Genomic DNA, 70381 nt, shown 5'->3' on the forward strand with positions numbered 1-70381 from the left:
GAATTTTTTGTGTCCTATTCTCTGCTAACAAATTAGTGATTGTGACATTACATCTAGTAAAGTTCAATAATGATAGAATGGAAATTGAACATTATCATGCTCCTCTTGTGTTTGTGAGATATTCTTTTGCTACATCCCCTTCCTTAACTGAAGTCGAAGGAAGCCCCGTGCTCTTGCGTATTTTGAAGCTTTCGTTGTGAATCACAAGATGCAAGTTCTCCCGTCCCCTTTTTATTTTATTTAATTGGTGCTGCGCTTGAGGAAAAAAAATCTTGCCCAGTCATAATGTCCGCTCATAATTCATTTAAACAGGTTAGCATCATATTTAACGGTGTTAATTATACCTCAACTAGTTTAACATCGTTAGGGATAGATGAGATTAACATTTTAAATGGTAGAAACTTATAACTTTATATATGGATCAAGAATAATAAAATAACTACAGAGATTAAAAGTAAAATACAATAAAATTAGGGGCCAACATGTTTTTCCATTGTATTATTGCACGGCTCATCTCTCGTAGTCTATAAAAAAACCTGAAAAACAAACGTTTTGGAAGTTAGAAGGAGATGAGATGGTCAAATTTATTATACTCCGAAAAGAACCTTGATAAATTATCTTTTTAAAGGAAAAAATAGAGCTTGAGTCGGGACGGGGTAGCCGAACTCGGGCTGCGGCATAAGAGAGAGAGGTCACAATTGGTCGATCAAAACATCCAGTCGCTCTCGCACTTGCACTCAAGGATTCAGCCTTGGCGTATCCGTCCCGTGTTGCGTTTCCGATCCTAACTGTTCTCTACCCATCAGAACTCGGTCAGTATCCCTTTCTCCACCTGACTACTTTCATAATCTCGATTGAACTCCCCTCCCCTTTTTCTCGATCTTACCCTTGCATCCAAGCTCTCAATGATATTTTCTCAAATCCAATTCACATGCTATGTTTCTGTTCTGATTCTAGTTTCTGAGAAACCTGGCACTTGTGCAGGTACAAATTCCGCCTCTCTCCCGACTCTCGTCCCGTGATCTATGTTCATTTGATTGCACACAATTCTCGTTATTTTAATTTTAATGTTTAAGATGATATCTGATGCATTGACCAGAAGTCATGCAGAGTATCCAACACTAGTTGGCCATGTTAAAGCGAACCACCGCTTGCCCCTCTATGGTTCTGATATCATTTGAGTCGTTCCCATCGCGCAAATCTTACTTTAAATTGTGCGGTAACTTTAAGGATTTCCTCCTCTTCTCTTTCTAAAGAATTGCATATATCTTCTGGCAGTTTTCGCGATGGAACGAAGGCTATAAGTAATAGCTAAGCGCAATAAGCAAGGCAAGTAATTGTTCTGTAATCCATGGGGACTGAAAATCCGGGACGTTCAAGTTTTCCAGCTAGGCCTGCCACAACGCCTTTTGCTCCTCCTCAGACCATGACACCGTTTTCATCAACTGGTCCTGTGGTTGGATCTGAGCCTCCTTTTCCCCGGCCTACTCCTTCTGCTATTCCCCAACCTTCAGTGCCATTGTCATCAGCCGGACCTACAGTCACACCAGGGGCATCCAATTTTAGACCTATCCCTCCTGGCAGGTTTAATGATCCATCTGTGCCTCCGCCTCCAACGTACAGCGTTCCACCTGCTGGTGGTCCTTTCCAGCGTTTTCCTACTCCACAGTTTACCTCAACAGCTCAAGCTCCTGCACCTGTTCAATCCATAGGACGACCGTCGATGCCGCCTTCTGTAAATCAAGCACCATCTTTTCCAGCGGCCCTTCAACCACAGACACCAATTGTCCCGATGGGTTCTCCCCCACAAAGTGCTACTCCTTCACCTTTAAAGCCTAATGTTCCTCCTTTGTCAGATTCATCATTTCCAGGGTCTAGGCCTAATGTTCAGCCATCTTTTCCTGGATACATCCGCAAGCAGACCAGCACTGAAATGCAAGGTCCGCCTATGCATCCATCTTTTCCCGCTAATCAAGGTAATTATGCACCGGCTCCACCTGCTCTATCTCATCAAGGGAGCTATGTTCCACCACCTCCTGTGGCTGCTCCGTTAGGCATGCAGCAGATGCAACAGCAAGGATATGGACCTTCTGTTGGTGCCATTCAGGGCCTGACAGAAGACTTCAGTTCACTTTCTATTCAAACTCGTCCTGGTTCAATGGATCAAGTTGTTGATGCTAAAGAACTGCCAAGACCACTGGATGGTGATGTGGAGCCAACATCTCTGGCTGACCTTTTCCCCATGAACTGCAACCCCAGATATCTACGGCTAACAACCAGTGCGATTCCCAGCTCCCAGTCCTTAGCTTCAAGATGGCATCTGCCTCTTGGAGCAGTTGTTTGTCCACTTGCAGAAGCTCCTGATGGGGTACGTGTTTCTTTACACAATTTAACTAGCAATTTGTGTCTGTCTTCTCACTGCACCTTTTCTCATTTTTCATACTTGTTCTCAGGAAGAGGTGCCTATAATCAATTTTGCCCCAACTAGTGTCATACGGTGTAGAAGATGTCGCACTTATGTGAATCCATATGTGACATTCACAGATGCTGGAAGAAAATTTCGGTGCAATGTTTGCACTTTGCTGAATGATGGTAATTACAACTTTAGCAGCCTCTGCTGTTACATTAAACAAAGTCAGTTGAAATGGCAAAAAAATTTCTAAGAAAAAAGTTTTGAAATATTTTAAGCTGAAGATGTCCAGTGTTTTTTCTTCTAGGTGCTGGTTTATGTAGTTTTTTTATTGACACACTTAAATGGCATAATGTTTGTTGTTGTATTGTTTAATTTATTGTATGCCCCCAAAAGGACATTTTGTCAGGGACACATATATGCTTGGCTTGCTGCCCCTAACAGGTATATCATGGTGCCATAGTTTTATGAAGGCAAAAGTTGCTATCAGGCTTTGCCAACTCTGTAAAGTCATGTCAATCATGCTTTATGCCTTTTTTTCTTAATAACAAGTGCTTTATGCTTATTTTAAGCATATATAATGTGCGTTAATTGTTAACATTTTATTTGCCTAGTGTATTATAGTTGTTTGAAACTTTGAATTAATATCTCACAGTGCTTATGTAGTGATTCATATGTCCAGTGCCTAGTGAATATTTTGCTCAATTAGATGCCACTGGTAGAAGAGTTGATTTGGATCAAAGACCTGAGCTTACAAAGGGTACTGTGGAATTTGTTGCCCCTGCTGAATATATGGTGCGACCTCCTATGCCCCCAGTGTATTTCTTCCTCATTGATGTTTCCATATCTGCAGTTAGAAGTGGAATGATTGAGGTAAGCATTTAAAGATTTTTGTTTAATTTTAAAAATCAATTCTGGGTCTTCATAGATTTTGTTGCTGTTCATTCTTTTGCATGGAAATTGTTTGCATCGTAGTAAATTTTATAGCTTCTATGTGACTGTTAAAGGATAGAGCACAATGGCGTCATATAATTCACGTAGCTGACCCATTTAGTGAGATAAGGCTTGTTGTTGTTGTATGTGACTGCTAAAGCTTGGAGACAATTTTTTGTTTGTACCATATTCTTAGTATGGCCTTAGCCACACTTCTATGTTTTTATCAAGATTGTGTGAATTGGTTAGTTTCAGAGCTTGCTAGATGCATGCGTTGATAAATTCTGTTGCCAGCCCCTCTAAAGAAGTCAGAGTACAGGTGTAGTGTATTCTGTTTCTGATTCGTTGTGTAGAAAAATTTAAGCCCACTGCCAAAAAGGCAAACAAAAAAAAAAAGGAAAAGAAAGAAAAATTGTTGAAACTTTTTATTTTTACCAACTTCAAACAGAACATGTTTTAGATGGTTCTATTGTTTCGTGCCTATGCATGCATGTCCTTGAATATAATGCTTTCTCTTTATATTTATTATCCTAATGCAGGTTGTGGCCCAAACAATCAAGTCGTGTCTAGATGAGTTGCCTGGCTCTCCACGAACTCAAATAGGTTTTGCAACATTTGACAGCACAATTCATTTTTATAATATGAAGGTTTGCATTAGTATTTATGCTGTTAGTATGTATACAATTTTTATCTTGTGTAAATACGTGCTAACTATAGTTTGTTATGCTTGTCCAGTCGTCCTTGACTCAACCACAGATGTTGGTAGTCTCAGATCTGGATGACATATTTGTTCCACTTCCAGACGATCTCCTTGTTAATTTATCAGAATCCAGAAGTGTGGTGGAGACCTTCCTTGACAGTTTGCCATGCATGTTCCAGAACAATATAAATATTGAATCAGCCTTTGGTCCGGCTCTTAAGGCTGCATTCATGGTTATGGTATGGTGGTCCCCTTTTCTCCTACTTTAGAGCTGTTTGATATACTTTTATCTTTCATTACTTTATATTTTGCATGCTAAAGTATAAAATACAGTGGTATTTAAGATTAGCATGTTTGGTAGAACAGCATAAAGTTTGTGAAGACTTTACACGAATGGTATTTTATAAAATAGTTAATTGCCAAGGGAAGTTCGTCTAGTTGGTGTGGTAAGCAGGGATGACATTTCTTTCAACTTGGTTACAATTTCCTCAAGGATCACTGTAGGATTAAAATTGTAAATGTACAAGGGAGACATGAGGAAATGCAGTTTTAAGATTCTACGAGGGGATTCAGTTTGGGGCTAGCCCAAATGACTCCCTTGAACATAGTCCTGAAAAATTAATGGTCTTAGTAACATAAAAAATTTAGGGACATGACATCCCATGGTTTTTCAGCTTGTATGGAATATGACCAAAATGTTGCACATCCTATGCTGCAAGGCATTTTGGATGCTGCTAAGTTCTTCATTTTATTGACAACAAGTTATACATGATTTAAAAGATAAGTTTCCAAGACTAGGGATGGAAGGACTCATTGAGTGTTGGAAAGGGAAGTATTCAACAAGAATTCAAAGTATTATTAAGCCATAGTTTGGAATTTTGAAGGTAATATTCAAAGAGGTTCATTGGTCAAAAATAATTTCAAATCCATGTGAAAAAGCTGGGCAAGTTGACCCTGATATTACATGTGCATCCAACTAATGATGCAGGGAGATGGGTATCATTTGTATGCAGGCATGATTGGCATCTTGATTATAAGGATGCCCTGCATCAATTGTTTATATAGAGTTTTGATTTGTTCTATTTAATTCCTTGTGTCTTGTTAAGTAGATTAACTTGGGAGCAGTTGGGGTGGAGATATCCTTGTGTCTGTCTCTTTACTGGCCATTCTGTATTACTGTTTTCATGCCATTCACTTGCTTCTCTTTCTTCAGAGTCAACTTGGAGGGAAATTGTTAATTTTCCAAAATGCACTGCCATCTCTTGGTGTTGGACGCTTAAAATTACGTGGAGATGATGCTCGTGCTTATGGGACTGATAAAGAACACATGTTAAGGCTGCCAGAAGATCCATTTTACAAGCAAATGGCTGCTGAGTTTTCTAAATACCAGATCTGTGCTAACGTGTACGCATTTAGTGACAAGTACACTGACATTGCATCCTTAGGTAACTCTTTATCATTTTCACTTTACTTCACTACACCCACTGTATTGTTAAATTACAAAGCGATGTTTTATACTGTTTTTGGGGATCAGGAGACTTTCTGGTGATATGTGATTATTCTATGGTGGTGCAGCATTCTTTTATGGTTATTTCTTTCATTTTATGGAAGTTCAATCCAATACAATAATCAAGTTTTATTCTCATTCTCATTCATTTTAAAGGTGTTTGATGTAAACTGCAAATAACATCATCGTTATCTGCAGGCAGCACCCCAGAATGGATGACTGATTATTTTCTTATTTGATCACCATCTCATCACGATTATTTAGTGAACTTTTTTTTCTCAATGACTTCCATTTCTACCTATTATGAGTATATGTGAAGTGGTTAATCTGTAATGTGCATTATAAGATTATGTCAAGATGCATAGTGGCTCTTAAAAGTGCACGCATTGTTACAACTTGATTTCCACTGCAGAAGTGATCTTTATAGGGACATATGCTAGATTTCTATCTTGAGAGTGGAGTTACCGGTCACTAATTGAGATATCTATCTGTCTTTTTCTGTCTAGGAACTTTGGCAAAGTACACTGCAGGTCAAGTATATTACTATCCGGCTTTCCAATCAACTATTCATGGGGAGAAATTGAGGCATGAGTTAAGGAGAGACCTAACCAGAGAAACTGCCTGGGAAGCTGTACTGCGCATTAGATGTGGAAAAGGTCTGTCCATTTGTTGTTTCATTGCTTGTCTTATGGTTATCTACATATATAACATGCAGAAGTTGACAATTGTGTTTATGCTTTAAGGTGTTCGCTTCACAACTTTTCACGGGAACTTCATGCTAAGATCTACTGATTTGTTAGCACTTCCGGCTGTAGATTGTGATAAAGCTTTTGCCATGCAATTATCTCTTGAAGAGACGTTGCTGACAACTCAGACTATGTATTTCCAAGTTGCATTGCTGTATCCTTTTGTCCACAATGCTGGAGATGAGTTCTGATATTATGAATAAGTTTTGTCTTGGATTAATATTGACTTCTCCGTATAATAACAGTGCTTAAAAAGTTTGGGGTCGTCTTGTCAAAATATAGCTGTCTATATGTCTGGGCCCTCTTCCGCCCTTCATGTTTTGCAACCAGGGATTTGCAATATTGAAATAGTGGTAACTTTTTTTTTTTTTTGAAAAAGAAATAGTGACATTCAGTTGAGTTTCTATTGAATTGTGAGTGATTCATTGCTTAAATCTAACGTTATTCCTGAAACTGAGGCATTTCTAATTTAAAAGATCTGGGCTTTTGTCTTGTTTCTTCTTTTGGTGTTGCACATGGAATGTCAAATGCTGTATTTAATACTCCTTCCAGTTCTAAATGTGGGAGCTAGATAACTAATTTACAGAGATTAAGAAAATTAATTAATTATTTGTTAAAAAATGGTGTTGATTTTCTTAAAATATACCCTTTTATCATTTGCATTGGGACCTTTCCCTTTTGATGAAAACCCCTTTTTAATATGCGCAATCAATGGGGATAGTTTGCGGAAAAATTTATAAATTTGGGAGACAAAGTCGATTAAGGTCTTACATTTAGAACAAAAGCAAACTCCTCAACTAGCTTCTACATTTAGGACCTAAAGGAGTATATTTCTTTCATTTTTTCTTCTTCATTTTTTTAGGACATTCATCACTTAGTATTGCTTTTTTTGACTGTTTGTCTTTCATTGTCTATTGTTTGTCATATGTGTACATTGTGCTTGCATTTCATTTGTTGAGGTCAGGTTGTATATCTGAAATGTGATTGAAAAAATGGTCGCATCCTTAACAGAAATATAGATATACTGCATCTTGTGGGGAAAGACGGATCAGAATACACACTGCTGCAGCTCCAGTAGTCACTGACTTGGGAGAGATGTATCGCCTGGCTGATACTGGTGCCATAGTTTCTCTACTTAGTAGACTAGGTAGGGTAACAAGTACTGCCATTTTAGGAATATCATATGTCATCATGGATGGATCTTAGTTGCTGTTATCTTTAAAAATTCTTTTATATTTGCAGTAATTGAGAAAACATTGTCTAATAAACTGGAAGATGCAAGGAGTGCTGTACAGCTAAGAATTGTCAAGGCCCTCAGAGAATATCGAAATCTATATGCTGTGCAACATCGCTTGGCTAACAGGATGATATATCCTGAGTCTCTAAAATTCCTACCATTGTATGGCTTAGCACTTTGTAAATCAACACCCCTCCGTGGAGGGCATGCTGATGCTCCCCTGGATGAACGGTGTGCAGCAGGATACACAATGATGGCTCTACCAATAAAAAGGCTGTTGAAATTTCTATATCCAAGCTTGATTCGACTTGATGAATACTTGTTGAAGGTACACATGGTGCTGTCAAAAACTTTCCCATACAACTTTTAATGTGACAAATTATTGAATTATCTTTGCTATTGTTTTCAGGCATCTGTGCAGTCTGATGAGTTAAAAAACATTGAGAAAAGGCTACCATTGACTGGTGAGAGCATGGATTCTAGAGGCCTTTATGTATACGATGATGGCTTCCGGTTCATTATATGGTTTGGTAGAGTGCTTTTACCTGATATGGCTAAGAAGTTGCTTGGGGCAGACTTTGCTGCAGAATTATCAAAGGTATGTTATATTCTTGCCGGGAAAATTTGTAGTAGGTATATAGGATTATTCATGATAGAGAGACCAAGGAATTATTATTTATGAGAAAATCTACGGGAAGCGTTCATCTGCTGTTTTATGCTTCTTCTTCTTCTTCTTTACTTTTATCTCCTTGTTCAAATGTTACCGGTGCTTTTTGAATAGTCATAATAACCGCTTGTTGTATATTCATATTTCTCTTTCTATACACGCACCTTTACAGTGTTAGAATTGTTGATGGGTCGGTCCTTAGTTCAAAATGAATTATACTATTTTATATTCATTTGTAATGTTTTTCTCATATTGATTTCTTGTCGAACAAAATTTATTGTTTATTGGTGATGTTTACTTCTTTTGTTTCTTAAACAGGTTACCCTTAAGGAGCATGATAATGAGATGTCAAGGAAGCTAATCAGGATACTTGAGAAACTGAGAAATACTGATCATTCTTATTATCAGTTGTGCTATCTTGTGAGGCAAGGCGAGCAGCCCAGAGAGGGATTCCTTATCCTTGCAAATCTTGTTGAGGACCAAATGGGTGGTAACAGTGGTTATGCTGATTGGATGCTTCAGCTATCCCGACAGGTGCAGCAATAATAATTTAAAGGTACTGACTTTTGTCCCTTATCAAGCATGTTTGGCTAATCTTGGTAGGTAGTACCTTGGTAGTTTACGGCCGCTCTCTCTTATGCCACGAAACATTTTGTTAGGTTTATTGAATCTGATTTGTAGAGGAAATAGGAGAAAACCTCTACTAGAACATGAACCAGAATCTGCAACTTATGTTCTAATGAAGCCTAAGGAGAATCTCCATGTTCTTAATAGTGCTTCTCACATCTTATGTGTTAGAAAGCTGAACATATCTACTAATTAAAAGACAACACATCCTATCTGGGAGACTGACAACCCATCGTATAAAAGAGGCTAACATTCTAAAAAATTGGCGGCCAATCATTGAAGGAGTTACTCCCTCTTTTAACACTTCTTCGCTGTTCTCTCCTGTTTTACATCTCTTGCTATATGTAAGAGTAGGCGGGAGTGAGAAGGAATTCTATCATATGTTAACGGGTAGACTAGGTATTGTGCATATGGTCGTTTTGGAAGTTGAGTGTTGCTTCTTTTCTGCTTTTGCAGGCGAGAGAGGCAGGGAAGGGATGGTTGTGTGGCAATTGTTACTATCATTATGCATCTCTTTGGATTCCCTTCTCCCTGGAGAGAAAAGGCATCATAGGTGGTTGGCGGGTTGTTGTCATAGAACTTAGTTGTTTTTCTCTTTAGTGAATATGGAACCTTTTTTCTAAGGAAAAATATATTACATAGTAAGTACGAACTTGATGTTATTAATTGTGGATTTCGGGATTTCATCACCTAAAAAGAAAAAGGGGTAATGATTCATCGAACTGCCGAGAGATTTTTGCACACTTCTAGTCCATGTCAGAGCAGTACTTTCTTAAGTCGATGATGTTAGTCTGTTCTAGTTAATTTAAAGAATTTCATTTCAAAATTACTACTTATTTCAACTGCGATTGTGATCCCACTTACATCATGCGCTTTTTGAGAGCATTCTTTTGATCGCTCCTGAATACCTACAATTAGAGGAGGGCAGAGTTTTATTTGGGTCGAGTTGGCTCGTAGATACACATTTCTTTTTAACGTGTCACTCGACGTAAATGTGAAAATTGTGCACATGTATCCTGTGGGTGATTGCACCAACTGTAACCCCGAGCTTAAAATGTTTGAACCTTAGCAGGGTTTTTTTTTTTTAAATATTGAACTTGCATTTGAAGATAAAACAAATATCTGCAGAGAGTTATTTGGATTTTTCAACGAAAAAGAAAAAAGGTTCAATAGTTAAATGATTTAGTCCCCAATGGTCTCGTGAAAGCTGGTTGGTTTGTATTCTAGATGTCAGTGTCTTTTGGAGTTTATGAAATCACCGAATAGTTTGTTAATGCCCTTGGTGATTTGAGCTAATATGCATTTACACAATACATGTAACATGCAAACTAAAACCTTTTTGCATCTTCCCTGACTTTCAGAGAAGGGTTTTTGGCAGCCTGCTGTCTATGTTATCAGTCAAGTCACAGCCATTATTTCAATCGAAAGGGAGAAGGTTGAATCTTGCCTTGAGGTCACATCGATTAATGTGGATGCTCGACTTGGCTAAACTGGTCGCGAGGAGCGTTTCAGAGGATTATATTTGTTTGGTGACAATTATTATTTATTCAGATATATAGAATTTAGACTTCTTTCTTGCCCAGTTTTGGCTTCTATTCACATTTGTTGCCCCGCCCTTTTTTTCTCTTGGTGTTTTAATTATAATTTTAGATTTTTTTTTTGGAACAACATGCACATGCTGTTAGATGCAGTCTGTAATTCCCGAGCTTTTGTATAATTTCAATTACAATCTGCCTTGCGAGGCAGAAGATTTGGAAGGCCTAATTTGTTGTGGATCAAGTTGATTAAATACTATTGAATCATTGCGGGTTGCCTTCTTCCGCGGCAAAAGATTATTGCATATCGCGTTACTTTTGGGTTGACTTTTGACAATAGACGCTTGAACTCTAAATTTGAAATAATGTTGTGATTTCATACAATTTTTTCATATAATTTTGTGTAGGATCTAAGTGAATTTCTGTATTTTTTTAAAATTCAATAAATAGGCCCTAGATATTTGTCATTTGATGCCGTGTCTCAATCCCAACGGTTTAAAAGGTAGTAAATTCGGCTCTATAACTTGGGGTGTTGAAAGACATGGTCCTCATCATAGCAATTTTAAGAATATTTCCGCAAGTGTCATGACATAAGGTTTTTTTTTTTTAAAAAAAAAATGATTTGGTGCCATGGGGGTCGTTTGTATTATATTTTCTTATTATCCAATGCTCTTTTTTTTTTCTTCCCCTTTTTAACTAAGTTGATTTGTTGCTTGTGCTAGTAGATTATTACATGATATGTATACACGCACGCATGTGCATGAAATAACATGTTAATTAGGAAATAAAGTAATTGGACATATTTTTCTGTATATTTCAGAGTTTGAAAAAAATACATAATATGATTTTTCTTATAAATTTGATATTTGTATTGATATATCGATAGCTAAATATTTCATTGAAACTTGCATTCGATGTTTTGTTTCATTCGGTGATTGGCAACGTCTTTTCTCTTAATTATAAATTGAGGGGCTCTGTGAAATGAGAGAATTAAAAAAATTATTTATAATGTGTAAACAATTGGTATTAATTAACATAAAGCACTCAGACAAAAAAAATGTATACATATTCAATTTTTTTAACGATACAAAATCCGAAAATGGAATCAATTTGTAAAATAAGCAAATTATCATAAATGATGAAATAATATACTGTCATACGCATAATATAATTTTATCTAGTGGTACAAATTTATATTCTACATTAAAATGGTATTCAAGTTACTAGTATAAACAAGATTATGAACAATGCATTCCTAGCAGTTTGACCTAGGTTGGATCGTGGATGGCCCATCTGTGTAATGCATCTATTGGCGTACAAGAATGGCGCACCCTTTATGCGTGTCAGGCGTGGTAGGGAAATAAAATTTCAATGTGAACGATTGAAAGTTTCTTATGGTTAAATCAATTAAAGTATGGAAAGTGGCATTTGATAACCAAGCAATATTACATAACACAAAAACACAATATCACATCCCATGAAATTTCAAAATGTATGATTAACAATACTTTATTTCTTCCATATATTTTCAATTGAATCTATAGGTTGATAATTTAATAGTATTAAATTCATGTAATTAGACTAATTTAAACTCACCAATTATGAAAAGTCACCCTGCCAAATATGCTTTACTCAATTCCAAACCATGGTCTCCCAACACCCAAATCCATTGGGATGCTATGTATCCCACCGTATACCCAATCGAAGATAACATTAAGAACGGGATTTATGCAACCAACGCACACCTATTCCTAAGTGAGATTCAAGAAGGTCTAACTCAAAAAAGCAAACATCAAGGCCACCAATGGTAATGGTTATAAATTTCATGTGGAAGTAAACACTATTCCTCTCAGGGCATCTTCCCACCCATCAAATTATCATGAACCATTTATGACGCATTACCATGCATACTAATATCACATAACATAATTACCTTACTCAAGCATGCACATATCATCTCAATATTTTATGTTCCATCCAAACATTGCCTCATATGTTCTCAACATTATGGAAACTTTTGTCAAGACTAATTAGTTCCATTTAATATTGAGAAGCCATACTTACATATGATTTTCTATAATTATAAAATATCAAATTAAAGCTTGAAAAAAAATAATTTACAAATTTAAAAATTAATCATAATTAATCTAACAAGCAATAACACAAGTTAGAGATTCCCTTATTACCTCAAACATTTGAGAAATCAAATATTACCCCCAATACTTGCTTCCTGAGCTTGTAAATGAGCTCAAAAGATATGTGACAAAACTAATTACAATAAATAGCAATTCATGAATGCTAAATATTCACTTAAAAGCCACTTACAACTCCCAATCTTACACTTTCCTCACTCCAACTTCCCAATTACAAGTTCAATTTTCACATAAAAAATGTTTACTAACTCTCATTAACTTCATTTAATTCTCATTAGCTTGAATAGCAATAATTATAACATCCAATAACTTAAATTTCTCTTTAAAGTGGCTAGGGTTCATCTAAAACCCTAGCCCTAAGCTCATAACCTAAAAAAAAAAAAATTCTCCAAACTAAATTTAGAAGTGTTAAATAGCTCTCATTGAATTGAATGGGTTAGGACTCAAAACTCTCAAGATTTGAAAATTCATCTCCCAATCATAAAAACTACTACTAAAACGTGTAGAAGGAAGAGGAAGGATGAAGAAACCTTACCTAGTGGAATCTAAGCTCAAACCTCTTAAAGATGCCTAAAATCTTGTACTCTCATAGAGATAAGTTCTCCTCGGTCACCCTCTCTCTCTCTCTCCATATATATATATATATCTTGTGAATGTCTAACTCTTAATCTTTAGGTTTAAATTTTTAAATTTTCAAACTATCCACTGTAGCGTATAATGTGTTCACTGCCGTGGATAGCTCAGCATCATGGGCCTCAACTTAGCTTTCACCATTTAGGCCCAGTACATTTTTGAGCCCAATTCAAACAATGTATCCAATACAAATAGATTTGTTAGCTATCATTAATCTTTAATAAACCATTTAAATACTCAATTTTATCAAATTAACCTTGATTAATGAACTTAGTCCTGGAATTAAAATTAAGGCTGCTAGATGAGCAATGGGAAGACGTTGACAGGAAGTTCCATGATGGACTTGCAGACGGCAATTGACACGGACAACGATGTAATAAAAAATGATAAAAAAAGTTGTTTAAAAAAAAGTAATAAAAAATGGAAACGAATCGTTTTGCTTCAATTCACTCATGAAGTTTCGATAGAATAAGAGTACCACCGCGAAAAGTATGGCACAGCCGACGGGAGAGAGGGAGAAGAATGCCACTGGGGAAATATTACTGCGACTATTGCGACAAGCACATACAGGACACGCCTCCAGCTCGTAAACGACATCTTCAAGGCATCCAGCACCTCCGGGCTAAAGCTCTCTGGTACGATTCCCTCAAATTTCAAGGTTCGTTTTCTCTTTCTTTGCCCTTCTCCCCCTCCGGCCTAATGTCCCTTTTTTCGCTGATTTTAAATTAACCGCTTAACAGATCCTAGGCAGGTGTATTCAGATGGATTTGTCAAAGGGGTTTGCACTCGCTTCGTCAAAACGGTATCTTTCTAATTTCCGCTGGGAAAATAGATTTTATTTAGATGGTTGATTGCTTGGTGAAAGTTAACGTTTTGAGTTTTTTTTTTTTATGCTTCCTCTGCGTGTGTCCTTTAGGGTTACTGCCAGTACGGTGATTCTTGCAAGTATGTTCATCCAAGAATCTTGACCAATGCCAATCCTCAAGGGGGAGTACTTGGTAAATTTCACCCCCGACCTTTTTCTGTCTAGTTTCGATTTCCCATCCTAATCGGACTCATTCCCAAGATGCGAGAGCTTTCTGGAAGAAGATGGGATTAGAAGAGGGAAAATAATGTCTGGAAGAAATGTTTTGAAAACATCTTCTTGGTCCTTGTTTGAGGCTAACTGTAACATCTTGTGCATCATTTTGTAATGTTTTACAGATAATATGCAGCCAGCAGCATTAACAACGGCGACTAATCTGGTTGGCGGAGGCTGTCCACCAGGTGAACTAAATGGGGTTGAATTCATGCAGCATACTTGTCAGAGATATGCCCTAATTCTAGCTTAGTGGCTTAGTACTGGGTTTAATGATTGACTTCCATTTCAGTTCTGTTGGGTATTAGTTATTGCTCTATAGCAAGGATGCATAAAGAAAAACAAGACAAACGGGAAAGTAATATATATTTTGTAATGTTATTATCCTTGATTCGTAACTTCGCTTGTAATTATGATATACAGGAAATGCGGTGCAAGGCAGTATGGGAATGGCATGGGACAATTTACCTCCGTCTTTGAAGCCTCCTCCTGAGGGTGGATATCCAGTCCTTCCCTTTTTGGACTGGGGATAGATAGATAGATATACAGATACATTTGTACATAGCTTTTGACAACAGATAAGCCTCTTAATTCCTTACTGCTATATCTGCTTCTGGTTACACTTATTTTCCTTCCATAAGCATTGTAAATTAATTCAATGATGAAACGTATTGTGCCTCGGTAATAATTAAAATCAGAGGATGTAATCTAACATTTCTATTCTTCCGAGCAAATTAGATTTCTTTTTTCTCAAGAGGAGCCAAGAAACTTCAACTGTAAAGACAAGAAGGAGAGGCAATTAATAGTGGCTATGATATCTTACACATTTCTCTTCTTTCTTTCTTCTTCTTCTACATTTCTCTTCTTTCTTTCTTTCTTCTTCTTCTTCTTCTTCTAAAAAAGCTGTTCCTAGTCTTCGTGGTTCAGAGTGAGTGGCAATTAGCTTGAGATTTTGTAAATAATGGTCTGTACTCTGCACATCTGGTACTCTCATCATGTTCTTTTAGTCGCTGGCTCGATATGGTTGGCCACATTCCTCTTTCAAGCCTGACCATAAACTGGCCAATCTAACTATCTTTATTGGTAACAATTAAGCGTCATACCTTATTTCTCTGGCAAAAGAAATGCCTTAAACTTTGTGCTAGTTAGCTTATGTGTGAACATGCAATCCCCTATCTTCTACGTGAGCAATGTTGCTCGTGTGTTCGTTCATCATTTCGCTTCAGGTGCGGGGGAATGAACAAATGGTTACAGCCAAATCTGCTTCGTGGAGTAATGTATAATGGTTAGTACCGAATATCTGGCATTAAAGAAAAATCTTCCCAGAGAGAAATATTGTAAGAAAACTCTGCTGTCTGTGAAGCGCTGTAGATCTTAATCTCTCGTTTTCGCGTTTCAGCTAGATACGGTGTATGAAACGAAAGCACTGTAAAATTATGCTAAACTGAAACCTTAATTGGCACGGTTGTTTTGTTGACTCTAAACACAGCACAGGCAATAAAGTTTCTTCCTCTGGGAATTCTAATAATCCATTTTTAACTGTGAAATCTTTTTGTTTGGCCGAGAATTGTGAAATCAATATGAGATTAAAAATTAACATAGGGAGTTGTATGATTCAGAAGTCATGAACAATATAGTTCAAAAGAGGTTAATGTCTCAGTCCCCATTATAAGGTCAAAGCTATTATATTTTCCGCACAATCAGATTGCTTTTCTTTTAATGAAGGTTCTGGACCTGTGAAGCCACCTCCACTTGGAGCAGCAATTCCCACATAAAAAATGCCAACACTATCCACTGATCTGTGTACACTCCACTACACCGCCATCCTTCGTGGTTGAGTGGCAAAGCCAGAGATGGCTAATTAAAAAATAATTATTATTAGTGATGCCTAAAGCCCAATGTAGAAGTAGAATAATAAAACCTTTGTTTTTAGATCGTGTCGATAAGATAAATTAAGTACATTGTAGAGTGGTCACCCAGTGGCAGTGGTGCTTGCAAATGCAGCCGAAAAGGAGGGGCCCTTTTGAAACTGACCATTGGCCCCAGATTCAGTTTCTTCTTCGTTAATAATTAGTTTGCGTTGACCTCAATATATAACGTCAACCAATCACTTAATTGGGTTCCAACAACAAAAGAAATGTGGCAATCGCTTGGTTTTTTTTCTTTTACTACGGGAACTTTGATTCGAGAAAATTTTTTTTTTTTTTTTTTGGGGGGGGGGGGGGGGGGACACTGACAGATAACACTCACACTTTTAAGACATCAGGTTCTCTATTGGTAGTTAAAATGAAATTTAGCGACCATCTCATATTTAATAGAGATGCCAGTTAGCAAGTTTAGGTCGAGGTACTACAATAAATGCAATTGCCGAGAAAGTCAGAATATGTAATCAAGTCTCAAAAGTTAAGAACAAGTATCTATTAGTCTCGTGCTGTACTACAAGCATATGCTTCATGAGTTTGGCCAGAAACATTAAAGCTGCACTCTCTTTTCCATTGCCTCTGCGAAGAAACTCTACTCCACCATGTAGTAGTGACTTGAGAACTCGCTTTCATGGAAATGGTGCCAAATTAGGTCTCAAGTAACATAGGTCGTCCACAATATTCTTCAATGGCACGTTTAGCATTCTTCTGAAACCTGCGACAGGCTCTCCACTTTTCCTTCAACTAAATGCAAATGGGGTCTTAAAATCAACGTGTAATCATCCCGGAACGAATTATTAGCTCAATATTACTTCAAATGACTTGAACTAAATGCGTTGGCATAAAAAGTTCGACTGTCAGTATTACAAGAGAAATATTAAAAGCAACCATGCCTATAACTAGGGAATCATTTAAACATAAATTGATCGCTTGTGGACTCAGCAAACTGCATCAAAATGCCACTCTCACTTCCTTGAATGGAATTGGTCGGTTTTGCGCCATTATTGTAATGTCAGGCGCAGACCTATCCTCAAAAAGTAACTTCCACTATGACCTGTGAAGCCAAGTATAAAATGTGTCACCCGATGCCATTCTGCAATATCTTCTGCTTCTTGGTTCTGGTATGATCCCTTGCAATTTGTAATATTTAGTGCTCAAAGTGGTCACGTAATCTGCAGCTTAACTCTGTTTCTCCTTCCAGAAACGAGGGTGCCTTGCTTCCTTGTACCCCTGCTATGCCTAACCCACGATAGTGACCTAGTCTAAAAAAATCTCTGTTCAATTCCTTGAATGTCACAACAAAGTCTCAGCTCATTTTGCATGCCTAGCGAGATAGGACTTGCTTTGTGCTATAAATAGCCACCCCCTCTGTTACACACCTTAGCTAGAACGCCCTTAACCAAACATGAAATACTTCCATTTTCTCCCTGGGTTTTTCTTCATTTTCACATGCTTGTGCTTTCTCCCAACTCAAGGTAGACTTCAGAGTAACAGTATATCATTAACGCCTTCTGCTGCACCTGAGGCTCTTAGCCCAAGTTACGATGGCCATGGGCCTCCCGTTTATGATGTAAGATTCTTTGGTGCTGTTGGAGATGGCATCTCTGATGACACACAAGCATTTAAGTTGGCTTGGGACACAGCATGCCAGGCTAAAGAATCAGGAACCCTCCTTGTTCCGGATGGTTATATCTTCATGATACAGTCTACTATATTCACAGGGCCTTGTAAAACTGCTATAACATTTCAGGTAATGTTCGGTTGGGTATAACTTGGAAGAAGAAAATTTGTATATGTTGAGCTCTGGTTAAAATTTGATGTTTCTTTATCTGGTATTAAATGTGAGAAGATTGAGGGAACTGTGGTGGCACCGGATGGGCCTGATTCATGGCCCAGTTATAGCAGCAAGAGACAATGGCTGGTTTTCTACAGAATCAATGGATTCTCAATGCAGGGCGCTGGCGTTATTGATGGCAGAGGAGAGCAATGGTGGGATCTCCCTTGTAAGCCTCACCATCACAAAGTATATTTTATTATTTTCTCTGACCTTATTAACACCACCCCTTCTGGTCTATTACAACTACTAAGTTTGCAGTTTGCCGTTTCAGGGAAAAAGTGGAACAAAAGATCACGGTCCATGTGATAGCCCAGTTGTGCGTTGTAGCAATAGTTGAAATTGCTGTTGAAAGTGTTCTGCATGGAAGTTTCAAAGCGAAATTATCTTACAAAGTCGTTACTGAATGTTTCTTTTGCAGGCCATCAGATTCTTCATGAGCACCAATTTAACAGTGCAGGGAGTTAAAGTCATGAACAGCCCTCAATTCCATTTTAGGTTTGATGGCTGCCAAGACGTCCATGTGGAAAAGCTTGTCATAAAATCCCCTGCTTCAAGTCCGAACACAGATGGAATTCACATTGAGAAGACAAATAATGTCCAAATTTATAATTCACTTATCTCCAATGGTAATTCCATAGATTCTGATTATCTCATTCAGACATCATAACTTGGCCAGGAAGCTCTCTTTACTCCCCGTTTATGATCCTCCCCTGTGCGCAGGTGATGACTGTGTGTCAATTGGAGCTGGTTGTTACAATGTGGACATAAAGAATATAACGTGCGGTCCAAGTCATGGGATTAGGTATGTATACCTTGTGAGACAAAACAGTATAAATAATAATACCAAAAGAAAGGTTGTGACTTTCTGCATGATTTTCTGAGACTATTGTGTAAATGGGATTATCTAATGTGCAGCATTGGTAGCCTTGGAAATCACAATTCCAGAGCTTGTGTGTCCAACGTAAAGGTGACAGAATCAGTGATAAAGCACTCAGATAATGGGGTTCGGATAAAGACATGGCAGGGTGGAGCAGGAACAGTGTCCAACGTAACGTTCAGTAACATTTACATGGACACTGTTCGAAATCCAATCATCATAGACCAATACTACTGTCTCTCCAAGGACTGTATCAACCAGACATCTGCTGTTTTGGTTTCCAATGTTTCCTACTTGAACATCAAAGGTACTTATGATGTGAGGAGCCCTCCGATGCGTTTCGCCTGCAGCGATTCTGTTCCATGCACAAACCTCACCCTATCAGAAGTAGAGCTTCTTCCTGCACAAGGCCATTTTCTGGCCAACCCATTTTGCTGGAATGCCTATGGAACTATGCAGACACTTACTGTCCCACCAGTTCTATGTCTTTTAGAGGGAAATCCACTCACTTTACCTCAAGTTGATGCTGTAGGGTGTTAGACAGGAATGGTTAATTAAATGTTGTTATAACGCTGTATTAAGGAAAAAATGAGCCCTAGGAGGGGAAAAATACATCTGTATGTAGCAATAGCAGAACAAGATGAGTATATCAAATGAAATCTACGAAACAGAATTAAGTAGTAAAAAGAAAAAGGCCTTCTTGTCCAGCTTACCAATTCATCTTAATTTCAGTGCTGCACTGTTACTAAAGTGCTATGCGTGACCTATATCGATAACATGTCAAAGGCAAAAAGAAAAAGTTGATGTCATGACGCTGTACTGAGGGAAAAAAAATGAACCATATGAAGGGGGAAGTGTATCTGTAGCAATACCATTACCAGATGTGCATGTGAAATGAAATCTACCAAAAAAAAAAACAAAAGAAAGAAAGGAAGAAAATTAAGTAGCAAAGAGACAAATACCTTCTTGTCCAAGTCACCAATTCATCTTGGTTTCAGTGCGGCACTGATTCTAGATTCTTGAGCGCTGTGCATGACCTATATGGATAACATGTCAAAGGCAAAAAGGCACTGACTTGATAATCAGAGAAGGGCATCACTTAATGAAGTTCAAATCCTAAATTTATGCATAATTTGATAGGTAATGATCCAAACAGTCAACCCCAACAAAATCTACCCATTTGCGTGGTTCTAATGTGTTGTTGAAGCATGTTCAGATTGCGGAATAGAAGAGAGGATGAAAAGTAAGCAAGAGGCGTAGAAGGTGGTGGGAGAGGAGAGGTATGATAGTGAAGGGCCCCCCCCCCCTCCCCCAAGAAAAAAAGAAAGAAAAAAGTGAAACATCTTTGCTTAAAACTTACTGTGGGCTATACTTGCATATTTGGTCGGCCATGACACATGAGCTGACAGCCATGAACAGCAAAACATCATGGGGAAATTAATTGAGTAATTAGTTATATAATTTGAATTACTTACTTTGAGATGTTATTGTTTTCTTTTCTTGGGGTGGGGGGAATAAGCGTGTTCGTTTGGGGAAATCACAATAGACAAAATGAATACTTTAAATATATAATATGATTTTGGGTACTAGTTTTGTGTGAATTTATTATTTTATTAACATTATATTTAAATCGATAGAGATTTAAATTTGAATCCATATTTGGACGAAATATTCTATTTGAACGTATAAAAATTTATGTATTTAGATTTGATTCAAAGCAAAACCAATTTGTTATTATAGTCATTTGAAATTTTAGCTTGTTGAGAATATTGAAGAGAATATTAACAACAAAGATGATGAAAATCTTACATTAATTTACCCGACTAAGGTGATCTACAAACTCCAACTTTAAGGTGAAGACCTTTGTCAGCCTTCCTCTAGGAGTGGGATACAACTCCCTTGCCTAAATGCTTAATCCTTATTTATCCCTTCATACAAGCTCAGGCTAATGACTAACCATGGTTAACTAACATCTTAACAACTAATATTCCAACATAGTTACTTCATGTTTTCAATCTTCTTGTTCTCTCGACATTGATTCCTGTAAAATCCTAATTTTTATTTAGGAGATAAATTAGGAAAAATGAGGATTTAAAATTTAGGATTTGAATTTCATTTTGAGGTGAAATTAAGGAATAAATGTGCATTTGAGATTGATTAGTGTTAGCTACATGTTTAGACAATTAATTATGATTTAAATTGGGCCAAGAGAATGTTGGTTAAGCATCAAATAAATATTAAAATACAAGATTGAGTGACCAAAATTAACATTAAGCTTAACTAATAGGTAAACATGACTCTAATCCATCAATAAGTTTAGAGTTCCTCTAAGTCTAAAGAGAATCAGCCACACATACTTCTAGAAACAACAAAAGGCAACAAATAATGCATCAAAATGGAGAAAAAAAGCTTAATCAAAGTAATTTTGGATGAAAATCATTAATCTTTCATAAAACTCAAGCTTCTCCACCTTAGCCATGGTGTTTTTCTCTCTTCCTTGGTCGATTTCTAGTTGCTAGTTTGAGCAAAATCAAAGAACGATGAGCCAAAACATTCATAATTTTAAAAACATCAATTTTTCACGGAGCTGTGCGTTTTATTAACTGATGCTTATGCTCCAACATAATCGGATTACATTGCAGCATAAATCACTCTGTAGCTGTTACTAGGCATCACGCTGCGGCCTAATTCAAAAGTGCCATAGCTTAAATCCTGCTTTTTCTTCATCTTAAATTTTTACTTATATATAGCATTTTGACTCTTAAGTTAGATTACCCTACACAAAGCATAACATTGTTAATGCAATTCTAGCTCAAGAAATCCATTTATTTTAACAAAATACTAACAACTATCTCTTCTCATATTCAAAAACACCTTTCTTTGCTTTTTCTTAAATAATAGTTTCATTTTCTGTCAAAAATACTTAGATGACTCTAAATTAAATTCAAAATTCTCCAATAACACGTGAAAATATTTAGAGTCATCAATCTCGCTACTTACTTGAGGTATTGATGTCTTTTGGAATCCTTTACTATCTAAATTTTGATATATTAATGAAAATTGTCATGTGGTTATGTTGTAAACAAGTGAATATCTTAGAGTTGTCCTTGGTTGGATCAAGTGTTAAATTGTTGAAAGTACTGTTTGGACCTGTCTTGGGAAATAACAAAGAAATTGGTGTTTGAAAAGAGTTATGATCCACTAAGGGTTCATTATATCTCCACATGGATATATTATTTGAGATTATGCCATCTAGGGAGCCATGCTTAACTTTTAAATACTCTTATTATCATAATATTGTTTATAAACTTGTGACATTCAATGAGATTTCATTAAGTACATTTTATTTTAGGCATTTTTTTTATATTACTATGATAAAGCTATTATATTATGTTTAATCCTTTTCTACTATGGTGGATCTTGTCCTACTATAGTAGTCTAATTGAGAAAGGTTAATGTAAAGGAAAATTTTTTTTATCACGATAAATTTATAAAAATGATTTTATTTTTTTATTACCATAGTAGTCTCTTTTCTATTATGATAGAATTTAAAATATTATCTAAAATCTTTTCTACTATGATAAAGTTTTATTTATTATGGTAATATGTTGAAAAGAAAGTCTCACACTTTATCATCATGATAGACCATTTTTTATCAAATAAGTCTTTCATGACTTTAGTTCGATTAAATAAATTTATAATTTTATGAAGAATCTGTGTGAAATTCAAAAATCACAGCTAGATCTATCAGGATATGAATGTAATTTAAAATTGGGATACAAAAAAAATAATATTCTTGTTAAAAGTACATCACATCAATTAAGTAATTTATAATTATTTCATTAATAATTTATAACTATCACTTTAAATTTTTACACTTATAACTTTACATATTTAATAGTTATATTGATAATGTATTACAACTTAGAAGTAAGAACAGCTGAGAAATAAATTTTTTTTTTTTTGCATCCTAATTGTAAATTATACTCAAGTCATTATGATTTTTTAATTTCATGATATTTATTTATAAATAAATTTATTTCACCGGATCTATACATAATTTTTCCTAAAAAAAAAATACTGAATGGGCTTCCCGAGATTGAACTTGATGGCGATGGGCATGAATTAACTTGAATGGCTTGGTGTCACACCTGGCTTCCCATAATGTAATTTGTATAAAGACGATAGATACTGAGATAGTGGGGATGAACTGGGGCAAAATAGGGGGGGCGGCTGAGAAAATGAATCAAAAGCACGCTTGATATCCAAGTTGAAAATCTAATCACTTTGTAAGAGTCTTAGGCGATGCTGGAAAGGTGGCGAGTGCGAGGAACTTCTAGAATTTTAGCCTGACCAGCCCCAGGGGCAAATCGCGTCTTTTTTCGCAGGGATCAATGTCAATATCTGCATTTATGCCAAAAATGCACAGTAACATCCCCATGAAAAGCTGCTCACTGATATATTATTTGATTAGTTTAATTAGGCCCGTAATGGACTCACGGATCGACATTGATGAGCCTACAAGAACTGCCCACATCAAGAATGGACATGGACCTTGATTAGATGAAAATCATACATCCGTAAGTGAAGAAATTAGATTAAAAAAAAACATCAATTAAAAAAATAACTCCATATAATAATGTATTGAAGCCTCATCGTATGACCCAGAATTGTTAATTTCAAGATTAAGTTGTTAATCTGAAGTCATGTGTTACTTGATGAAAACAAGCTCCTTACGGTAATGTTTATATTCTCCATTTTGCACATCTGCAAAAGTGTTACCAGTCATCAAGTTCATGTTCTCGACCTATTTTAGAAAAAAGTTTTCAAGGAATCATTTCGAAACAGGAGAGTAAGCAGCAGATAGTAAAATGACGGATAAAACTGAGCTAGGAATGCATCGATGAGGCCTTTAAAATAGCTTCAGCATCTAATCAATTCTCTTAATTTTCTGTTTCACTCTTCACTTCACGCGGAATCAATTCATTCAGAAGTATCAAGCATGTCACATTCAGAAATCTGAATCGGAGCAGGTTTATAGAAAATGAGCATCAACACATTGTCACACAGGAAGATGTCAACTTTGTCTTGGACAGTTTGCTGACGCCAAGGCAAATGCCTGAGTGCCACATATGCACATTTCATTAACATTTCCATTCAAATACAACAATTCCTTTTTTACATTATTGTGGCATTTCAGTCAAGTTACATTCCTGAACATTCATAAGCCTTCCAGCGACGAGACTAACTTACAGAAGCAAGTGCCTCTAACAAGGAAGCAACGAACTGCATTTGGGTGTCCTCATCTATTGTCAAGAACAGAGGCACATGCACAAACAGGGATTTTATCCCGCTTTGCTCTGCAAAACGAAGAGAGTGATAGTACACGTAATTGCATACGAACCTGCCAGCATCATCAGATGTCATCACATCATAACCCTTCTTTGTCAATTCCTTCGTGATTTCCTCTACAGGAAGAGATGTCTGCACAATAATGTGAACATAGTAAATCATAGACCACTTAATGAATGTACCATGCGGCAGAACAGCTGAAACAACGTCCTTTATGTGACCATGGATTAAAGTTGCCGGTCCGCCGGCCATCAAAAACCAAATGAACAACTCAGACTATTTGCTATCAACCAATATGAGCTGAACTAATGAACGTTATGCTACAATAGGTTTACACATTAGGCTTCAAGCTTAAAATAAGTACATAATGTACCTCCCGCGTTCGCATGATTCCTCCATCCGAAGGAACAATTGGGACTTTCTGCAACACATGAAAATTTAGTGAATGTGTGCATATTAAGATAGAAATTATTAGCTCTAACGGCTTGATAGGATAAATTAAACATGATTGTGCAATTACTATCTAACCTGGGGCTTCCATCCCATTTCATCCGGGCAACGGAAAGTAGCCTCATTGACAGCTTGGTGCTCTATAGCAAACCTTGTTGCTCCACTGTTAACCCCAAAATGCAGCTATAAATGTAATTAACAATCCAAAAGTAAGTTGAGGGAATTAAAAGAAAATTGTTGAAATTACTACTGATTCAATATCGATGAATTCAACAAAAGGAAACATCTCAGTGAACTAAGTACACGATTCCCTTTTTAGCTCAAACTTATACTATGCAGCATATAACATGAGCACTAAATTGTAAAGTCCATTTTCAGTTTTCCGTTTGTTGTAAGCTAAAACTTTTAACTCATACAGCTATAGAGTCTTTTAATTGAGGCCCAAGTCTGCAAGCTTTAAATATTAAGAAACTAGACAATGAAGAAATCACTCCATAGGGCATCATAATCTAGTGCTGACAGAATAGCTTGAAGGAACAGAATTTGAAAGATTAAGTTTCCACAATTCCCTTGCCGGACCCTTTTTTAGGCCGTAACCTTGAGATCCTCAATCTTTCACAACTACAATCTCTAGTCCAGACTTAGAACAAGCAGGCTCTAAATCAAAATGTCCTCTATAGTTTTGGTTTTAGTTCAGTTATATGCTAAGCATTTTTTACGGGGAAGAAACCAGAGCTTAAAAGTCCAATAAGAATCTTTGATTGAGAACCACAATAACGAAGAAATCATCATGCTTTTGCAATCATAAGGGCAACTCACCCATATAATTTTACGGGAATTGGAAGATTCAGAGTCCTTGGGGCTAATGGAAGATTGCAAAGTCTGGTATAGGGTAACAAGGGCTCCTTGACCAGCAGTCTCCAGAATGCTACAGCTCCCAATGACTAAACCTTTAGGTAAGCCCTTCTTCTTCATATACTCCGTCAAGTTATTGACAATTGACTCAGTCGGATTCTCTGAAACCCCATGGAATTTCTTGAAGCCTGTAACATGAACAGTTACAGTTGCTGGAGGACACTCAGACCCCATCTATCTCTGATAATTAAGCTTAAAATTTCAAGCGTCAGGTTTCCAGATACCTGCATAAAATGATGTGTCATTCTGAGTTAAGGAGGCATAAACTGAACTGGTTATCTAAATTGGGAACCACATCCATGTATATATATATATATATATATTCCTCGATCCACCGTCACGAAATACTGTAATAAATAAATACTAGAAGACGGCATGCGGGTTCGTACTTTTTACTTGTTCATCACGTAATAATCCAATAACTAGTCCCCCTCCCCCTCATTTTTTTTTTTGGCCATAATGAGAATCCACTGAAAACTAGAAGGCTTCCACAGGAAATCGAATTATAGCCGGTAGAGAGGATGTATTTTTATGGGGGAAATATGAAAGAAACGGAAAGTTAAAAAGCTAACAAGGACGTTTGATATGCTATAGAATATGAGATAGACGAATCAATTTAAAAAAAAAAACTAAAAATAAATGATAAGGTGAAATCCCTCAAACACCCTTAGTCGATCAGAAAATGAATGGCAAGAATCATAATCATCGGCAAGCAGAAGCCCATAAACATCAGATCAGTAAACCAGATGTTGGCCAAACAAAAAGGATCAACCGGATCAGCAAAGTGAGGTAGATCATCAGATCAGACAAATCAAGAAATCAACCTAATATCAGTCGGAGAAGAGAGGGAAGAACCGGCCGGAAGCAAGACCGCTAGAGTGCCTCTTCCATGGGAGATTTTCCGGGAACCAACCGGTTTAGAGTAGGCTGAAAAAGGAAACACGGCAACGCTTTGTCTTTCCTCGTAAGAACTAAGAATCCAAATAAAACATTTTTGCAACCCCTGCTATCCTATTCCTAACGTGTCAGCATGCCGAGAAAAAAATGGGTCGCAAATCCTAAAAGCTGAGTTCGATTTCGATGATTATAGCATAAATCAGCAAGGATCTGACTCATAAAGCGTGGACGCACATGTCTAGAGCCAGATAACACCGTTGACTACTGAATTCCCACCGAAACCTCTTTAAACTAAAACACGTTGCCAAGACGCCATTCGAATAAAGCAATGATCAGACACGCCTGAGCGATCAAAATCGAGGATGACAAAGACCCAGAGATTTTTATTTCCGTGAGGAATCACTTAAGTTGAATCAAACATGTTTTCTGAGAATTTAAGAAAGAAGCGCACTTTTTTTTTTTTTTTTTGGCCCAGAAGGAAGCGAACTTGGAGCCTTTTCCCTTACCCGTAATCTTCCAATAGTTGAAAAGGTAAACAGAACCCCACAGTCTTGACTACTCAGAGTAGATGAACTCGTTAGGATTCCGACCAGGTTTAGAGAAAGAGAACGGAGACAGGAGAAGACAGAAAGTTCCAATACAACAAAACACTTGGTAATGGATGGTGAAGGACACGGTGAGATTTGAATCCTCTCCCTGTTCCCTTCCTATACATATTTTTACATCTAATTATTAATAAAAATTTGTGATCTTATTTTTAAAAATATTTAAATAATAACAATAAATAATTTATTTATTATTTATTATTTTTTTGACATTTGCCTTTGCCACCGTTGAAAAATCAACATTAACAAGTGGACACCAAACAGAATTAAAGGAGGCACAAAAGCAATAATGCATATCATTAGCATTCAGGACATTCTTAGTGACCAATTCCTTCAATTAAAAATTAATTTCTTAACTCAACAGAGTGATAGATTCAAAGTTAAGTGGTTATCTCCTGAAGACGGATGAATCGGACTTGACATAGATGGCTCCACCAATAATTAAAGTGCAACTTTGTATGGCAGTTTAATCCGACATGGAAAAAAAATTAGATTAAAGGCTTCTCCAAATACCTTGATTACCACACAAGTACGGTGGCAGAGCTTATGGACATCTTGGAAGGACTTAACATTTGCTGGGTGAAAAAATTTGATAAAGTTAATGTCTACTCTGACTTTACAGAAAGCGCTCGCACTTATGCGCAATGAATTCTCTACGAATCACCCCCTTGCTGCTACTATCAACAAAATCAGAGATCTTGTTATGAAAAACTGGATGGTCACTTTTGATCACGTTTTTAGAGAAGCAAATAAATGTGCGGATTGGTTGGCTCACCAAGCTCCTATCGAAAGCCCTAGAGTTCATATTTTCAATACTCCGCCTCTTGGTTGTATAAATTTCATGTACGCTAATATGACACATCATATCACATAGCACGGTTTACCCGTGGCCTTTTATTCAAAAAAAAGAAGCAATAATGCATATGGTATAGTTTTTTATAGAATGGGATTAGGACACTCCCGTCTCATGTTTCATTTAAAAAAATTGTTAAAATTAAATTTTTATCTCATGTTTTGTCTTATTCTAAAAGTCGTTTCATCTCATTAAGAATTAAAACAAGATTTAAACTTCCTGTCATCTCGGCAAAGCGGATAATGTGAAAAAAAAGTCTAGATAATAATATTCATTAATTAAAATTTTAAATCACATAACTTATTAAGTTTAAAATTAAAATAACATGACTATATAAATCACAATATTTATTAAATTATATAAATCACAACTATAAATGTACAACTTAAAGTCAAGTATGCATGAGATATAACACATTATGATAATAATTATAAGTGGTCTATAGACTAAAAGAGCAATAACAATAGATAAACTCGGCACAGCATCAAGGCATTTTTTTAATTAAAATTTATTAATCCAGTGACTCTTTTAAAATAAGGTAAGAAATACGATATAAATAAAAATTATTAAATAAATAGATATAAAAATAAATTATATTAATATAATTCATATATTGTATAGAAGGATATTAACATATACTACTTATTTTATATCATTAAAATTAGTAGTATAAAATTTTTAGTTTTAAATAAAAATAGAAATTATTGAAATTATAATTAATATAAGCATAAATTATATTAATATATTTAATATATTTAATGTATATTTTTTAAAATAAAAAATATATATATATATATATATATATAATTTTTGAGATAGAACATGCCAAAAGCAATCTTGTATTTTGTTTCGATTATTTTCAAATTAAGATGAGATATTTTTTGATATGATTGAAATAAAATCAAGTCAATTAAAATAGATATAAATTAAATAATATGGAGGAATAAATTTGTGATTGTAGAAGCAGTGGAAAGTTGTTGGACTTCATTTTTCCCTTTTCTGATGGCATCAATTAAGTGCTTCCTTTGTGGCTCTTCACAAAATCATCAGCCACGAGAGAGAGGAAGATTCCTTTCGCCGCTGTGTTTCTGTCGCACGTTAAAAGAGAAACTGAGAAAGGCATCGTGGTTTACTTAAGCCTGAAAATAAATTTAGACTGAAAAAAAAAAACACAGACTGTTTTATTTGGCTTGAATAAAATTAAAAATTCTTATTTTAATTCCTAAAATATAGTCTTTTTATTTTATTTATAAATTATTTTTAACATGTTTCAGTGAAATAAAAAAATATCCCATCTAATTCTATTTATAAGTTATTTTTAAATTTTAATTATTTCACTGAAACTAATAAAAAATAGTTAAATGATTGATATTGTTTAGAAAAAGAAATAATTATCAAAAATTATGGAAGGACAAAATTGAAAGAAAATAATTATCAATCAACTTTTTATGCAAATTGACTAGTAAAAGTGAATATGAATTCTTTATAGAAGATAACTTGTGAATATGATTGAAGGAAATATAGCTCATTAACTTTGTCCAAAAATTCAATAAATTTTTAATTTTACTCATATTAAATATACATATTTTAATAATATATTTTTTTCCTTACCAATATTTAATGTTGGAAGCATTGGGAAGTTGAGACTAGGATTTGTATTAGAAAAACCTACAAATACAATGTTTGATACAATCTTCAACCTTTGAGTTTGGTGAAACTCATGTAGGTGGGATTAATGAAACCCACCGTTGAGATGGTATTGAAAATCTAAGTTTGGGATTGACTTTGCTTGGACCAAAATACTCTCCATTTTGAACAAATGTATGCCTTTTGTTCTTCTACTTTTCCAACTACTTCCATCTCATCTCCACCTTTATCTCTGTTGCCTTCTACTCCTTCTCCAATCTTGCAACCACTGGCATCTAGATCTCACAAACTTTGTTGCCTTCTCCTTATCCAATCTTGTAAACACTGCCCAATAGATCTCACAACTGTAATCACTAGATCTCAAAGCTTCTAGCAACTACTTTCGTCTCTTTCTCTTATAGGTCCGACCTCTGTCTCCCTCCCTCACAGCTTCAAATTGGTGCAACAGTGTTTGGGAGGAAGTTATTAAGCATCAACTAAGTTCAGCAAAGGACACACATTGATGAAGGGGTGGTTGATGTGCCAAATGCAACAAAGATGAACTTGTTTATGAATAGAGGCAATAGCGTGAAGTGTGGTTAGAGAACTTGGGCGGAGGCCTCTTTGCATCACAGTGGTCGCTCTTTGAGAGAATGTGAAGGAGAGTAATCAGAGTTAAGGTCTCCACAAATATTATTTGATACCAAACATAATTTTAAAACCTAATTCCCACCACTACTACTAATATTAATTTCAATATCAATTTATCTAAATTGAGCCCTATGTACTAAACAAGACCTAAGTATACTTCGTTGTTTGTTATGACAATTATGAAGTAATTCATTTTTTATTAGACCATATCTATAATAAAGATATAAAAAATTTCATTGCAGTCGACGGTTTTGGTGACGTGAATTTTGTTTTTTACGCTAGGTGACGTGAATTTTTTAATGAATGTAATTTTTTTCTTAATTTCCTCTCATGTATGCTAAACAAATTATTTTCATTGACGCGCTCCATGGACAGTTAAGGTTTGAAACTGGAAAAGCTTTAGTTATATATATATATATATATATAAGGCATAATATTATAAATATTAAAAGAGAACTTAAATGGACAATAAAAAGACATAAATTCAAAATATTAAAACTCATCCAATCAAAAAAAACTAGAAATAGAGAAGAGGTCTTCTTGCGTGATGCGAGTATCCACTGTGTGAAAAGCATGAAAATTTATGTTGTGTATATTATCTTGAAGGGTAAAATTATTATATAGGATTAATGTTCAATTTTATCTTTATACTTATTTTTTAGGAGCGTTAGAACTATGTACTTTTAAGTGGAGCAACTTTATTCTTAAATTATTTTTTTAAAAAGCAAAAAAAAGTAAAAAACTCTTTTATTAGTCAATCATTAAATTTTCTGTTTTTTGTTGATATGGCACATGTCTGAAACTCACACACAGTGACAAGTAAGAATTTAATCATATTCTTTAATGCTAATTTGCTCATAAATTCTTTTTTTTAGAAGCATTGACCACCTTAAAGTCTTTTTCTAAGAGCGTTAGATACCCTGAAGTCTTACTAAAATAAATTTTAATAAATATTATTAAAATATTTAATAATTTAAATATTATTGGTTAAAACATTACACCACCCAATTTAATATTTTAATAATTTTTATATTTTTAAGTCTTACATTAAAAATGAAGGAAATGAACCTCCAAATTAATAAAGAGATTTTTTTTCTCATCTCCCTATTTTTCTCTTGTTAAGTAACTTTTTTGTATAATATTAATAAAATAAGCGATATATTTTAAATAAATATTTTTTTATATATTGTTAGTCTTAATTTTTCATGTTTTTTATTTTACTCTTAACTATAACATACAAAGGGTATTAAATTTAGTATAACATTTTAGAGGAAAAACGTTATTCGACCAAAAAAATTACAGTAAATGACCTAAAAATTTAAATAATTTAATTAATATTAAAAATATAAGTAAGTTCTAACACATGAAAAAGGTGTAACAATTTGGGTATTATCTCAGAGAAAAGATCAAAGATCAATGTATAAAAATAAAAAGTCATCTATAAATTTATAAAATTCTAATTTGAGTTGTTAATATTTTAAAAAGTAATTTATAATTTTTAAATGAATATTTATAAATAATAATATTTAAATTATTAAATATGAAAATATTTAATATTTTGACAATATTTATTAAATTTTATTTTAATAAAAATTTAAGGCACCTAATGCTTCTAAAAAAAGACTTTTAAGGCCATGTTTGGAACAAAAAAATGAGGGTGTGAAATCGGCATTAGCACTGATTAATTTCAAGTTTTTATGTTTAGTATGAAGAAATAAAGATTTTAATCCCAAACTCAAATCCCATCTAGGTAAGATTATCCAATACTACCCACTCCCTCATATTGAAAAATCAATCTTGGGATTGATTTTTTTTTTGACAAAAATGCCCTCCATCCCTCTCATCTCTCCCTCTGCCCTTTGCCCCTTGCCTCTCACATCTCCCCTTTTACCCTTTGCCATCCTCCTCCATCGTGCTCCCCACAGCACAATGGTGCTGTTAAAACTAAGAAGAAGAAGAAAGGCGACGCAAGGGAAGTTTAGTTGAGCAAATCTGGAAACATGAAGTTGCAAGCATGAGGCTTTCACCTAAATTTGGAGTGTGAATGTGAATGTAAAAAATGTAAGGCTTTTGCACACAAGGGATGAGAAAATGGGTACCCTCCTCAATGATTTCAATAAGAATGCCCCTTAAGTGGTAAGAGGATTGCTTGTTGGCCATTGTTGATGCTTGGCTACTTATGGAAAGAGCACCAGAAGAAAGTAATCAATGAAATGTGAGGAAAGAAAGAGTGGAACAAGAAATGTGTGGATGTGAGAGAGAGAAATTTGAATATATAAAGCAAGAGATAGATTTGAATATTTTACAGGAGGAGGAAGATAAAGCGAGAGATCTGGCAGGTTGAAGTTAAGAAGGAGGAAGATGAGGATTGTTGAGTCTTTTAGCTAGTTTTTGCTACTTTTTTTAATCCCATATACCAAATATAATTGTAAAACTTATTTTCAGTTCCAATCCCACTCTCATTCCTATAAAATTCAATGCTTTATACCAAATAAGGCTTAGATACCCAGCACTCCTGCAAAAAAAGTTATGGGACAAATTAGCTTGAAAGTAAATGGTTTAAATCTTACATGTCACTATATGTAAAACAAAAGGCAGAAAACAAAAGGGTATTTTTGGACCATTTACTTTAATGGCCACATCAGCATAAAACAAAAAATTTAATGGTCTCCTAACAAAAAGGTATTTTTGGACCTTGAAAAAGTACTTTAGGGAAAAAAAATTAATCCACATAAAAGTATAGGATGTTCAATACTAAAAAAATAAGTATAAGTGTAAAACTGAACACAAATCCTATAATATAAGTTCTTTCATTATTTTAAAGTCTTCGTGCGTTTCAGGAAGAGTCACATTCTGTGATTTCATTTCACAGAGAGGATTATTTAAATTTTATTATATTTTTTCTTTTATTTTTAAAATATTACATTTGAATAGGGGTATCTTCGCTTATAATTGAGGAGAGCAGAATGGGTCAAATCCATCTCCATCTAAACCTAACGTATTCCTTCACTCAATCAAAATGCATGATGCCGCATAGTTTGCTCTCAAGCAATCAACTCCAATCACTTACGTTACTAGGCCACACCTCTTACGACGACCTGTGTATTATTTCAAGTCAAAAAACAAGTCTTTTTTTTCAGTGAAATATTCCTCTAATTAAGTCTTAAATATAACAACTACTAATTATTTCATATATATTTTCTTCGATACTTTCAACTTCTCCCCAAGACTAAGGAAAGCTGATGATTGTCTCATTAAAAATGTTAAAGATTGAAGAAATCTTCCTATCTGTTCTTAATTAAAAGCATCTATTTTAAAGGACATGCTACCTCTAGTTCTATTTTTAAGATATAGGAAGATGAATTTTTCTACCATAATTGTGAAGCGTATCGTTGTTTTTTCATTGCAAGTCTTTGCCTTTACCCCAATTAAATGTTGGTGCATGTTATTTAAAATTATCTCAAGTTTTAATTCTCGCTCATTCCTTTGTGAAAAGAGGTGAAATTAAAATTTTATTAAATTTTTAGACCTGGTGATTAAGTTTCAAGAATTTTCTAATTTCAATAAAATATGTTGAGAGTAATTTATAAATGAAACCAAATGGTAAAACAACTAATTTGAAAATTTGTATGTAGCATTTCTAAAAAAAAACATTAAAAATCCCAGAAACTCGTGCGAAATTGCTCGTATTTAGGATGATAAGTTCTTTGTTTTGCAGCATAAAGGAAGGAAGTAAGGGACTATTATAAATAAAAAAATTGATAGCTAATTATTTAACACCTAGATTAAAAAAATAGAGAAAGTTGTTAAAAAAGACATGACTACAAATTTGATTGTTGAGAAGGATTAGGAAATGTTTTGGAATGAGATCCTTTGCTGTCAATAATTGATGAAGGTTAAATGACATCAATGTCCTAAATGATAAAAAAAAACAAAAATTGAGCAAGGTTCTTCATTGTCAATATGTTACATAAGATCCTTCGCTATTAATATGTCACAAGCCCCTCGCTATCAATAATTAAATGTCAATATGTAACTCAACTTTCTTTAGTGTTGATATGTCAAATAAGGTCCTTCAATGACCATTTATTAAGCCCTGAAGCATGAGATCCTTTGATGTTAATATGTCATATGCAATGGTTTTTGTACAATATACAAATCATCTTCAACGAAGCATATGCAATATTTCTTCTATGATATGTGACTAATCCTTAATAAAATACAATTTTATTTCATGTATTCGAATATCACTTGTGAATATTTGAATATCCCTTATCAATTTTTCTTATGGATACTTTCGGAAGCATATGCAATATTTCTTCAATGATATGTGATTGATCTTCAACAAAATAAAATTTTCTTTCATATATTCAAATAGTACTTATGTATATTCAAATATCCCTTATTAATTCCCCTCATGGATACCTTTAAAAGCATATTGTTACATCCCATATCAGAAGAACTTTGGAAGGGTCATAGCCATATAAATGGGTGCACTGCACATAAGGATGTTCAAAGTTGTACTCATTCCAATTGGCCTGTACTTGTCCCGATCAAACTCATCTTAAAAAAATTAGGATAGAACGTTGTGAGATGAAACAAAAAAGGGGCTAGGACAGTTAGGACCCGAGATACCTTTTAGGATATCCCATGTCATCCTGCTATTTTATATATATATATATATATATATTAATTATTATGTTTTTTTGTTTATTTATTCATATTTTTTGTTTATTTTTACTTTATTTAATTTTGAATTGATTGGTAATACTCGATCTGGCCAAGCAACTTGTGAGATGTTTTCTCACTTGTGCATACTCGAATGTCCCTTATCAGTTCCCTATAGATACTTTTGGAAGCATATGTAACGTTTCTTCAATGATATGCGACTAATCTTCAACAAATAAAATTTTCTTTCCTATATTCAAGTATCATTTATGTATATTCGAATATTCCTTATTGATTTTCCTTATAAATACCTTTAGAAGCATATTGCTATATTCCACATTGGAAGGACTTTAAAAGGGTCTTAACCATATAAATGAGTACGCTACATACCCCATCGAGCTAACTTTTTAGAAAAGAGTAATGGGCCCAGGTTTTGCCTGAGCCATTCATACAATGAGCGTCATGGATTAGCTGAGGGAGCTATTATGTCCCATATCAAAAGAATTTTGGGAGAGTCCTTATAACATCTCAAATTTTAATTTTAGTGTTAGATTGTAACTAAAGGATTTAATTAGTTAATCAAATTGATTATGAGTTAATATTAGAGTTTCAATAGCTTTTTGGGCCTATTGAACCTCCTAAAAGAGTTAGAATAAGGTTTAAAGGAATATTGGGCCTAAATTAGAAGGCTTTAATAATGCTGCATATTTTAGACCTTCCGTCGCGGTAAATGGTGTAGTTCACCATAATAGACATAACAAAACTTTAAAGCTTGATCTGCTATTCAAAGACACAAACACAGAAAGCATTTTGACAGAGATTTGAAAGAGAGGTGGTGCATTGTTAGGGTCTCATTAGGGAACATATTTAGAGTGATATAGAGCCCCTATATCTTTTGATAAGGCTTAAATTCTCTTCTCCTTCCTCAATTAGTGCGCTTTTTATAATTTTTGGGATAAGGAGTTAATATCTAAAATTGATGTTGAACCACAACCCTTCTAATGACTTAAAGGGAGTCCATGGTAGCTTTAAATGCCATTAATAAGAGGTTTAGAGTTAATCATAAGGATAAATAATTGGGTTTAAGCTAATAGGCGTAGTTTATAGTGGTTATTAAGCTTTATGAAAGTTAAATAAATTAATAAGAATGAGTTTTGGGCTTAGTGATACTTAATCATGCTTAATAAGGGTTTAGACCTTCATTATGATTAAGGGTTATTTAATAAAAATTAGTCATTAATGTTGTTTTAGATCATTGTTATAGACTGATTGTGTTTGAAATTTACGTTAGAAGAAGCTCCCTCAGGAAGCCCAAATTAGACTCTTGGGGTAGTATCCCAAGAGTAGAGATAATTGAGAATTTAATTATAGTATTTCATTATGTTTGCAATTGTGAATTATGGGAGATTATTGATGATATGTGTTGAACTATTTTAGTATGTTGTTGATATCCATTGACTTTGAGTTAATGCACGATTTTGAATAGTAGAGAGCTATATTAGTAAAATCCATGTGATATGACCTCCATTATATTTATCCACAATGGTTGGCATAGTTAATTACTTAATGTGATTAATATTGCCAATAATCTATAGGTTTAGGATAAGTCAAGTACGATGCTCGATATCACCAATTTCTAGAAATGACGACATAAGTTGAGTACTCAAGACACCCTTAAATTTGGGTAAGGGAAATGCACGATGTGAAAGTGAACGTGGGAGCTTTTGACCAGGTGAACCTTCACAATTGGAGAGAAGGAGTAGTCAACTCACACGAATTAGACCTATATGAGTTAATAGTACATGATTTCAGTCATAAGATATAAGATGGATGCATTAAGCATATAGCATTTGGCTTTATGATTAACTGTGATTAAGGTGTGGTTTTTTTAATGTGATATAATTTGCTTACTTGATTGTAACTATCATGCTTTAATATTCTTTGATTAGATTTCTTGATTATTAAGATTGTTTAATCTCACTCCTGTAACTTAATATTTTTTCAGGAGATGATAAGACGAAGAGCAAAGGGAAAGTCTCAAAGGCTAAGCACTTGAGACCTTATGTGTACTATCTTTAATATTTGATGTTGTGTAATGAGGTTTATATTTGCCAACATAGGATAATTGTAAATTGTTAACTATAGATCATTTGTATCTAAGCTTTAATCACTGACTTGAGCATTTTGATTTGGTGGCCTTATGTTTTGTGAGAGCCTAACATACAAATGTGTGATATGATTGAATGTTATTACTCTAGCATATAGATTAATATCATGGCATTTTTATGCATATGAAGTTTATGTTTGTGGAATGGTAGGGTCAATGGCTTGTGATGAGAAGCACTTAGTAGGTGTCTTTGGATTGAGACTCGGTTAGAGCTAAGTATTCCAAGATCCTTGTTGGGTGCCAAATTGAATTATAACTAGTGCTATTTGCTAGATGTCTTACTTATCTACATGTGGATGTTTGGATCAACTTAATTGAAATTCCAATGCATTTGAAGTTTAATTTTCACATGCTATAATTTTGTGTTGATAAAGGGGTTTTCATCATAGCGAACACATGCTTGGCTATAATGAATGAGGCAATTTGTAGTAGGCCACGACGAACATGGCATTTGACCACAACGAAGTGGTTTCTATATTACATGCCACGACGAATTGCAAATAAGCCACAATAGATGAATTTGTAACGTTGGTTGCTGCTAATGAGTTTGTAGCCACAACAAATGTTCACAATTATGGAAAAATGATGTTTTATTCTTGAACCAATTGCCTTCAAAGCTAAACTTTTTATCATGTTTTCACATATCTTTCTGACTCTGCTTTTAAGTTTTTTTTTATTATTAATCTTTTTCATATAATTTTTAGGATTCCATTATTTAAAAAGTGTTCTCTGAACCTTGATTTGATTATTGATAGCCACAATTAATCCTTATTAGTAAGGGTTAGTGGCTTAGTTGAGTTAAGTTGGGTTAATGACAATAGTCATTGCAGTTCTGACTATGTAAATGGGTGCGTTGCACACTTCACTCAGCTAACTTTTTGAAAAAAGGTAATAGTCTCTTGACAATATGTAACCTTTCTTGAACAATATGCGACTGATCTTTAATGAAGTATAATTTTCTTTCAAACGTTCTATGCATATAAGGCAAAGTGCAAAATATCATTTCCTTAATCAATTAAGTGCATGTATAAGAAAACTTGGAATTAATCAACGATTTTAAATTTGTGAAATATTAAGAATGGAGGGGCCTAGCATAACCAGAGGGTAGTGTCACTTTCGTGAGGACAATATCAATTAAGCATACACGCCCACACAACGAATATATGTACATATTCAATTGAAGCCAAGGCTGCGGCAGAGATATGCTTCAACATGCAAAGCTTTTTTGCCACTTAAAGAACAGGACATTTATTTTGTTGGGTTGAAAGATCAAATAATTTAATACGAATTACTGAATATGAGAACCAATGGGAGAAGGGAGTGGTAGGAATATTGAAAATAAAAAGTTGTAAACAACCATTATTTAATTATCAATACTCTTAATTAAATTTTAAATATATATGATTCAAAATTTGAGAGTATTTTATAAATTTATAGGAGCTCTTGATATTAAATTTTATTATATGGGATCTAGATGCAATTTTTCATAAAATTTTACATATAATACACCTTCTATTTGAATATCCATGATGAATATTCAAATATCCCTTATTATTAATATAGAATTTGAAAATTAAAAATTTCAAGATATATGAAATTGATATTTGAATATAGCACCGTTTTTCATTAAAATGTAAATAAATATTCTAAATTTTTTTATCATTCATGAAAGCACACGATATATTTGAATATGCTTTTTCGTATTCTAAAACTTATATCATTTTTCATGAAAATATTAATAAATATTTTAAAAATGTATTGCAAACAAAAATTCTAAAAATTTTAATTTTTTCAAAAAACACATTAATGATCATTATTATTATGTGTAAAGCTTAACCACACCAACTCAAAGCATAAAGAAAAATAATTGAACACCAACAAATATTCACTTATAAGCAAAATAACACTTGAAGCAAGAAATTGAATTCAAATATTCATTTATTATATCACGTAATTTATATAATAAGAGTCACAAAAAGTGGATTTTTATATCCTGAAATATGCATATGCATATAATCATGTATGCTTTATAAATGAAAACAATTTCATATACATAAACATTTACAAATATCACATCCCAACAACACTCATGATCTATTCATCTTAGCCTCCGTCTTCTCGTGCATCTGGATTGTCACCTTCTTCTCCCACTTTATCCTTGCCTCCTGATTCTCACAAATATACAATGCTTCCATCTTCTCCAAGACTTTGTCACATGGAAATTACCATGAATGTACAAACAAATAAGAGTAACTAGTCAATATTAACTGCCATGGAAACAAGGCAGTACAAACCAGAGAAGCATTGGACAAAACAAAGGCCATGGAATTCTTCTCCAACTGCACAAACCAGAATTATCCCAAAATTACATACACCTGTTATCCCAAGAAGCTACTAGTTGAACTGCCCAAGGCAACAAAAAAGTGACAGTTTCAAGCCAGAACACGGTTCATTTGATAAACAAAGAAAAAGAGCACATTAGAGTAATTAAAGCCAATAACTATTTAACCACACACCTGCAAGTCATGTCCAGGGCACATGAGAAAATAATTAAACCATAGTCCATCTATTAGGTAGTAATTCTGGAACTCACCCTAAGATTTAAAATTAAACAAGTTGGCGATCATTAGGGAAAAAAAATGAATATGCAAGTCTGTCATATCTTGAATTTGAATGCTACATCTACTTACTTAATGTTTTGTAAGTATTAATAGAAGGATTATATTAAAGGATCAGAAGATCAGTACCACATCAAAACCGATGAACAAGGGGAATCCCAATGACTAGCGAAGCTTTTGACAAGGGAAGCCATCCTTATTTCATAGCAAATGTTAAGGCAATTACAACATAGGCACAAAAAGAAAGAAAGAGATTAGAGATGAAAAATCCTGCTTAAACTTGGAAAGGAATGGTTAAATGTCTATTTGAAGATTAACAAATCTGTATACTTGAAGAATAGAAACATAATTCCTAATGGATTGGTAGCAACAGCACTATTACTCAAATCAGCATAAGATGGAAAGAATTCAGGGAGAGAATTATCGAAGAACAACTGAAAAATAAATCTCCTACTAATTTGGACAGTTATATGATTAAATTCTAAATAATCAAAATCTTCTACAATCAACTAGAATCATATCTCATCAACACTTACCAATGATGAAACTTAATGTGGATGGAAACCCGGGATCAAAAAGTAAAAATTGAAGGGAAATAGATGCCGGGGGGAATTCAAATCTAGATTCGAAGTTAGATTGAACAAAACCGATCTCGCCTAATTAAAAGTTATGCTGTGAAAATTGCTGTGTAGGGAATGAAAGAATTGAGCATCGAGGGAATCCATGACCATGAGGCACCGGAAAGGGGGGTGGAGCTAGAGTAGTTTGGGTTTCGATGAAACCAAAATGGGTTTGTTTGTGAGGCAACGCCTGAGAGGAAGAGAAAGGGCGAGAAGAAAACGTTCCAGGAGGTGCGGAGCTTTGTGATTTTGATGGATTCATCAAGAAATAGAAAACTCCCTACGATTTAAACCGTCTTCGCTCTTTCATCCAGTGTCTTTAAAACCAAATCTCACCTCACTTTCCTTTGTCACCACCGCCATCGAAATCGAATCCACCCATTATCGCCTTCAAAATCATGGAGCTGTGGCTGAACGATGTGCACGGGAGCGGAGCAGGACAGATGAAGGGGAGCCAAAGGGGAAAGGATTTGATCAAGGGCATTTAGGGTTTTTGCTCATTTCATTTATTGACATAGCAGGATGCAAGTCCTTTTTCAAATTTCAAGTTCTTATCAACAATAAATATTATGGTAAAGTTTTTTTAAATAATTTTACTTAAAAAAATATGTTAAGTAAATATCATGAAATTTTAAAAACTAAAATTTAAAAATATTAAAAAAATTAAAGTTTAAAAATATAATATTTATTTAAAATTATTTTTTAAGAATATAATTTATCAAGATAATTTAAATTTATTAAAAATTAAAAAAGAAATTACATCAGTTGAAAATTACAAAGGAAGAGAGAGTGGGGATTTTTATTTAGACAACATTTGCAAATTGAAGAAGAAGTTTTTTAAATGTATCTATTCCACTAAATCATATTCTAATGTTGTTAGTTTTAATTGAGAATAGTTTTTTTGTAAAAATATTTTTTATTTACATTAACTTATCGTGATCTTATATTTAAGCGGTTATAATTTATGTTAAAACCAACACTTGTTAATTATTCATTTAACCTTATTTATAAATTATTTTTAATATATTTTATTAAGATAAAAATAAAATATTAAAACTTGTTACCTCAGACTTAAATTTAATAAATTTTTAACTTTAATTTTATTAATTATATTTTTTTAATAAGCTATTTGATCTCATTAACATTTAATAAAGGATAAAAATAAAAAATTATAATACGAATTTAATGAATTGACTAAAGGAGAAAAAAGATCTCCCCTATCCACCTCACAGCACATGAAGGGTTAGGGTGTGTATATATAAGTAGAGTTTGAAATCTGATTCTCACGTCCCGTCCAACACTGTCTTGCGAAGTTAATATTTATTTAATATTCACTTTACATTACTTCTTATCTAAATTATAAGATTTTTCTTTCAATTCATTTTAGTTCAAAATATAAAAATTTTAATAAATTTTAAATTTATTTATTTTACTATTATATTTATTAATTTAATTTGTTTTATAACTTTATTAATATTTATTACATTTTTTTTATTTTTTATGATAGTTAAAACTTTATTGATTTGTTAGGATGTTGACCTTTCTTATGTCATAATATTTCATTAAAAAAACATTACCTTTCATTTAATTTATTATTTACAGTTAAAAAAAATAATAAAAAAAACTTATAATATTTATAATTAAAAATAGAAATATAATTAAATTTTATTAATATTTAAATTATAATTAAAAATGTCATATATTTTGGATAATCTTTAATATCTTGATTCATCAAAGTCAAGCATGTAAAACTCTAGTTTACATTATAGTACCATCCTGCCCCTTCTCTTTATCAAATTTCCAGGGCGACTCCCCCTTAAAGTTGATGGGTATACTTGTAATTTCGTTAGTGCGGCTCCCGCGTAAAATCACACGGTCTTTGACACCTTCGGGCAGTCAATTTACACGCCTTTGGCTCATTGAAATCAGAACCCCACTCAGCAACCAGCGCCCATGTGCCATTCTATGCTATACCAACTGATTCAGCCTATCGAAAGCGGTGAAGCAAGTGATGATGATATGGATTGAGGTCAAATTTTGTTTTCTATTTTTTGTTTGTAACAGCGTTGGTCACCTTATATTTTTAAGCGTGGCAAAGTTTTTTTTTTTGAACTATGTCTCAAGAGAGCAAAAATTCTCCCATTATCTAGTAGATTGTCATTGTGTGGGGCTCAGGAAATATGATTTGGCTTTCAATATGTGGAAGTTAACATTTTGACCGTCTGGGCGTCCCATTTGGAGGAGAGGGACAGATGCTATTAAAACTTTACTCATGACACGAAGCAGACGAGATCAGAGAGCAAAACACAGAGCAAGCAAAGAGAGGGTTATGCAGGACTTCTGCTTGGCAAATCCACTCCCTGAATGAGAACTCGGACCAACTGATTTAAAAGCTACAAACCCTCAACGATCAAAGTATGTTTGCTACTATCCACCACGGAGACTTTGGAGATAGCAGCAATAGTCTTCTCCTTTGTCTCAGAATAACGGAATCCAATAAGCAAATAAGCACCGGAACCAGCATTCTTATCATCCTCTCCCAGTAAATCCAACAAGGAGTCCATCGCTGACTTCTTGGACTCAGCAAGACCGATTTAAGACGAGTAATCAAGTTCCTGGATTCAGACGATATGGCCTCTCTTTTAGACGAGCTGGAAAGGGCACCGTCTTACAAAGCCCTACTCCTGAACATAATCTCATGGCGATCCAGCTTAGCGATGACCGAATCAATGTCGCTCTGAGTTTTGAGCTTTCCTTGGGATAAGTTGGGGGGACTGGCATTCTTTGGCTAGTGAAACGGCATCGTTAAGGGTGTGCGAAACTGACTGAAGTAGCTCAAGTGACAAAGAATTGGACGAGTAATTAGGAAGCTCAAAGGAGAAATCTGTGAGCTGAGTATGGAGATCGAAAAGTTTGGCTCTAATCAGAGACCATTTACCCTTAAAGTTAACAGCAGTGGGAATCTCATCCAGAAGAAAAGAAAGGAGCTGAATGGAGCCATTGAGAACTTCGTTCTTTGACTCTTTCATGGCGGAGGCTCGCAGTTCAGCAAAATTGTAGTGTAGAAATTAAATGGCTTAGACTTCACAACGATGAGAGGGAGAGAGAATAGGAGGGGGAGAGAGAGAGGGAAGTGATGTGGGTGTGTTGCATGCTCTAGATGGTCAAAATGTCAACTTTCTTCTTTGGCCCCGTACAATGAAAAGTCATTAGATAATCAGAGAATAAATCACCAATTGATAAAAAGGGATTGTTTGCTCCATTATTAATTAAGAAAAAATTTATCCAACTCAAAAGTACAAAATACACAACGCCCGTAGTGAAAAAAACAAAAGGATACAATTAGACTTTAACTTTAATTATATCCTGTCCTTTTTGAGTTCCCATGTTTAATTATCTTGCCCTCCCCATTTGATCACCTCACTGTCACACCCCTGTTCTGTTCATAGGCGCGTTAACTCGAGGAGAATATTATTCTCTCTTTACTCTTTCCCCTCCTCTCTGCAGGCATACCTCACAATAGATCAGAATGGATGGAGGAAGGAGGAAGAGGATATTGGATGGCGAGGAAGAAGATAGCGAGGAGCAGAAGATGGAGAAGTTCTTTGCCTTGATAAGAAGCACCAAGGAGGTACGTGATCGCCTCTCTAAGGAGAGAGAGAATAACAAGAAGTCGGAGGAAGACAAGTTTAAGAATGTCTGGAACCCGTCTTTTCAACCCGAGGATTTCATTCATGACTATCAAGATTTGGGAATTAGAAGCACCCACCCAGCTGGTGGTCCTTCCAGTGAGAAGGAGGTCGACGCACAAGATAAAGACTCAGAGCCAATCGCAGAAACTGCGCCGCCGCCAGCACCACCGCATGGAGAAGAAGATGAGTTAGACCTGAATCTTTCTTTATAATAACGTATTGTGCTGATTTGGTTATTGGACTGCTGATCATTGATTGTCACTTTGAATGGTTTAGCGTCGGCGATGAATCATCTAGCTTCGTAAATCGGAGTGACCGACTTCTTATGTCCCCAGTTATGTTGTTTTAATTCACTCGTCACAAGTTCAATGGAACAATTTCTTCTTCTTTTCCTTAATCCCTCGTAGGCCGTAGCTCTGTTTTTGGATAACCGTAACACCACTCTCTCGTAACTCCCAAGTCTGAACGAAAGGAATTGCAGGATTCTAGCTGCATGCTCCATCAATTCTTAGATGTTTTTAACCAAATTTTACGTATCAATAAAAAATTATTATTTAATTAAAATCATATAGAGCTGTAATGATTTTCTAATTTTGTTTCTAACAATATTATAATTAATATCTTGGAAACGGTAGGTATCCGTATCACACAGAATTAGCCGTGGTAGTTTCTTCAATGTACGTTTTCCATCTGCCGGAGTATACAACACTTTTGGTGCTAGTCCAGAAAACAGAATCTTTTGCCCAAAAAAAAAAAAAACTTATCAGTAAATTTTTCTTTTTTCCAAATATGCTTGTTAATTGTATTATAGAAAGAAATTATATAAAAGAAGTTTAAAATAAATAAAATATATTAATTTTAATTAGAAGGTAATACAGAATTAAAAAATAGTGATAATTCTTTATAATTTTGAGGATGCAAACCACTTTTAATTTTTTTTTAATCCATCAGAAATAGTTAAAAGTTTCTATATTTCGGATTTTTTGAAGAAATATTTAAATTCTTAAGGCATTGGTTGGCCAATTTGGCCGGTCGAAATATCTTTATTTATTTAAATAGAGACCGTAAATCAATTAAGAACTATTTCGTCCATCCGGTTGAACATAATGATATTGTTGAAAAAAGTTAGCTTTTTTCTTTTTTGGGAAGTACCCCTATCTGTAATGATAATTAATTTTTTTTTGCAGTTCCAACTACACTCTTCTAATTTTGAACAAGAATTGCATCATACTTGAAACTAGGTACTTTTTGCTTACGATAAAGGGAAGGGAGCATTAAAGCCATACAGTAGTTGTTCTGGGAGATAAAAATTGGAGGGAAAAGGGGATTCTGATCACGTGCAGCGTCTAGGAAGTACCTTCACTATAACTATTAGATTGATCTTGTTGTCGAGAGAGGCATTGGCGTAAAATTAATTTAGTACCTGTAAAAGTACAAAAACAAATCGATGGACTTCAAAGCCACGAGCACGCACCCTCCATTTTTTTCTTGGATGGAAATGGAAGACTTGAAGACGAGGCCGTTCAGTTTTTTCTTGCATCATCGTCTTCGATACAAGGCCTGAACAGGTTGCAGCAAAGTTTTTAGCAATGGCTAAAGTAGAGCAGCGACAACAACATGAAAGGGCAAAGGCTATAGGTTTGAAACTATGTCTCCTAGGTTCTGGTTTTGAAGGTTCTAGGTCGAGTTTGAACTTTGAAGGGAAGCAATGGGCAGCAGAAATGGTCCAAACTTCTAATCTTGTCCGGCTTGCTTTGCGGTGCTGACGGGGGTTTGTAGGTGTTCGATTATGATAGTTATGCTCCTCAACGGATTTTTTTTTTGTGGGCTACAGATTTAATGTGTGTTTGGTTTTTAATTTTTTAAAAGTTAATTTAATAAAAATTTATTTAATAAAAATTAATTTGATAATAGTCGGTTATTGTAATAAAATTTATATTTAAATATATATTTTTAAAAATTAATTTAACAAATTAAAAGTTGTTTGTATTAATAAAAATTTATATTTTTAAAGTGTATTTTTTAATATGTAATGATAAAAAAGGATATTAATTTATGATAATTTATAATTTTTATTATATAAATATAATAAATTAGAAGTGTTTAAACAATGTGAAACAAATTTAAAATAACATAAAATTTTAAAAAATGTTGAGTACTTTAAATTTAAAATTTAAAATTTAAAAAATATATAAAATTCTCCTAATTGATATTTCATTTGAATTAATTCTATAACAAATGAACAATTATATTTTATTGTAACTTGTACAAATATTTTAAAAATTTAAAGTCTGAAACCTTCTTAGCAATGGATTAATTTTATTTTATTTTAATAATGAAGAAATTATTAAAGATGCCCTTAGTGTAAAAAAAGAAAAATTTTGGAAATTTTTTTGTAATTTATCAATTGTTTTTTGTTTAGATTTGTTCCCTCTTATGCAAAGAACAGGCATCATTTAGCATCTTGTTCATTTTCCTTCTTTCCATCAGCAGCAAGTTTCTTCCTTTTTCTTTCTCTTTTTGTTAAGCATCATTAAGCTTCCTCCTTCACCATTCAGCTTGCCATCAACAGGTGCATCATCTTCGCCTTAGTTGTTGTGAAGTTCTACTGTGCATCATCTCCATCGCCAGATCAGGAGCTTGGGGAAGGAAGAATGGATAGAGTCAGATATGTGACTAGACAGCAGGGGAGAGATGGAGGACAAACACCAGAGCGACAGTGAACTAATGGTGGAGCAACGGCGGAGCGAGACAAGTGACACACATACAGAAGAGAAAATGAGATGTTGCGAAAAGCACATTGAGCAAGTCGAGCATGAGAAGACAAAACTGATAAGGGAATATCATGGTCATTTTAAAATAATAGGTATCAATAATTAATACATGTTGTTCGAATTGACATTCAAAAGCTACAAATCTCAGCTTTTGAATTTTTTTTATTCTAAACCATTTTCAAAGTCCTTTTTAAAAGTGAGTTCCATATAATTTTTGAATCTCAAATAATATTTAAATGTCAAAAGCAATAAAACCAAACACACCCTTAGTTACTTTTTGTCTTTTCCATATGGATTTTAAGTTTTAGTTGATTTTATGTTTCCCATATGATTTTAGCTGTGTTTTAGTTGATTTTGTTGCTCATGGATGATGGGCATTTTGCAGATAACAAGAACCGGGATTATAAATCAACTCTAAATATCATGGAAACCAAAGCTTTGAAATTTCAGATTTTGTGTTGATAGCTATTAAATTAATTTTACACTGATATCTCTCTCTCAACCATAAGATCAATCTAATGGCTAATATGAAGACACCTCCCAAACACTTCAGGTTAGCCGCTGCATGTGACCCAAATCAAGAAAAGGCTAGGGAATACTCTTCTAATCTTATTTATAAATTATATTTTAAAAAATTTACTTAATTTTATTTATAAATTACAATATATCTTTTTAAGTAATATTTAAAAAATATTTTTAATATTATCCTTCATAAGAGAGAAAAGGTAACATAACATTATTTTTTAAATTTATTATATAGGAACATATTTTAAATTTTATGCACTTTTATTCTTATATTTTTTATATTAATATTAATAAAATTAATAAAAATAATTTATTAAAAAGATCGGGGGAATATTGTTTATCTCGAACTTCTGACAGAGGAAGAAGGTAAGGATGGGAACATCATGGGCATTCTAGAAGTCTCCTGCCCCAGCGTTCATGGTGCAGACAGTTGTCCTGGACGAGAAATTTCGATACGCGTAATAAATAGTGGGGGCTTAAAATCAATGTCAGTGTAGTACTACAATCTTGGCTCAGTTATATCATTGACAAATCTTGTTTTTCAAATTTCTTGTCACAAATAAAAAGTTTATTTATGACAAATGATTAAAAAGCTAGTACATTTGCTCCGAACGTTCTACATGTTACTACGAGAAATGAACACAGGAAATTAGGAGTATTATTTATGACCAAGAGTAATTTGTTAAATTTTTCATAGTACATATAAATCAATTATCATTATATGATTATTATAAAAAGCTAATAACTTGTTAATGATTATATAATTTGGCCTATCTTGTGCTACATACTTTTTTTTTGCTAGTATTTTTTTATTTTGAAATGTATATTTGTACCAACAAAAAATCAACATGGGGGCTTTTGCACACATAACCCATATCATAAAACTAAATAAAAAAATAACATAGCCTTTTTTAAATTTAAATAATAACCTTTTTAACATTTAGTTTATAATTAATTTATAAAAATGTCCTTTTAATATATGCTTTTTGCAAATATCAGAAGGTTCAAAATGTAAAAAATTTCTAAAACTGAACGCAATGAATGCGAGTTATATACAGTCTAAAATGACACTTTTTTAGAAGTGAATGCTAGAGAGAATATGGAATTGGATGTGAGAGAGGCAAACGCGAGACAGCAAAGTAGTGTGAGCGAACCATAATCACGATCATGAGAAACAAACACATGGTAAGATATATCAATGGTACTCGACAAAACGGAGCACGTCGGTGGAAAAATTGAGCTACAGATTCATGATTTTTTATTTTATTAGTTTAGGTATTTAACTCTTTGTGATAAATTAAGAGTTTAAAATTTTTTGTGTGCTATGTTTGATTTGTTTTGGGCAAATTATTATATGTTTTTCATGTTACTGATTCACGATACTACATTATTGATATACTGTTGTATATCACTAATATATTATCACAGATCAATATAACTAGACAATCAAACATGAACTTATATATATATATATATGTGTGTGTGTGTATGTATATATCAATGATATAGTATTACATATCAGCAACACAAAAAATACATCACCATTTGCTCAAAATAAATCAAATACAGTCCAAAAAAAATTCAATGTTATCAAAAAATGTAAAGATGGTGAAAATCTTATAATAGATAATAGATTCTAACCCAGTCTTCTACTTCTAAAAATGAAAATTCTTCTTCAATGTCTAATATCATTTTCATAGTGTTCCTAGAAAAATAGAGAGAGAGAGAGAGAGAGAGAAAGTTTTAGGATGAAAAAAACACTGACAATTTTGTATTTAGAAAAAAAAGAAAAAAATTAGTAAGTTAAGGATTCGTTACTATAGATATATTCTATTTAAATAATAAATTTAATTTGAGGATAAAAAGATAAAATATATCTAATAATTTTATGAATGAATTATATTTTAAAATATTTAAAAATTTTATTTATAATTTATGTGAGCCATATTTTGTAAGTACATTGAGCTAATTTCCTCATCAATATATATCTTTGTCATTTTAAAATGTCTACTTTATCGATAATTGCAAATTCTAGCTAATTTATCATATCAATACGTCCAACACTTGTTGATTATTTTGTTGATTTGTTTTTGAAAGCAGGCCTACGTTTTTGTAATAGATCTGGTCAACGCATAGGTCGTCGGATCAACATGCTAGTTATATTAAATACTCAAATAATTGTTCAATGAAGACAATTCAATTGTAAATTGTGATCCATTATCAACTCTAGATCTTCTTGATTCACAATCATTTCTCTCTTTCGATAAAAATATTTCTTCAACATTTTTTTCTTTAAATTATTTTTATGATGTTAATTGGCATTTTAATTTAAGATCTTGAGAGCTCAGAATTAACTAGATGATGACAGGAAAAAGAAAAATCATCTGTATATATAACCCACGTCTTATGATAATTATGTACTCTCCATATTTTCGAGATAAGAAAGCCTATTTTTTATTTGGTTACAAGAGAAAGCGTAACTTCTCACAACCTCTTTGGCAAAAAAAAAAAAAATCCTCATAATCTTATCACCTAAATTAGTTTTGATATATATATATATATATATAAAAGTCATTTTTAAAAAGACATTTATAGTTATTATTTTTATAAATCACTTTAGATTAAAAATATGTCCTTTTAAAATTTTTGATGAGTGGAGAGTAAAATACATTACTTTTAAATGATGCATTTAATAAGAAGAAGTTGGATTTTATTTTTTTAACAATATCAATAATTTAATATTATTTTCTTGATTGCAATAAATTAATTAAAAACGACTTGCAAATAAATCCCGATGGAGTAAGAGGGAGGCGACGGACAAGGGAAGGAGATTGGGAAGTATCTCGTCAATACAGCTTTATTAAACCAAGGGCTGGCAGGGAACAGGGATAAAGCAGTAGCATGACATCAGACACGTTGGAAGAGGAGCCATCAAAAGGCCTTTAGCGGATACAGGTCACATTGGGCCCCATTTGTTCCCAAAGCCTCCTTGGATTCTTCCAGAAACGTGTCCACATGGTCCACCCTCACTAGCTGCTGAATCATCAAGCAGAGTCTGGACCTTGCGTGAGGCATGCTGCCTGTTTGCATTGCCTCATTAATCGATTTTTGGACTAAAAATCGACTATTTAAAAAATTATTCAAACAGTCAATTTGTATGATAATTAATTATTGAACAAGAATAATGTTTTGAAATAAATTTTAAAAAATTATTTATAAATTCAATTTTATTATTAAATAATTTATTTTATTTTTTAAATAAAATTTAACAAATTTAATTTTAAAAAGTAATATTTTTTATAATAATTTATACAATCAAAATTAATTTTAATATTTCAACATATAGTATTATAATATAATTAATTATGATTAAAATTAATTATATTAATAAATTATTTTTATAATCAATTATATTTAATTAAAATTCAAGTGGAGTCAAAGGCTTTTTCAGCCACCACCATCAGGGTACTTGTGAAACAAAAAGTTGAGCACAGAATGACTGAAGGCTGGACATGGACGTTCACATGTCATCTTCTCAAGTAGGCTTGCCACTTGGGGTAATTATAATTGAAAAAATAATAATAATTTTTTAAATATATAAATGATAATTTAATATTTTAAAATTTTATAATTCTTTTAAAATTTTTAGAAACTTTTTTATCATTAATAAATTTATATAAATTATTAAATTATTTTTATTGAAAATAAATAATTCACAATTTTTCTTCTTATATTTATAACAATGCAACAGCACATAAAAAATTTTACATGTGAAATTATAATTTATTATTACATTGTTACGTATTTCAAAAAATTACAAATATAAAAAAATTATAAATCATTTATTTTTAAAAAGAATAATTTAATAATTTATACAAAATTTATTAATGATAAAAAAATTCTAAAAAATTTTAAAAAATCATAATATTTTAAAAGATTAAATTATTATTTATATATATTTTTAAAAAATTATTATCATTTTTCTTCCGTTACACTTCTCAGTTGGACGAGAAGGCACCTCCGCAGCCGGATGAGAGGTTTTCCGCGGGGACACACCAAGGACTGAAAGGGTAGGGGTGCAGTAACTTGTCCAGCTGAACTAGTCAAATTCCCATGACACGATTCTATTTTCTGTAAACAATACATCATAAATTTTGTTCCTAAATTCTAATTTTAATACTATGCACATTTCATTCAATAGCTTCCTCACAAGAACAAATTGCTCCAGTTTTTTTTCTCTCTAATTTAACATTTCTTCCTGGGAAGGGAAATGTCACACACGGATGCACGCTTACAAACATGTCAAAGCAAAGTTTGAATTGAGGTCACTAGAAGGAGAAAACAAACTGTAAACAAATAACTCCAATGTTATGATTTTTTGTAACAAAACAAATAGCTCCAATTAGAAGGAGAAAACAAAACGAACCCGCCCCGAACTAAAACACTTGATGTCAAGAAAGAAAGGTCTTGTCAACTGGTTGTAAAGCGATGATTGGATACTGATGGTGATCGTCTCCAAGTTCCTCTTTGAAGTTTGAACCATGGAGATCTTATCAAGAAATAAAAGTAATCAATTGAGTTCGTGGAGAACTAGAGAGAGGGCACTGCTGCTGCTGCTCCAGCCAGACACAGTGATTGAATCGAAACCAAAGAGCGTAGATCATTCAATGACGGCAGAAGAAATCGAAAGGCGTGCGTGGTGTGGAATAAGCCATGGAAAGTATCTTGGAAGCCACCATCGAATTTGCAGCCTCAGTGAAATGAATTCCATCCCAATTCACATACCGAGATCCTTCCCCACAGACCTGATAACCAGGTTGACCGCACGTCACTCTATTGTCAAAATTATAGGGAGGGCCTCCAAATCCGCAGCACGCCATCAATGGATTTGAGAAACCTGTTCACCAATACGATCACAAATTTCATCAACCTCTCACAATTCAGGCAAGGAAAATTATATAATTGAGAAGCGGAACACACGCTCACCATATTTGGCCGCATTTGTAATGAGGTCGAGCTTGATGGTATAGATATCCACATAAACTAAAGTAGCATCTTTCAGTTCCGTTCTTACTTTTTGATGCAGATGAAGCAGCGCTTCATTGAACAATCTTGCAGCACCATTATATCTGGAAAGACATCCGAGTGAATCTACAACCTTTGTTTGAGCCAATGAGATTAATTTAGGAAGACAGCCTACTGGTCCAGTGTTGTGAACCCAGAACTTCCTGGCACCTTCATTGTACAAACTCTGCATGTAGTAGCAGACACATTATTCACCATGAAAATTTCAAATCCTCAACTCGTGAAGACTTCTCTATCTTGAACAGATTTTTTTAAGATTGTGGAAGCAGCATTTTACTCGATAATTTTAAGAATGGTTGGACTGACCTTAACAGCACTCTCAATTTCTGCAATAACCGCTGGGATTCTCTTAACGACTTGCGAATATGAAAGGTTTTTGGCAAAGGAATCGGCAATGTCATTCTGTCCAATATCAATCACGTAGAGTGCATTTCGAAACCCGGCATCGTCGATAGAATTCCTTGCACCTGAATTAGAAGGATATGAATAGTTCACAAGCTCAGCATTCACTGAAATCTGATGGCAATATTGAAGTTAATGTATATGATCCAATAATCCGCTCGTCGATCAATAGTAAACTACTAGAATCATTAAAATATTCGTAAGACCAGAAAAATCGATATGAATACATATTATCGAGAAATCAATCATAAAAGAAAGAAGGAAAGAAAAAGGTCGAATTAATTCTTAAAAGAGGGGTCAGCAAGAGCGAGGGAAGTTTACCAGAAGCTACAAGTTCCAGGGTGCGAGCCTTGAAATGGAGGAACTGCATGATCTGGATGTTCAAAGCGAAAGGAACAAACGCAGGAAGGGTAGAGGACCCAACCACTGCAAAGTTGGCTCCATTTGAGAACGTGGATCCAGACAAGGCGTCCAGGTATGGGGTCAAAAGACTTGCATTCAAACTTTGACCTGCACATTTAACATTAACAACAGAAAATTAAAACTTAAAATATAAAACTATTTCCTCATCAATCATGTTTTTTTAAGTTCAGCTTTTTCTTAAATTGGATTGTTCGATGCGTCAAGGTTTTCTAGCTCCTCACACGTTGTTTTCTGCAGTATTAAATCGTCCCCATTTTTCAATCATTTTTTAAAATTTTAAAACAGGTTACCAAATTATTTCCCCCCGCAAAGGACATGCTTGAGTCCAGCGTGAAATATAGAATCACCAGTAATAGAATTCATAGCCGCAGATGAACAGATGTCTTCAGTGAGTTCATTGGATTGCCTCGCCGTTTTTCCTTTTTCCTTTTTCTTTTTACTTTTTAAATACTTGTGGCCCCGCTTCTTTGAGATAGCCCATGGAGTCGGTGGGATCAGTAATGGGCTTTGGAGAGAAATTCAAAAATATGGCCCAATTACTCAGACACCCAGACCAATGCCAACAGTGAACGACGTTCCTCCCAGACACCAGAATCTCTCTCTCGCTCATTCAATCCTTAATCAGCCGATCATTATCGCGTCATTTTTACTCTGAATATTTTGTCGGCGAGCAGAACACCACGAGCGACATGTCATAATCCCCAACCCCGATCTGTGGAGATGGAGGCGGAGATGTGACACTGTGTCTTTTTCTTTCTTTCTTTTTCTAAAAAACTACTATTACTCTTAACTTTCCTCGATTTCGAGCCAAATCGAACCAATCAGATACAGTAATTATACGCATACCAAACTGGAACAATTACGCATGAAGAGAGAGAAGAAGAAGAAGGCTTACAGAGAAAATCGATGATGAGGCGTCCATCGGACAAGCGACCGGTGGATCTGTGAAAGAAAGTGCGGCCATTAGGAAGATTGATGGGGAACCCGAGTCCGGAAGCGAGGCCTCCAGTGTCCGAGTTGGAGTCGCCGAACACGAATATGACGGCATCCTTAGTGCACTGAGCCAGGGCAGGAAGCGGAAAGGAACAAATGAAGAGTAGCTGCAAGGAGAGTGGAAGAGAGTGAAAAGCCATACTCACTGTTTTTGTGGGCTCGTCCGCGTCGCTTGGCTTCAAATTTCAAAGGGTAGATCTTTAAGTTCTTTTTTTTTTTTTTTTAAGTTACTGTATATGTGATTTAATTAAAATCCAGTAAAATTAGTAACTATAAACTTTCGAATCCCCGGCGCCAAGGGAATACAGGATATCATGGGATTTTAGGGCTTATTTGTTTTTTATTTCTAAAAAATGTTTTTTGTTTTTTGAAAAATTAAAAAATTATTTCAATAAGTGCTTTTAATTTGATTATTTTTAAAATTTTTTTATTCTTTGTTTTTAAAAACAAAAAAGTAGAAACAACTTTAAGTTGTTTTCATTTTAAAAATAAGTTGTTTTCATTTTTTTATTTTTAAAATTTAATTATTAAAAATTATAATTATCTTAATTAATTTTTATTATTAGTCACTATTATTAACTGCTTATGACTATAACTATCAATCTATTTTTTAATTCTAAACCTGTTTTTTAATTAACATAATCAAATGAATTTTTATCTTATATTGTTTTAACAACAATTTTAAAAATTATACTATAAAATAATTTTTAAAAATAAAAAATGAGAATAAAAATCAAATAGACCCTTAATCTTTCATGGGCATCTGGATTCTGGATCAGCCGATATTTCTTCCCGGTCTCTCAGGATCTCTTCCCCTGGGAGTGAAAAAAGAATAAAAATGAATGGAAAACTGTTTAATTTACAGTTTTTTTTTGCGGAAAATAGGTTTATCATCAAGCTCCTTTTGAAACAGTGAAGGTAACTTCAACTTGGTATCTCAAACTAATTTTTTTTTTTTACACTTTAAATAATATATTTTTCTATCAAGACATAAATTTAACTAAAACATAGGTTTAATGAAAGTTAGTGCCTGTTTGGCTTCATAAAATATATCCTCTCAATTTTAAACACAGAGTAGCTTTAATTACCTTATGGGAATCAATGATAAGTAATTAAATCATTAAATCAAAGTGGTTTTAAAATAAAATGAATTTTCAAGTAGACCAACATATTTTTTTAAAAAATCTAGGTAGTTATAAATAAGAGTGCTTTTAGAAGAATGTAATTAACAGGGGTTCATTTTTTTTAACAAAATAATAAGTATACAAAATATTCTAGATGATATAGGATGGTGGATAATTAATATATGATGACAAATTTGTCCTTTCTATGAACGATATTTTCGCAACACAAACGTACTTTAAAAACCAATGATATCCTCACTTATCGTTTTTCGGAAGCTCATCGTGCTGTACATCAAGAAGCACACCAGAACAGAATCCCAACACGATCTCGTCGAGAACAGGTTTTTGCTGACCAAGGATCGCCATTTAAGGGTACGAACTCGATGGAGGTGGGTACGACTCCACGAGTGACGGGGTGCATTACCGCAACCCAGATTCAAATTAGAGTTTTGGGTACCAGAAATGATATCGAAATACTTGCAAGAAGTTTTTGGGCCTATTTGAAATACAAGACACGCACAAATCGAAAAAATAAAAGCAATTTTTAGTAAAAAAATTTTATATTAATAAAGCTCTCATTTCCTAAAAATACATTATTACCTAAATTTAATATTTTAAAATATAAAACACTTTGATAAATATAAAATTTTATTAATAATATTTTTAATATTACTCTTTTCATATTTTTTCTCTTTTTAATTTTATTTTATAAATGAAGTATTAAATAAAGATTATTTATTAATATTTTTATTTTTATTTCAAAAAAATAAGGTTATAAAGGATATTCAATGTACTTTATTGACATTTGTAATTTTATTTAAAAATATCTTATAAAATGAAATAAAGGACTGTTATTTTCCTTTTTTGCCTCTAGTCTTAGTTAACAATGTGTTTCAGGATAAGTGGAAAATAAATTTACATAAAAATTTAGATTAATAAATATAAAAAATAAAATGGATAAAAATTTTACATGTATGAAATTGTTTATATTTTAAATTAAAATTAGTTTAATAAAAATGTTTATATTTTAAATCCAGGGAATACTTTAAAAGATAGTTTAAATTGAAAAGATAAGCAACGTTCCATTTTTTTTCTAATATAATGTTTGAACCTATGATATGTTAATTAAATAAAATATAATACTAAATACATATATGAAATAAATTCACAGTATTTTTATTTGTTAATAAAATAATATAATATGACAGGTGAATCTTATTATATTATACGGATCTCCTCCTAACGTGCTGCACCGACTCCCTCCATGTGTCATATCCACCGTTCAATAAAATCCAACGGTTCACAGTCGGTGGCTGTGCAAGGCGTCACACCATTTCAAGTCAAAGAGAGTCCCTAACAACACTGATTATGAAAAAGCACGGCCAAATTTTTCTGGGATTATTTAAAAAAAATAAATTCTACCACGTGCAAACGCAATCTCAGGAATCAAACACTTGATATCATTATTTTTTTTATGACAATATCATTTATTAATTAATATATATTATAAATGAACTGATCTCTTTGTCCCAGATCAAAATGTGCGCTGGCCGAAAAAAAATGCCAAAGTAGGGGTGTTTATAGGTTCAGTTTGGTTTGATTTTGAACAAAAACCAAACCGAACCGAACCAATCGGTTTGAGCATTAGTAGGACTTGATTGGTTTCAACTAAAATTGGTTTGATTCGGTTTTTGTTTCGATTTGGTTTGATTTGGTTAAGATTTGGATCAAGTTTTAATGACTTTTTTTTCTTTTTTCCTGTCTTTATAATAGTTGGACTTTTTTTATTTTGAATTGATTTATGTATTATTAGCTCTTTTATTGTATGGAAGGTTCTTACTTATCTTGTGCTTTATTTCAATCACAATCATAATATATTTATGGAAATTAGAAAGTTTTTAAACTTTGATTAAATACATATCATGTGCATACATGTTCATCTTTTTTTTTTTTTTGCTTGGTCTCAAATGTATCAAAGAAAAAAAAAAATATGTTCATATCATATTAACCTTATTCATCTCTTCATTTCATTGATCTTGAATGTACTATATATTCATGATCTTATCAATCTTCTTTTCTCGTCCAATATATATATATATAATGCAAATTAATTTTGTAATTGTAAGCAGCAATAAATCAAAATAATAATGATCAACTAATCATATTCATAATTATATTAGATACATTATTTGGATCTTCATAGAGAAAATTTATCACCTAATAGCAAGTAGCAAACATACAAATATCTAAAGATTAAATATTCAAAATTTCAAATATCACACTATTTAATATTAATACATACACCTATAGTTCCATAAATATATATATTCAAAACATAATATCCAATATCTATCTCTCAATGTCATAATATCCATTTAAATTATATCAACTCCCTGTTATCCAAAAAAAACTTATATATTTAATTAGATACATATTATATAAATAAATATTACTTTTAATCAAACTTTGTTTAAGTTTGGTTCGGTTTTCATATCTCAAAATCGAAATCAAACCAAACCAATTGGTTTGTGTGTCATAAAAATCAAAGCAGATTTTATCAATGGTCGGTTTTGATCGGTTCTTTTGGTTCGGATCGGTTTGGTTTGGTCTGCTCGGTTTGGATCGATTTTGAACACCCTTACAAGAAGGCAGTGGCAGAGCTAGGACGGAGACAAAGACAAGGGTGCGAGATATTTTAATAAAAAAATAATATTTTTAAAAATAATAATTATAATGTGGAACTAAAATCATAGTAATATGGTTTATCAAAAAAAATCATAGTAATATAAGGATAAATTAATCAAGTGGCCAGAAAAAAATCTTATACTCAGAAGATATAAATCAAATTTTTAAAAATTGGGTAATATGGATGGCTTATATTGAGACATAAAGAGTTTATTTAAAAATTTTAAAATTTATAAGAGATTTATCATTCATATACATCAGCATATCATTGACAAATATAATAAATAAGTTATAATGTAAAATATAATAAATGTTGTGCCGTTTGCTTGATTTGATCTTAGATATAAATCGATTGATTATCATTTTTTTAAAAAAATATACTGAATAAGTTGCTGTGATTTTTTATATAAATCGTTAAATTATTTTATTTTTAATAAACTTTTAAACTTAAATATTTTTTTATTTAGTCTAGATTCAAAATATTAAAAGAAGATAGTGCAAGATTATAAAATTTATCTATCATACTGTGATATTTCCCGAAGTGAGGAATGCATTTGCTATCCTTGCTACCATGTGGCTCCGCCATACCGCCGCACCAAAAAGGGCCTCTTCTTGTGGACCATTGGATCTAAACAAACCGTGCAAATAGATGATAGAGCATGGGAATCACATTCACATGTTGTGAATTTCGTGCCGCGCGAAGTAAGTGGGAGAATCTTAACCATTTAATCTATCTAATGGTTAAGAAAATATGGATGTATAAAAAAATCTAATCTTTTGCAAAGCACACAAACCTTTTTTTATATTCTTTAAAACCTAATTTTACATAGTTTTTTAGGTTTTGAATTGTGAAGTATTTCTCTAGTTATGTTTATAAATCACTTTTAATGTGTTTAATCAGAATTAAAAAAAATTTAAAACCCATTAACTTTATCTAAAAATTTAATAAGTTCTCAATTTTATTCCTATTTAATATGCATATTTTAATAATACATTTTTTTCTCTAACATTCAATAGAGAATAAAGAAGTGAATTTGTGATAAAAATTTATTAATATAATTTATAAATAGAATAAAAAAAATCTTGTCTTTGTTTATAAATAGAAGTAAAGGGAATAAGTTTTTTGGTGTTAAAATAAATAAATTCTTTTATTGTAGAAAAATGTTTGTGTGCTTGATGATAAAGTTTTTTATGCGCCCCTCTCTTTTCAATCGTTACATACAATGGATAGTTAAAATCCTTTCACTTTCCACTGCACCATTCACTGCATGTGATCCGAGTGTATGATTGCAAAGAGTGTCAGCCGTCAGGAGAGGATGCACACAAATCTCCTAATAAGACAATTTATTTTGAGAATAATTTTTTATTCTTTAAAATAAAAAAATTTATTTAATAATATATTTTTAAAAAGTATTTTAGAGAATAAAAAAATAAAAATATTATTCTGAAAAACAGAAAAATGAAAACAATTTTCAAGTATTTTGAGATTATTGTTATAAAGAATAAGGAAGAATGAGAAAAACACCTATTTTTATCATTTTTTGTTCTCAAAATATCAGTTTTCATAATAATAAAACAAAAATAGTTTCAAATAGCCCCTAAGTTTCTTAATAAAAATTTTGACAACAAATTTTAAGTTCAAAACATGAATGATAACTAGAGTTGATAATTTGAGTCAAGTTTGACATATCATCCCAAACCTATTTGAAAAATTTAGGGCCAAGTCTAAAAAAATTAATAATTTTTTAATATTCGAGCCTATTTCAGTAGGCTCGAGAAAATTTAGGTTAAGCTCATTTGAGTTCAGGCTTAGTCCAAATACCCAAATGAAAAATAATTTTTTAAAAATATAAAAAAAAATATAATAAATATTAATCAATTCTTTAAATTTTATGTGATTTTGTACTAAAATATCATATTCTTAAGTGTATTATTATATTTATTTTTTTAAAAAAATAAAAATATTTATATCTTTATATTTTTATTATTCATAATCAACAAAGTATCCCAAAATAATATTTAAAATTTATTTTAGTATTGTTTTTTATTTTTTAAGACCCAAATTTTTTAGTCCTATACATCATTTGCATATCCAAAAAATATATTTTATATTTTTTATAAAATAAGATAATTAATTTTAAAGTAAAAAATTTTTAAAAATAAAATTCAGGCATTTACGAATTCTCGACTCTACTATTATATAAATATAATAAATAAAATAATATTTTTAAATAATTATTTAATTATTGTCCACGTCGAACTTGATTAATTAAGAATAAAGTAAAGTACCTTTCTATGTAGGGGTTAAACAATATAAAAGGTTAAAAAATAATTTCAAAAAATATTATTTTACTCATAATTAAATGATTTTATTTTATACAATATAATGATGGCTATTTTTTTTATATTCTTAAAAATAAAAAATATAGTTTATTCAAAAATTATTAAAAACTTTAAACTAATTGAGATAATAATTTTAAATTAATAGTCAAATCATGATTAAATTGAGATTAACTTAATTATAATTATAATAATATAATTTCATTAACATATATAAAATATTTATATATGACTATGATAAGAGAAATATTTAAATAATTAAAATATTAATTTACAAGTAAATGAAACAATCATGAATAAATTATATATAATACAACAAAATAATAATAAATTTATTTAACTAAAAATTTGATAAGTTATTGTTTTTATTTTTTTAAAGTTAAAATAATATTTTATACTTAATAGAGTTATTTAAAAAAGTAAAATAGTTTTAAAAAATAAAGAAAAAATATTTTAAAAAGTTTTGAATATTCGGGCAGATTCGAATAAGCCTGAAGGTGTTAGGATCAAGTTTGACTATATAAGTATTTTAAAAAGAGTGAGATATTCTAAGCCAGACTCTAATAAACCCAACTTATCTGAATTATTGGCTCTAATTATAATAGCACCATTATAAATTTCAGTTGAAGAAATACCGTGATTTATATTGTCACGACTCTAAGTTTAAATGGAACATTCCTATTATAAGGTTTTTTTGGCAAAAGAAGGATTCCCATTATAATTATTCAGCATTGATATTCAATTAAAAACCTTGATGCCCAACGAAATTATTTATTCTTTGAAGTTAAAATGCAAATCACAACGTCTCTCTCACGACCATAAATCTATAATTAACATAAATATAATCGATGTCTTTATACTCAAAGTAAATTAAAATGATAATTTCAGTTGAAAAATAAGTAATTTTGATAATAAGAGTTTAAAAATAAAGTTTAAATCGTTTATATTATCGCTGAAGAAAGTAATAATTTGTTTGAAGCATTTCGTTTCCACTTATTTAGATTTCTATACATTCTTTGGTAAAAAAAATATTTTTATATATTCTCATGAAAAAGATACAACTTTGAAATCTAGGAGAATAGAGTCAAATTGTTGGCTAAAATCATATTTGACAACAATTTACAATTGTAACGTAAAAAATAACGCATGTATATATTATCGTTAAATGTGCTCTCATGCACCGGACAAGCATGAAGAATAAATTACTACAATGAAAAAGGTTAAAAAATATAAAACCCATTTGAATTTTTTGGCTTGTAAGTAATAGGATGAAGAGGTAGAAATGTTTCGAAAGTCTCATCAAATGAGCTATGGGTACCCTTACTTTAAAAAAAACAATGTTATCTCGAAAGTGTAAAAAGCAGAGTGATTTCATCCCATCATTAAATTTAGATAATGTTGATCGTTGAAATGAAAGTTTGTGTAATATCCTAAAATTTTAAGTGGCTTTTGCAGATATATGTCACGAATGGTATTTTTGTGACCGTGTAAAGACCAATGTAATGAACGATCCACTGGTTAGCCTCGCACAATATAGGTAAAGGGGGCGACATTGGCATTGGGTGCGTTCTGCCTCAGTCTTCGGGCTAAGTGTACAACTGGTCGGGGACTAGTGCCGCCTCCTTGATGAGCCCATGGCAGGGCGAAACCTATGTGATTCGTATGTGGTAAGGCTTGTCTCGGGGATTATGGGGTCCTCGGGACGCCGCACGAGCGCCGTGTGCTGTGCCAGACTCTCAGCCCGTGACAGAGTAGTATCAGAGCAGGACGTACTTTACTGCCGTGTGCCTGTGGAGTCCCACGTTGGGACTAGTTGACCTCGGCACAGCTCCAGAAGGCCTGCGAGGTGTAGGTGGGTCCAAAAATAGGGACTCGGGCGGGAAGGTTGGCCGTGGTTGACTCCACTCCTGTTAGCTCGTGGGTACGAGTGGGTTCAAGGAGTGCAAGACTCGGGTGGCCATTCAGCGGTGAGCTGATGTGTGTGTGGCAGTACTGTACGGGTAATTCTTGGGCAGAGTCTTTCTCCCCTAGCACGAGGACATGCTAGATTGGGTGTGGGAGAATGTCACGAATGATATCTTCGTGACCGGGTAAAGACCAATGTAATGAACAATCCGCTGGTTAGCCTCACACAATATGGGTAAAGGGGGCGACATTGGCATTGGATGCGTTTTGCCTTAGTCTTCGGGCTAAGTGTACAACTGGTTGGGAGCTAGTGCCGCCTCCCTGATGAGCCCATGGCAGGGCGAAACCAGTAGGATTCGTATGTGGTAAGGCTTGTCTCGAGGATTATGGGGTCCTCGGGACGCCGCACAGGCACCGTGTGCTACACCAAACTCTCAGCCCGTGACAGAGTGGTATCAGAGCGGGACGTACTTTACTGTCGTGTGCCTGTGGAGTCCCACGTTGGGACTAGTCAATCTTGGCACCGCTCCAGTAGGCCTGCGAGGGGTAGGTGGGTCCAAAAATAGGGACTCGGGCGGAAAGGTTGGCCGTGGTCGACTCCGCTCCTGTTGGCTCGGGGGTGCGAGTGGGTCCGAAGAGTGCTGGACTCGGGTGGCTATTCAGCGGTAAGCTGATGTATGTGTGGCGGTACTGTACGGACGATCTTTGGGCAGAGTCTTTCTCCCCTAGCATGAGGGCATGCTAGATTGGGTGTGGGAGAATGTCATGAATGGTATTTTCGTGACCGTGTAAAGACCAATGTAATGAACGATCCGCTGGTTAGCCTCGCACAATATGGGTAAAGGGGGCGATATTGGCATTGGGTGCGTTATACCTCAGTCTTCGGGCTAAGTGCACAACTGGTCGGGGGCTAGTGTCGCCTCCCTGATGAGCCCATGGCAGGGCGAAACCAGTGTGATTCGTATGTGGTAAGGCTTGTCTCGGGGATTATGGATCCTCGGGACGCCGCACAGGCGCCATGTACTGCGCCAAACTCTCAACCCGTGACATATAGCTCATATTATAAAACTAAACTAAGCAAACAACCTATCATTTATTATATTTTGCATTAGTTTATTATGTTTGTCAATAATATATCATTGTATATCAATGATAAACTTCTTGTAAAATTTTAAATTTTTAATGATAAATCCCTTATATGCATATCAATATTAAACTCCTTGTATATTAACATGAACCAATTAACTCCCAAATTTTTAAAAATTTAGTCCATATTTTTCGGCATAATGTGTCCTCTTATGGTCAAAGTCATTTAGTTGGATCTGCCCTCTCTATTCTCATATGCGAATGAACATCCTCAATAAAGGACTCATTGGCGAATGGAGGCAGATAGGGAGCACATCCCTTTCCTAAGAGTACATGTTGGTTTATGGTAACAACTTGATGTGTTACTTTAACGAACAAACACAGACAGAGACCAAATGCTCCCTCAAAATTACTCTTAAACCCTAAATCTTGCACCATATTATTTCTAATTAAAATTTGGATAAATTTGTCCACTAATAAAAAAAATCACATATGGAAAAAACACCAAATTAGCATTTTAAGAGCTAAAAAACACAAAAATTAGAAAGGGAAAAGTCAGAATAATGGATAAAAGATGTGGGCTCTGCTAGAGCAAGATACTTCCAAGCATTGGAAGAGTTTTTGGAGTTGGGAATCATAGGAGGTAAGTTCATATTCCCTTCCTCCTCTGTTCTAGTGTAATTTTGAGTTAGGGTTTTGAGTTTGTATAGAGATTTCAATTGAATCTTGATATTTCTAATCTTTAAGAGGTTATGGTAGAAATTAATGGATGAAATAAAGTTATTAGAAGTTTATTTTTGTTTTTAGAATAGTGGGTGCCATTTATTTAAACATTAGTTGCTTTTGAGTGATTTTGACTAAAGCCTAACTTAAAAATGCTCAAATATGATATATGTAGATAGATGGATGAGTTAGTTAGGTTATCAAGACTTGAATAAGTTACTTGAACCATGAGAATGTTGAATTTTGGGAAGAAATAAATTTTAGATATTTTAGGTAGATTAAAGGTGGCTAAACTCAAAGTAAATGACATAAATTGTTGATTTTGAGTCATGTAAGGTTATAAAGGTTATTATTTAAATCATTAAGAGTAAATGAAAAATAGGTATTTGTTACTCACACTATAGATGTAAGAAAAAGTAAGGAATAAATAGTTGCGTTAGTTAAAGTTGAGTTGGTTAAATGAAAATGAGTAATATGGTGTTGACAAGTGATGTTAATTGTTATGAATTATAGACTAACTATTAAGTGCATTGTTTGAGCTTGGATGTAGCATGGGAAGCAAGTATGATTGAGGAGTAACCTTTGGTGACCCAAATGTTTGAAGTAACCGAAAGATTTTATTTTATGGTAAGAGCTTATTAGATTAATTTTGGTTGTTTGTGAACTAGATAAATGCCTTTTGTAACTTAATGAACCTAGAAATTACGCTTCTAAAGTTTAACTTGATATTTGTATTTTGGAAAATATTGCAAGTGTGGCAAATCTGAGATTTTAATAATGAATTAATATTGAATTGTATATATTAAACTTTGGAAGTTAAATTTGATATGAACTTTGGTGTATGCATTGTTGTTGCATTGAGATTACTGGTATGATCACATATTGGGTGAAGGTTACTCAAGGAGGAGTTAGAGCTATGTATCCTTGTAGATATAACCAGTACCATGTTTGGTTTGGTAATCAGATCTTCCTGAGTCTCATTAGTAATGAGTGTAAGCGTAAGTTACCTAGACCCCTAGCCTTTAATATTTGCCTATACTGGGTGTAAGGTAGGGCTTGCGACACTCCAATGAATTTAAGAATATGAGAATTCATGGTTTAAAGATGAGTGTAGCATGCTAGGTAGCTTGTTACACTTAGTGAGTTTAGGCTAATCCATTCATATCGACTTAGTATAATTGAATTTTCAGCCTACAAATTTAATCAAAAGCATATGGAGGAGATAATTAAAGAGTGGTTTGATCATGCAACTTTTATATACTGTGATGTGATATGGCAATATATGTGCAGTTTATATGATATTGCCAACTATAATGTTATTTTTGTCATACTTGCATAATGTATTTTAAGCCATGGATTATGATATGTATGATTTAGATTGTTTTAAAAGGGTCTAATATACTGGTACAAGTGTAGATGTGGTAATTTTGTTGAAGATGGATATTTACTTTTGAAAAATGAATAAAAATCTCCCTCTTGTGATTTTGATGAAATACGGGCTTAAGGGTTGAAATTAAGTTTTATGATGAATTTGATTAACGTGGTGCATTATACAAATTATCCTAAATCCCTTTTGTGTAGTATAAGAATAATGTTAGGCTTTTAGCACTTTGGTTGGGTTTTGGATATCCTGGAATGTTGAAAGTTTGAAAATGTGGTTATTGTAGTTTTGAGTATCTAACTTTTTGATTTTAAATTATTTGAAAATAAAACTAGTATTATTAACTGGTTGATTCAATAAACTTCTTATTAACACATAGATCACCTCAATTAAATGTTGAACAAAGATTTAAAGCACATGCTGTGTGAAACTATGTAATGTGTTGTGGCGGATGCTGCCTAGGCCATGGCACATGACACATCATATTGTTGGGCAACTTCTTTTGTTACAAGTTTGGCTTTTAAAATCCTATTTTTCAAATATTTTTGTCTATAATTGACATGTTATGCTTTCAAATATTTGTGAACTTTAATATTTACTTGATTTTTGGGCTTGGGATTATTTTAGTGATACTTAAACTTGGGATCCCATTGAATAAAATGGTTTTACATTATCAAATATGGTTTTCAAAATTTTCTAGTGTGCTAGAGCATTGTTATCTAGTTTTAAACGGTTCTACCTTGGTAGAATATACTCTATTATAGTAGGTACTTTTATATCCAAATGATATATGAATTAACTTATTAAGTACTATTCTAATAACCATAGTAAACCCTTTGAATTGAGTCTTTTTCTTCTCAATATGGTTCATTCTTTTTATGACTATAATGGTTGGTTACTTTGGATGTTATTTTCTAATTACCATGGTAGATTATGATTAACATGGTTAAGTACAACTCTAATTTAGTGATTTATAGTTTGACCATTGAAATTTCCACCTATATTAATTTTTTGGTGATCTCATAATGAAGCTTGTCCCTAAGAAATTGATTTAAGATAGTCTATGTAACGTTGAGAATAAGAGTCATATGCTTTGGCTGTGAATGCTACAGCCATAACAAAACCAATTGACCTTTTGACCTAAAAAATCATTAGAAATCATAATAAAGGGAAGCCCAAAGTTAGAAAATGTTTAACCACCATCGAATCATCAAAATTGAAACCTAGTATAGCATATCGACAAAAACTAGTTCTGGCGCCATCAAATACATCATCAAAAAAATCTTATAATAATTCACCGACAAAAGAATCTGGATAATGGATATTGGTATGAAGGCCCTAATGTGCATGCAATCCTTCCAATGAATAGAAACTTTAATCCTTATTGTAGCAAATTTGGCTGCTACATTTGTATAAATAATGGGTTTAGGTCACAACTTGATGTCTTGGCCGAAATGGGTTAGAGCAAAGATAGCAAAAATCCCTCATGCAAAGATGATACACGCTAAACATGAGGAGTGATGCATAGAAGCCTCTTAACTAGACTCGACAAATATCATGTCCCTTCTTAGATTTCTAAGAAAGTGTGAAAGAGAAAGGACAGGGTAGGAGCTAAACGCACAAGACTTAAAGAAGTATAAGTAGCTGAGCAAGCTGAAGCATCATGTTGAAAGATTTGACATACCCATTAAGTGCCTTGATTCGAAGAATCTAGAAAATCAAAGATGGAGGGGAGACAACAGTTGAAAGGTATGTGGCAATAAGGGAAAGAAAGAAGAGAGAGGGCATGTGGCAATGAGGGGGAAGAGATAGACAAGAAGGGATTGTCACATAGGTGATAGTTGTATCATCTTTTCAATTTAAGAAAAATTTGTCAATCCAATGTTAATTAAAATTTAGAAAAGGAAGACATTGCTATGCTTTTAACACTTCCTGGACAATATTACTTCTTCTAGAAAGTAAGGATGCCTATAACTCTTTTGAGCAAATGCCCCTTAACCCTAAATAATCTTCCGTCGAAGAAGATACTTATTGCAAGGCATGCACTATCATTTCTCCATTCGTTAATATGGAAATTATTCAAGAAAATGCAGCCAGTGAAAAATCTTTGTGAGCAAAGACAACTATTCTTTGAGATTTGAAAGGTTTTCACTTTGCTTAGTCTATTGGGAGGAGGTACCACTCTAGTCTTTTTCTAACTATTGCTCATAGAATATAGGTATACTTTTATTAAAAACAATCATATTTAAGGCATGATTGGACATTAAATATGGGCACATTTTCATATAGGGATTCAAACTTTAGTTCACAGGCCACATTGTAAGGAACTAGCCCTCTTTTGCCAAACTCAACCCTTATTTGTCACTCTAGTCTTTATTATAACTTTATAAGAGACATTTTATAAGAGATGAATTATATTTCTTATAAGTTACTTAATGATACATTAATCAAGATTTATAATATTACTCTTATTTAAAGTCATTAGGTGTGAAAGAGAAAGCAACACAAATATATAAGCGTTCCATTTAAATATTGGTAAAAGTAGAAATTTATTATATTTTTAACTAAAATCAATGATTTAATCATCCTTCTTTATGTTATTGATGAGATGACTAGAGGTGTCTTATAATAATATGAACCAAGGTAATATCTACTTTTGTTAGAGTTGATGATAATAAATTAAAACAAGCAATGTAAATTACTCCAACAAAAAATGACCGACCATTATATTTTGGGGAAAAAAGATATGTATCAAATTTCAAAAGACGAGATGAAAGTAATCAACTAGGGGCATGCAGGGAGAAGGGTAAGGGAGGAATCTAACTGGAGAGTGCAAAATCAGGAAAAAGAACATGCATGATCGGTAACAATAATAGCAATTAATTTAATACAGTTATCATGATATCTAAACGCTGCAGCTACGTGAAGAAAGTGGCCCTTTTCCTAACTCATGATTCACATCCGTTTGCTCGGCGCAGATTTGGGAGCGTGCGACGTCGTCTTACTCTTATACTCTAGCCCGAGGAACACGTTGTGCAACTCTCTATTCTTCGTTGCTTGCTCATTCTTCACCACCAGCTCTATCTCATGATCAAATCACGTCCCTCATTTCATGTTTATCTTCATCGCTAAAATGATGATTAGTTTTGCGGCGTCATTTAATAGTTACGTATGTCAAGCGAGCTTTTGGCATGCCTTCTTGATTTGCTTGAATGTGTACTTATATCATAATTTTACTTTAACTTGTACGTAAATGGTTTATATTAATAAACTGACTAAAAATGGAGAGGCGTGGCAAAGTTGATTTTGGGGGAAAAAGCGTCAACCTGAAAACCCCTATTAGGATCCCACATCACGTGAGCTTAAGTAGGTTGGGGGAGGGCGTTGAAGCGTGGAGGTGAAGCAGCAGAGAGAATTTAGTGCACCTGCCATGTCATATTCCTCATTCCAAGGCCAAAAATAAATGTGATCAAGTGAAGTTCCAATAGGAAGAAGAGAGTGGAACCCGCATTACATGTTAGCCGCTGGTAGGATCGATCGCCATCTCTGGAAGCAATCCCCAGGACAGTGAGGGACTCGAACTCTCCTTTGCCTTTGCCCGCTTGCCGGGTCTGGTGAATTTGGAAGTTTGTTAGGAGAAGACAGAAAAGATATGTGTGGAAGATGCCGCCGCATGCATCCTCTTTACGTGTACCCACCTATGGGCTTCTCCCATTTACTCCATCGTTCTTGGCTTCTTGCTGACATGGCCTCTTCCCTTTCCCCATTTTATATTAAATGCTTTGCTAACTACCGATTTGTAATCAATGCTTTTTTCTTCAGTTCAAACCCATTCCTTAATACTCGGCCAACAGCAAAACAGACTCCGTATGGAAGCTGCTAAGCCCTGGCCGCTAACAATTTATAAATGGTTTCACCTGCGCGTTAGAATTCTTTAATCATCATTTACTCCCTCCATCTCTATATATAAAATATTTTTAATTAATCACACAAATCAATAAAAATTAATTATCTAATTAAAAGCACAATAATATTTTAATTTTAAAATTAAAATAATTTTTTTTTAAAGTAAATTAATGAGATTTTCTTTTCAATTTAATAAAAATATAATAGTTCATTCATTAAATAAATACTAACAATCTCTCATATTTAAGAATAAAAAATAATTTAAAATAGTTCTTATATATAAGAATAGAGGCAGTATCATTTGATATGTTAGCATACTCTACCATTTCAAAAAGTATAAGACATTAGATATGTTTGTATATTCTACTATTTCAAAAAAAAAATGGTGTTAGTTTACCATTTTTTCCATGATATACTCTTATTTTACAGAGTGTCTTAATTAAAAGTGAATGATAAAATAATTTATTTATTAAGACTTTTTTTAAAAAAACTCATGTCTTTTATTTTGAACGAAAAGAGGATGTTGAGTATACAAAAAATAATACAGTTGCGCAAGCTCTGATGGCTATAAATGCTCGGTTCCACTTTAATTTATGAACGGTGAGTATTGAGAACGTTACATTACAAGCTTACAATGTATACTTTTGAATCTATTTTGACATTTAAATATTTTAACTAAATAGATGGTAGTGTAAACTATCTCGCAAATAAAAATGTAGGAAATCTGAACTGAATTTGTTTATTTACTCGTTTTCCTTTCTTAAAAAAAGTTTTTTTTTTGTTTATTTCGGAAGATCTGATGAATTGATTTATTTTTAAATCTCTTGAGAAAATACTTCATGTATACAAAACCTTCGCGGTAACAACAAATTTAAAGAACTTGTGAAAGAATCCAAATATCAACTCGTCACGTCGAACGTCAGTTATTCACTATGCCCATGATTTTCCTCATAACTTGTCTCGTTTTTCCTTGTGCCTCTCCCGAACCTAAAAACCACTATTGCATTTCACATTCTATAAAAGCAGGCTCCCTTCCGTATTCTGTGTTCCATC

At 33.3% G+C, this 70381-nt stretch overlaps 6 protein-coding genes, 1 long non-coding RNA gene and 1 pseudogene across 15 annotated transcripts; 4 read left to right on the plus strand and 4 right to left on the minus strand.

Moving 5' to 3' along the window:
- Positions 1-635: 635 nt before the first annotated feature.
- LOC129312429 (protein transport protein SEC24 A) lies at positions 636-10667 on the plus strand. Of its 4 annotated transcripts, none has more exons than XR_008593576.1 (15): positions 636-812; positions 1279-2368; positions 2454-2592; positions 3093-3283; positions 3883-3990; positions 4079-4282; positions 5257-5488; positions 6057-6206; positions 6294-6450; positions 7316-7443; positions 7539-7861; positions 7943-8131; positions 8519-8756; positions 9284-9468; positions 10189-10667. XR_008593576.1 is itself a non-coding variant. In XM_054955056.1 (14 exons), exons 2-13 carry the CDS (start codon positions 1352-1354, stop codon positions 8744-8746), a joined length of 3066 nt encoding a protein of 1021 aa, XP_054811031.1. In that variant the 5' UTR covers positions 636-812; positions 1279-1351; the 3' UTR covers positions 8747-8756; positions 10189-10667. The 4 variants fall into 4 exon arrangements, 2 of the variants coding, with proteins under 2 accessions (XP_054811031.1, XP_054811039.1); XR_008593574.1 differs by having other exon boundaries at positions 9284-9380; XM_054955056.1 differs by lacking the exon at positions 9284-9468.
- Positions 10668-13632: 2965 nt separating this feature from the next.
- Positions 13633-14980, plus strand: LOC129287879 (zinc finger CCCH domain-containing protein 3). Its single transcript, XM_054924148.1, has 5 exons — positions 13633-13806; positions 13889-13950; positions 14065-14146; positions 14352-14414; positions 14650-14980. Exons 1-5 carry the CDS (start codon positions 13671-13673, stop codon positions 14757-14759), a joined length of 453 nt encoding a protein of 150 aa, XP_054780123.1. The 5' UTR covers positions 13633-13670; the 3' UTR covers positions 14760-14980.
- Positions 14981-16509: 1529 nt separating this feature from the next.
- LOC129286984 (polygalacturonase At1g48100-like) lies at positions 16510-19622 on the plus strand. Of its 3 annotated transcripts, XM_054923104.1 has the most exons (6): positions 16511-17898; positions 17998-18171; positions 18257-18301; positions 18404-18611; positions 18706-18787; positions 18901-19617. In XM_054923104.1, exons 1-6 carry the CDS (start codon positions 17554-17556, stop codon positions 19400-19402), a joined length of 1356 nt encoding a protein of 451 aa, XP_054779079.1. In that variant the 5' UTR covers positions 16511-17553; the 3' UTR covers positions 19403-19617. The 3 variants fall into 3 exon arrangements, with proteins under 3 accessions (XP_054779091.1, XP_054779079.1, XP_054779083.1); XM_054923108.1 differs by lacking the exon at positions 18257-18301 and having other exon boundaries at positions 18901-19620; XM_054923116.1 differs by lacking the exons at positions 17998-18171; positions 18257-18301 and having other exon boundaries at positions 16510-17898; positions 18901-19622.
- Positions 19623-23935: 4313 nt separating this feature from the next.
- LOC129306341 (uncharacterized) lies at positions 23936-27164 on the minus strand. 3 transcript variants are annotated; one of them, XM_054946887.1, is made up of 5 exons: positions 26983-27164; positions 25484-25803; positions 24743-24847; positions 24588-24635; positions 23936-24346 (listed from the first exon to the last, which is right to left on the minus strand). In XM_054946887.1, exons 2-5 carry the CDS (start codon positions 25751-25753, stop codon positions 24107-24109), a joined length of 663 nt encoding a protein of 220 aa, XP_054802862.1. In that variant the 5' UTR covers positions 25754-25803; positions 26983-27164; the 3' UTR covers positions 23936-24106. The 3 variants fall into 3 exon arrangements, with proteins under 3 accessions (XP_054802862.1, XP_054802871.1, XP_054802880.1); XM_054946896.1 differs by lacking the exon at positions 26983-27164 and adding an exon at positions 26711-26969; XM_054946905.1 differs by lacking the exon at positions 26983-27164 and adding an exon at positions 26404-26699.
- An 11802-nt stretch (positions 27165-38966) lies between these two features.
- LOC129322374 (uncharacterized) lies at positions 38967-40767 on the minus strand. Of its 2 annotated transcripts, none has more exons than XR_008596254.1 (2): positions 40621-40767; positions 38967-39859 (listed from the first exon to the last, which is right to left on the minus strand). It is a non-coding gene; the product is annotated as an uncharacterized LOC129322374 (long non-coding RNA). The 2 variants fall into 2 exon arrangements; XR_008596253.1 differs by having other exon boundaries at positions 40201-40767.
- Positions 40768-42576: 1809 nt separating this feature from the next.
- On the minus strand, positions 42577-43313 carry LOC129302852 (uncharacterized; annotated as a pseudogene).
- Positions 43314-43658: 345 nt separating this feature from the next.
- On the plus strand, positions 43659-44368 carry LOC129303165 (uncharacterized). The gene has a single exon (XM_054942279.1). The coding sequence runs from the start codon at positions 43814-43816 to the stop codon at positions 44186-44188; it is 375 nt and encodes a 124-aa protein (XP_054798254.1). The 5' UTR covers positions 43659-43813; the 3' UTR covers positions 44189-44368.
- A 7109-nt stretch (positions 44369-51477) lies between these two features.
- Positions 51478-54337, minus strand: LOC129286660 (GDSL esterase/lipase At1g09390). Its single transcript, XM_054922641.1, has 5 exons — positions 54081-54337; positions 53084-53272; positions 52667-52827; positions 52262-52526; positions 51478-52172 (listed from the first exon to the last, which is right to left on the minus strand). The coding sequence occupies exons 1-5, from the start codon at positions 54316-54318 to the stop codon at positions 51940-51942; spliced, it is 1086 nt and encodes a 361-aa protein (XP_054778616.1). The 5' UTR covers positions 54319-54337; the 3' UTR covers positions 51478-51939.
- Between the last annotated feature and the right edge of the window lie 16044 nt (positions 54338-70381).

This window comes from Prosopis cineraria, unplaced genomic scaffold (assembly GCF_029017545.1).
Source record: "Prosopis cineraria cultivar Desert tree isolate PC_DT_omini unplaced genomic scaffold, ASM2901754v1 PC1, whole genome shotgun sequence".
NCBI classification, from domain to species: domain Eukaryota; kingdom Viridiplantae; phylum Streptophyta; class Magnoliopsida; order Fabales; family Fabaceae; genus Prosopis; species Prosopis cineraria.

Bases quoted from the DNA above. Each gene is read 5' to 3' on its own strand.
- LOC129287879 (XM_054924148.1), top strand. From the start codon at position 13,671: ATGCCACTGGGGAAATATTACTGCGACTATTGCGACAAGCACATACAG. The intron at 13,951-14,064 runs GTATCTTTCTAA...TGTGTCCTTTAG, and splicing joins GCACTCGCTTCGTCAAAACG to GGTTACTGCCAGTACGGTGA. The intron at 14,147-14,351 runs GTAAATTTCACC...AATGTTTTACAG, and splicing joins TCCTCAAGGGGGAGTACTTG to ATAATATGCAGCCAGCAGCA.
- LOC129312429 (XM_054955056.1), top strand. From the start codon at position 1,352: ATGGGGACTGAAAATCCGGGACGTTCAAGTTTTCCAGCTAGGCCTGCC. The intron at 3,284-3,882 runs GTAAGCATTTAA...ATCCTAATGCAG, and splicing joins TTAGAAGTGGAATGATTGAG to GTTGTGGCCCAAACAATCAA. The intron at 6,207-6,293 runs GTCTGTCCATTT...TTATGCTTTAAG, and splicing joins GCGCATTAGATGTGGAAAAG to GTGTTCGCTTCACAACTTTT.
- LOC129303165 (XM_054942279.1), top strand. From the start codon at position 43,814: ATGGATGGAGGAAGGAGGAAGAGGATATTGGATGGCGAGGAAGAAGAT.
- LOC129286984 (XM_054923104.1), top strand. From the start codon at position 17,554: ATGAAATACTTCCATTTTCTCCCTGGGTTTTTCTTCATTTTCACATGC. The intron at 17,899-17,997 runs GTAATGTTCGGT...AAATGTGAGAAG, and splicing joins AAACTGCTATAACATTTCAG to ATTGAGGGAACTGTGGTGGC. The intron at 18,788-18,900 runs GTATGTATACCT...TCTAATGTGCAG, and splicing joins GGTCCAAGTCATGGGATTAG to CATTGGTAGCCTTGGAAATC.
- LOC129286660 (XM_054922641.1), bottom strand. From the start codon at position 54,318: ATGGCTTTTCACTCTCTTCCACTCTCCTTGCAGCTACTCTTCATTTGT. The intron at 53,273-54,080 runs GTAAGCCTTCTT...TTAAATGTGCAG, and splicing joins CCTCATCATCGATTTTCTCT to GTCAAAGTTTGAATGCAAGT. The intron at 52,527-52,666 runs GTCAGTCCAACC...TACTACATGCAG, and splicing joins AAATTGAGAGTGCTGTTAAG to AGTTTGTACAATGAAGGTGC.
- LOC129306341 (XM_054946887.1), bottom strand. From the start codon at position 25,753: ATGGGGTCTGAGTGTCCTCCAGCAACTGTAACTGTTCATGTTACAGGC. The intron at 24,848-25,483 runs GTGAGTTGCCCT...TTACATTTATAG, and splicing joins ATTCCCGTAAAATTATATGG to CTGCATTTTGGGGTTAACAG. The intron at 24,347-24,587 runs GTACATTATGTA...ATTATTGTGCAG, and splicing joins GAATCATGCGAACGCGGGAG to ACATCTCTTCCTGTAGAGGA.